This window comes from Mytilus trossulus, chromosome 5 (assembly GCF_036588685.1).
Source record: "Mytilus trossulus isolate FHL-02 chromosome 5, PNRI_Mtr1.1.1.hap1, whole genome shotgun sequence".
NCBI classification, from domain to species: Eukaryota; Metazoa; Mollusca; class Bivalvia; order Mytilida; family Mytilidae; genus Mytilus; species Mytilus trossulus.
The window spans coordinates 8,117,505-8,189,593 of NC_086377.1; the positions used below are offsets into that span (position 1 = coordinate 8,117,505).

Below are 72,089 nucleotides of genomic sequence, written 5' to 3' on the forward strand. Positions count from 1 at the left end.
ATTTCTCTAGTTATGTTGTTCATAGAGTTTATCTATAAAACAACAGACGACCGCCCAATCTTCAAAAACGAGCAACCACATACCGTTTAGTCAGCATGGCTTGATTTGTAACAAAACTATAAAACTAAAACGATACTAAATCACTGCTGTATTTTGATATTTTGCATTGCCAAAAACAATGACAAAAGAATAAGAATAAGTTAGGTTGTCTTCCTCATTGAATATGAATAATGCATAATCGAACAAAATCATGTTCATGTGAATATCATCATACTCTATAGTATTATTTAGAGAAGGCATACTCAAAATTGATTTAAATATCATTTGGAACTCTTGGTTTAATATCTGTCCTGTCAGCAGCAACACCTTCTGTACGGCGGAAGGTTAATTTGTAGGTTTGTGTTTACTTCTTTGCATTATTCTTAGAGATTTAAGAATTTAAGATCAAAGATTTAAGATTTAAGATCAGTGAATATCCAGTAACATTTAGGACATGTCATCAAACATGTTCACTTGTAAACGCTATGCAGATTTCTCTGTTAAGTAGTGCATTTGAAAATAATAAACCAACAAAACGTGTATGCCTATTCTGAGGTATAACAAAAAGAAATAATGCATTAGAGCTCGGAAAAATGCACACAATCAAAATGAAATAGTATACTGCGAAATTGCATTAATGTTCTTGGCGCATTACAGTCCTTGGCGCATTACAGTCCTTTCAAAACATGACCTCATACGAATGAAAAAACAAAGCTGAAGGTGTTCCCATGAGGATGTACATAACACTGCAGGAAGAGAACTCTGTAAACTCAGCTGTTTTTTTTATCACGTTCTATTGCTAAGCTTCTAAATGATTTAAAATAGTGTTTATCAAACCGTAATTTATCCAACCACCATTTTTAGATAAAGTGTCTAGACAAGTTTTTAAGATTTCGATGTTTTTGTCAGAGCACCAAAGTAAATATTAAGTCAAAATTTTATGATATGATAACGATCCGACTTAATGTATTGATTTTTGATTTTTTAGGGGTCTTTAGAGTATAACAAACAACTCTAAAGGTGTTTTCATATATTTTATAAAGCTATAACCTAGATTTCTAAATTCATTAGTTGACCATTTATTGAATTTTTCATGTTAAGGTAAAGAATCTCAAATTTAATAAAAAAAAATTAAGCATGTGTTCTTCTTTTTGTGGTTTAAAGTTTCTTTAGATAAGTAGGTTGCTGAAAAAATATAATATACATATATAAACATTACCAAGTTTTCACATTATTTTTTCAAAATGTTTACAAAGCTTCAAATTTGCAATTTCTGTAATGAAAAATACACGAAAAAAATAAAACTACCCATAACACTTTAGTTTTGTATATTTCATGAGCAGAAGATTATATGATTTAGTCAAATACAAACTTAGAACCCCATCAAAGTATCATAATTTACATAAATTTGAAGAAAAACAACCAAACACTGACCAAAAAAGACTAATTTTTGCAAGAGTTATCTCCCCTTCCAATGTTAATTTCCATAGGAAATTAAAAATGTTGATTTTGAGTTTTCCTCAAGTTAGATTTTATGGGACTTTTTTCTGTGTTTATAAAGGGCATTATGCTATAGATTAGAACTAAAATACTTTCTGTTGCAATTAGTTTGAGGTTAAATCTTAGTTTGACTGGACTATATACAAAAGCGAGATAACATTCTCCATATATCTATAAAAAGCGCAGACTCAGATTCAGATTTAAAATCCATTATTAGCAATCGCATCGCAATATTTCAATTTATTTGTCGATTTTGCTTTTTTTAAATTCAAATATAAAAAATAAATTATCTCATAAACTGATTATGGTATTTTGTATGCATCTCTCCGAAATCTATAAAAATATGCGGATTCAACAGGTCTTAACATAAATTTAGAAAAGACCAATGTTGTTTGTACTTGGAAGAACAAGTTAATCCAAGACACTATGTGATTTAAGTAGGTATTGGTCTAAGGTTCTAGCAGATTTACCCTTCTTGTGAGTAATTACTCAGTGTATTTTAATGAAATTGAAAATTAAACTATGACCACAGATTGACAAAAATCGAAAATATTATATAGACATATATTAATTATTATTGAACACACCAAATGCTCTCGCCAACTGGACACATTACAGTTATCAAAATTTAGGCATCTATTCTTTTCCATGCATCTACCTAGTACAATCATTTCAAACATTTAACCGACAAATGTTTTCCTTTATCTGGGATAACAAACTAGATAAAATTAATCCAAACTACACTGATCAGGAGGACTAAACATATTAAATATTGAAATATGCATAACTGTTTTTAAAATCACATTATGAATTAATATAAACTATTAAAAACTAGTGAAACTATTCTTCTGTCAGAAAATATGCATTTTTTGGAAATGCAATTTCTAGGCTCCTTAGAAAAGCTGAATTATCTATTTTGAGAAGAAAAATGTGATGCTTGGCAAGATTTTCAAATTCTACAGAATAAATTCTTAAATTAACACATGCCATGTATAAAAGAATGAAGGAATAAAGAATGGTGTAACAATTCATTTTTTTTTTATAAAGATTGAACGAACAAAGAAAGGGGTTTGAGTGAGTAAGGACTTGTTAGAGAAGGATGTAAATTTTATGACTTTTGATGACTTTAAAAAAGAAAACAAAATTAAAACTAATATTTTTAAATATCAAGGCTTAATTTCTGCAATAAGAAAGTATTCAAAAGTCTAGAATAATTTATAAGCCCCAATGACTGAGAGAGAGACAATGGTCCCTGATTGCCCTCAGTTTTTATTTGTTCCCAGACATGTATTATATTTGAAAGTCAAATCCTAAACATACATGTGAACCCAAATGGCCATTAATTCTCAATACCAACCGCGATTGGAAAAATATCTATATGATGTCCTTTCATATTTCCAAGAATTCAAAATTGCAGTGGTTTCAATACAGATTAATACTTCGAATTGTAGGCATGACTAAAATACCTGGACTCCTTTATTGTCGTAACAAATCTACAGACACCACATATAGTATATATATTTTATATCATATCAGTCTATGTCTTATAATCATATTCTGCAATGTACCAAACTATTACAACTGTGTCTATCAAATATATTACATATCTTCTGATTACTGTATTTAACTATTGAACATAAAAGAGTATATAACTTATATAATGTTCATTTGAAAATAAAACGAAATTAAAAAAATAGTTATGGCGATTTGTGTCATATGAACATTTACAAATTGGTTGTTCTACCAAAATGGTTTAGCTGTGTATCTTGTTGATATATATATATATATATATATATATTTGTTAAACACTTAATGATTAAATGATTACTATAATGTGGTAGCCTCTTTATTTTGTATATATTGTAATTGTAAAATAAAGATGTATAATTATGTTAATATTAAATAAACTTCAAAACATATTGGTTCATATAAACTTTTATTACACTGAAACGTTTCCATACATTATTCATGATTACTTGGATTTGATTGGTTAGTTTAAAGTTTTACCGCTCAGTTCCGAGGTTCTTTGTTTAGAGTTAGAAGGACTAATGGAGTCGAAATGGTCAGACGTTTATGTCCAGTAGCTATTGAAATAGTTTGAAAGTATAGAGAATAGTCATGATTGTATTTGTATTGACAGACTTGACATTTTGACGTGAGTTTTCTTTATCTAATTCTTTATTACTATTTCTAATATATTTTCATAGATTGAATGATTTTTGGTATGAAAGGTTATTTTTCTCTACGATCCCGAAAAGTATTATCGCAACATAAAATGCATATATTATACACTTGTTTTATTATATAAAGTACTGGTAGTCATTCGTTAAGAGTTATATGTAAATCAGTTTAGAAAGCACACACATTCCGATCGATACTTTGAGGTGTATTCGATAAGACTTTGTTATGAGTAGATTTTAAATACCACCGTGTATTACTTGTGTGAACTAGTCCGTACACAATAACATTGTTGAATGATTATAAATAGAAAACATAAACAAAGTTGTATTAGATAGCGAACGACGTTTCTGCACATATTTAAAGTATTGTCCGAGTTATGTTTTATTGTATACACAAGGACATTATTTATATTGTATGTTTTATAATTAGGTCTATGTTTAAATACGGTTGCATTAAAGTCCGTTATTTAACATTGTAATTTTGGTTTACAGAACTTGTAAGCTGTTATAAAGATATCACTGTGTGATATACCAGTATGTATAATTGAATTGGTTTGTGCCACGACAGTAACAACCTTGCTCCACAAGTTGGTAAGGATTAGTAATATGTTATTAGAATTATAATGTATTTCGTTTAAAAGGTTGAATTAACTATGGAGTATGTTAAGCACATAGTTTTGATAAAGAGTTATTTCCCTTGATTTTAGATGCTTTTAATATTTGTTTAATTTATCAATGTTGTTAATCTGAACAACTAAATATTATATGTAAAGACATTATACTATGATTTGATGATTAAACATAATATTTGATCTCATTATGTTCATAACTTAAATGTATTTTTGAAGTGCAATGTTTTGTATAATACCATTATATGTAATGAAAGAATATTATACTTATTATGTGTATTACTAATTAAATAATTTATCTGTAAAATTAGTATAACTGTATTATATTGTTATTACAGGGTGTTTTACGTTACTGATTAATAAATATCCTGAAACCTAGCAAAGCGACTTAGGTTTCCTTGAGGCCTAAAAGTCAGCTATTACAATAATAAACTCTATTATATATGTGAAAAGAAATATCAGCTACAAGTTATTTCTAATTATAAATTGTATACATCGAACTGTGTATTTTCTAAATAATTTTGGTTTGAATCAAAGTGCGATTTTTAAATAACTTGGCCATTTAACAAAACATTTATTGCTACAGGTTATTGTAAATTTTACCTGTGAATTTTGTTTACAACTATTAAATTTTTACTGACACAGTTAATTATTTTGATGCATGATTTAACAAACGAATTCAAGTATGTTTCTTACTTTATTGTTGAGTTAATTCTCTTATTAATACATATAATATTACACTTGAATGCAGTTAAAGTTAAATATCAAATTCACAACGTTTCAACTATTCAAACCAGTAATTACTGTTTGCGATACAAAACAGACATTTAAGATTTAATGGGTTTATTCAATGGATTTTAAATCTACAAATATCCATTGATTTCATATGCATGACTTGGACTATTTCGAAATTTTAGTTGGTCTATTTAAATGATTAGTCATAGAAATGAAAGTAAAAACACAATCTTAAACATTCCGAATTCTCCTGTTATAAAAGACAATTACAGGAGCCTTGGAAGATACTTTTTTGAGATAAGCTATATTTCTCTCAATTTTGACAAAAATATGAGTAAATTTAATGCAGCATTCTTGGTCCAACTACTCATTGTTTAAAAGAGTGGATGAATTTAACGCCAACATATTACTTTTAATATACCACGGCCTTCATATTTTGATTACGTTGGAAGCAGCAGCTTCATATCAGAACAAAGTCAATTAAAACAGGAGCCAAAGCAATATTCAAGTGATCACACACAGTGTTGATAAGCTTGTATATGATGAACTACGTGTCCCAATAAACCTTCAAACTGTTGATTTTTAAGATAATACGTTTCCGTTTCCTCATCCATGTCATGAGTCTGCATTTAATATTATAGTAATGCCTTTTTTTTACAAGACATTGCGGGACGTAATTTACTTAAGGAATGACTGTACTAATATATATATTTTATATATTTATATGGATAATTCGAATCCGTTTTACAGATTTTCAGACTATGCTAGTTACTGTGTATAACGAAAGATGTGTGATCTTTCCACGTTTCCGGTAGACAATGTATTCAGTTTGATATTTAGTAACGACTAATATCACCTGAGAATATCACAGCTGTCTCAAATCGCAAATCACTTAACACTGAACATATATTGAGCGGATACGGTTTAATTAAATTGTAGAACAGTTTCCTTTAAAACTGTATCTTGATTATACATATAAAATTTAAAAAAAAAAGCAGGACTCGTGAACATAAAAAAACTTTTGCTGTATAAATTATATGTTTTTGAAATAAATCTTTTTATGATTTCGTACACACCTGGCTAACGATTTAATATTTCCTACAGTGTGATAAGTCTATCTATACATACTGCAGTTATAATAATATAATTATACTTGTAATTGTTTATATATGTTTCAGACCATATGAGTATTTGGACCGTACGCGTACGGTCCAAACCGTATACGTATACTCGTACAGTCCGACCATACGCGTACAGTCGGACCGTATTAGTATACGCGTACGGTCCATCTGACCATACATGTTCTGGGATCATATTGGTTAAATTTAAACAAACATTTTATCAGTCTTATTTTTATACATTTATCTATATAAAGTGTTATCATTACAATTAAATGGGTAAAGTGAATAAGCAAACATTTGAAATTAAATATTTGTTTAATTGTATATCAGTGAATTCTATATTGTTACTCTGACCCAAGGTTACACTTGCTTTTACAAAGGACATTACATTTTTTAAAATTTACATGTGTTCATGCATGTTCCTTTGCGTTCTCGTTTTTTTGTAAATTTCATAAATATTCGGAAACAATTGTCCTCCCACATTATGTTTACTTCCGATAACTTCAATTTTAATTACCATACTTGGCTGCAATTAATGATTAGATACAGGAAATTAATAGATTACAAGCGTATATTTAAAAAAAAATAGTTAGAATATTTGGTTTTTATGTCAATAACTGTTTATACGCGTACGGTCCTAATACTCATACGGTCTGGAACATATACATTATGTTTACATCAGTTTATCATAAAGCCAGGTCAATGACCAAATACATAAATAAAGCCGTACCATAGCCCATTAGTCAACACAATGAAGTCTTTATATAAAATATTCAAATGATATCCTAATTATAACTTGAAGTGTTTCATTTAAATACACGACATACATATAAAACCGATATTGATTTAAATGTAGAACATTGTAGTCATTGGTTATATACATTACCTGTGTATTATACATTCAACATGATAAGTGACAAAATGGCACAGGCAGCATCTAAAACTTGTGAGATATGTGTTAGTGCCTCTGGATCTCATTACTGTTTAGAGTGTGAACAGTACTTTTGTGACAATTGTAAAGGCTTTCATAAACGACAGAGAGGGACAAAGAACCACCAGTTTCAATCTTCCTTTGATGTTATACCGGAAGTTAAATCAAAATGTAAAGACCACAATGAAGACGTAAGTTTTGTATGTAATACCTGTAATGTAGAGGTATGTACCAGTTGTGTGACTAGCAGTCATTCAGGGCATGCCTTTTCCAAACTTCTCGACATCATTTCACAGCTGAAGGAGACGAATACAACAGACCTGTACAGTAAGGTAGATGAGGCAACCCGAAACATGAAGCAGATAGAAGAAGGTCTGAAGGCATTTGATGTGACGGTGGAAGGAATAGTCAAAGCTATTACAGAAGAAGGTACAAAGATAAAGGCTATGGTTGATAAATGTATCTCAGAGAAGATTGCATCGGTCAAGGACCAATCACGGAAGGAAAGAGACAAATTAACAAAGCTATTGGAAGAAACTCAAATGGATTTGAAGGCAGGACGCGACTTAGACAAGAAGAAACAAGAACTAAACAAGACCCGAAACGATGGAAAATTGTTGCAGTCATTACAGAAGCTTACAGACGACATCACAAAGCTGAAGGTAAAGCCTACACCTGCATTTCCTAGGATACAGTATACTGCTAAGTCCGCAACAGATAACGACATTAAACAGCTGTTTGGTAACTGCATAATCAGGTAATTTTACTAAAAATAACGAGCATTTTGCATGTTTTGTATTTGTAATACATGCTTTAATATACCCATAGCATCTTAATGAGACACGTATTTTTCAAAATCACAATTATGTTTTTTTTTTTAAATATCAACTTATGTCGGGATATGATATCAAAAACGAAAAAGAGATAATTCATGAAATACAAATATGTTTTCATTACAAATGTATTGTTTAATATTATGGATTCACATTGTGCTCCAGTAGATAAATGCGGGGTCTATGGCAGTGTACATTTTAAGTTGTATTATATGACTGTATATTTTAATTTGTATTATATGGCAGTGTACATCCTAAGTTGTATTGATACATGGACATTTACCAATCTGGACAATACGTAAACTTATGTAGAAATGCAAAGATACTTGCTTTCAAACTAGTACAGATATAACTGTTTTTTCTCGTTATTTAAATATGTTATTCTAATTGTATGCAGTTTATGCAATATTATAACACAAATAAAGACAATAGAAGTATACCGCTTTACACTAGTAATATATCGATTAAACTGGAAAAAAATCCGAACAAAAGTGAAAGAAAAACACATTTATTACAAGTGGAAAGCAACATAACAACATTAACACTGTACTGCTACAAAAAAAAACACCAACATACAAAGAAAATGACTATGTGTTAACAACTGTCATACTGCTGACACTTGACAGAACATTTTGAGAAAAAAATGTAAAAATTTCAGTTATTCTTTTTTCAGTGAAATGCGTACACAACAACCAATGAACAGAGAAAGAGAATTGCCTTCACCAAAGAGGTAGGGAAATATATTTGTATATTATACAGTTTTTAAAGTGACGTAATACTATTGGACAATGTAAACTTGTTATCAAACATTTGAGTGAATAACACATTATCTTCTTGCATACCTCACAATTTGACGTTGCAAGGGTTTTGATTAAGTTTGTATTATATATTGTGTACATCAGTTTACCGTTTATTTTTATTTTCCATAAATCAATTATAATGTCTCTCTGGTTTATGTCTCTCCTCTTTACGTACGTTTAACACACTGACTCGAGCACGATTGCATTTGAGTAAATAAATCGTCTTAAGATATGCAAACGCATAATATAAGCATACATTATTTTCAATACTGTTTAGATTTGTTGCATTTAATTTTCGTTGAAATGTGCCTGCTTGTTTAGTTGAAATATTTAGAACCTCTTTAAACTTCTACGATATAACCAAAACATAAAAGACATTCATCACACTTATCTGGACTATTGAGGCACGTATAATCAAAAGACGAAATACTGTTTTACAACAACATAACAGAGCCATACCGTTTTGTTAAGTGTAGTTTGTCTTTTTTGTAAATAGTCTTTGTATGTCATATCTTTTCTCCTATAGAAATGAGCTCTTTTAATGCGGTGACTGAAAGCAGATTTTTTTTAATCTAATCTCCCCACCGAACACACATCTATATAATATATCATTGGAAAGAGGAAATCGCGTACTATAATAATATGCCTGTCGTCAGGACTTGATATGGTCACATTTTTTTATAAATTGAGGTCAAAGGTCATATGTAAAAAGCTGTGAAAATTCGGGAGGGTTTCAATTTTGACATTTTTTCTTTTTTCTAAACTCTATCTAAACACAAATGATACTGTTTTGGCTTTAGTAATGTTTGTTATTATACATAAACCTTAATCATTGAGAATAAAAAAAAACTAAAACGATGTTTTATAAACAAAACTTCATAAATCAAGTTTTCAACCTATAAAATGTTTAGAGCACCTTAACCTTATGAAAGTTTTCAGTTTCAGGTAAAAATTAAGTGTCATGCACGACAGTACTTTAAAATTATTTTTTAAACTATCATGTTGGGTGAGGTATCAAACCAGAGCAATAGAACTCTACAGTCAAATATTACCTCAAATTGAATTTGCGGATACTTCAGTTTTTTTTTATCGATTACTCGTTTTTCACAATTATTACTGCTTCCATAGTAGTATCTGTTGTTGTGTTTTCTACTCTGGTTAATATATATTACAGTATAGGTTTTGTACCTATATCCCCTCTTTTTCCCTTTGCAACGTACCACAAACTTCAAAAGTATTCCATATAAAAAAAAAACTTGTAATATGCTTGCAAATAAAACAACTCTTAAAATAAGACCAAATGAGACATAAATAAACAAATAAAGGTCCTGTACGGGCTTCAACTATGAGTAAAATTCATACGGCATAGTCTTCGATTCCTGAAATGAACAAATTAAAACAAAAGAAAAATATAACGGCCTGATTAATAAAATAACAAAATAAAAAAGAAACACACAAATATAGTATATAGAAACAAACATCAAACACTGCATAACAGTTCTGCACATATAAGGTTCTGGTCAAAGCAAACACATTATTTTGAGTTATTCTTTACAAGTACCGACAGGGTACTACCATTATAAGAGCACTGATAAGCAAACAATTGACGTACATTTGAGTTGAGTTCGTTTTTACGCCAAAAAATGGCGGTGCGACAACTTTGTAAGCCTTTGAAAAATCGCTCATAAATTACTATATATTATTTTTCAGGATATTTGTCTTTAAATTCATAAAATTAAGCAAATTAACATTGATGTAGTAAATGCAAATACTAAACTTTTATCATTTTAGATAACATTTTTGGGATTCCCAAATCTGGAATCCCAATTTTTCCCCCGTGGGACAGATTTGCTCTTGTTATATGGAACGCGGGTTTTTCAATGACGTCACCATAACATCATAAAAAGTGCATAAAAGACTGAAGGAAACATTCTGTTTAATAATGGAAAAAACGTTTTGACGAAAATGATAGTTTAGTGGTTACAATAAATGAATTATGTTACGCGGGACAGTCTTAAAATCGTCGTTTTGTTAAAGGTGAAGCTTGTCGCATGCAGCAAAAAACATAGTTTCAGCGATTATATTTTTCGTTTTTATTTTAAAATTCTTTATTTTTTTCAAATACGTACAATAGCAATGGATATGATATCACAAAATTATATAATTGGACTTGCATCTTGCCAACTACACCGAATTTCCAATAAGGTACGAACATCGCGCGTAACGTCATAGTATACATTTACGCAATTGTTATGGTGCCATTTCCAGAGAAAAGTCTTGGCTGAATGCAGTTTCATCGAGTAAGCATAAAATAAATTGCAATAAATACGAAGGCATTGACTGAATTGAAGATGGAAAAGACAATTCATCCGAAGTTGGGTATTCTTCTGTAGAGTTTCGAAGTCCTTTCGAAGTATACTTGCAGCGGAATGAAATATATGTCCGTTATTTATATCTATTACAGTTGTCATTGAGATTTTGAGGTCAGTTTTCAATTGACTAGCAGTTGATATGGCATCTCAAATAGTTATTTTGCTACTAAATATTATGTTATAGTTGCCTTAAACTTGTTGAAGATGTTTGACAACTGAATTTATATAGAAATTAATGAGTTTAGACAGCATTTTACAAGTAGAATATTTTAAATAAGAATCAGCCGGAAGAAAAGATCAATATTTATCAAGTAACGGTGTCATGAGGAATGACCATTGAATCGTTCTCAATAGCCAAACTGAAATTAGTAAAAGCAGTATCGTGATCCGAAATATCTGCTTCTACGGGTTTCGATTTGTTTTTTTGTTTTTTTCGTTTTTAGCAAATATTTTGTAATGCAACCGTAATGACCGTAGTGCTTGAAGTTAAAAAGATGGACGGGAAACTGTTCTCAACTTTAACTTTATCTGACACGAATAAAACATTCTTGATACGCTCATCTGATTCAAACTTGAGTTGTTTTTTGATCTTACTAAAATGTTTTGTTGCAGCAAAATATACAAGCGCTCCAGTTGAGCGACTGCATTCTAGAACGCGTACAAATACCCGAAACTGAGGGACAACAGTCCGATAATTTTATGTCGTCATTAAATGACAGATGGAAGCTTCCTCACTCTAAAAGGGGGAACAAATATATTTACTTGTGTAACTTTTCTAACATGAACAACTATAAACTTCCTGCACAGAGTTCTTTGAATTAACAGCTTCCGCATGCAACACCTTGATGTTCACCTCATCCAATCTTTTTTTCAAGTGCAGATTCAAAATCGACTTTCCTATACTGGTTAAATAATTTTTGGCATATTAAGCACTGCATAAAATTTAACGACTTTTGTCTTTATTTTAGACTTATAATGGAGCAAGTTGGAACGAACTTAACATATCACGGAATATTTACTGAAACTATCCGTTAATTATTTTGATTTTACAATAAGTCTTTTTTGATGTTTTATAAGAAGAAATTATAGAATACAAACATATACAAACAAAGTATGTGGCATATATCAGTGCACTTTAATTGAAAACATGTGTATATAAAGCAAAGAAGATAGTAATTTCATATTTCAGTTGAGATCAAATTATTGACTAATACACAATATGTGACGGAAGGCAAGTGATTGAGTTCAATGTTGAAATTGAAGTTTTTTACTCCATTCTTTTTTCATTGATTTCGTAACGTTTCTTTGATATTTTGGTTCCGAAATTGTTATCACTTACTAGTTTTATGAAATATTATATGCTTAAAATATTATGGGTTAATGTTTATTACTACTATGAAGAAGAAACTAAAGTTTGTGTCTTAATTTGCAATTAAAATTACCTCGATTTTAAATAGTCCAAACTTCGCACATTTCATAGATTAGAAGAAAATAAAATACTGAATAGAATACTTTGACATATAAAAATAGCTCCAGGAAAAACTATTTCAATTAAATGTAAGCAAACATACACATTTTTTTTATTTTGAAAAAGGGGGGTGGAAACTCTCAAATATACTTCTAGTCATTAAAACGACTTTTTAGAAAAATGTGACCGTACGAAATTTTGACGACAGGGCAAAAATTAAAAAAGACCTATTTGTCTTTAAGTTAAGACAATTTTTAGCCGTGTTTTATTTGGGAGATTAAACTCGCGATCGACTTTTTACACTTCTGTCACCGCACTATTTGTGATATTGTCACCTCTTTTTACCATAAAAATTATTATTGACTCACAAAGTTATTCGCAATCGACTGTCAATAAACAGTTCAACCATGCCTTCATTCACATTCACAATGAAGGGGTAAAAGATTTCAGCAGTTACATTTACTCTATTCACAATCGACTGCTGATACAGAAATTAACGAATTCAGTAGTCACTTTCACAATCGAATTTTGTTGACGGGGTGAATGATTTTATCAGTCACATTTCCGAAATGCATATGAAATTAGTACAAGAGGTTTCGATAGTATGGTATAATTGAGAACTATCAGTCATTACAAAATGATTTGAGTAATCGTATATATTTCTTCAACAAGTTGAAACGAGATAACACATAATTATGCTGTTTTATGAATGGTTAAATTAAAATAGTTCGTCATTTCATTCAGTTTGTAAGTGTCTGTAGGAAAGACGGGGAAATAGAGGGAAAAGCGTATGCAATCAGAAATAATTCTAAAAGGATTAGAAAGATAAAATATATATGACCTCAAATTGAATATATTGTTTTGGTTGATATCATCTAATTTTGTTTAAAGGAACGACATACACCAATACGACCATTACAGCTAAATAAAAGTCGAACTTAATTATAAGTTCTTGTCAAACATTACGTATACTACGTAACGACAACAAATGGTGAACTGTGATACTCTTGATGGGTAAACAGCTTCTACACTGAACCATAGGAAACATCTCTGATGACATGGTGAACTGTGATACTCTTTGTGGGTAAACAGCTTCTGTTCTACACTGAACCATAGAAAACATCTCTGAAGTAAAGCAATATATATTTCTAGTAAAAAAAAATGTATCTCTGTCAAGGTTTAAGTTGATTTATTTGTTTATAGATTATCATTTCAATTCATTCGAGATTGGCTCATTTGGTTTATGACTCTTGTATATATTTCAAATGCTTTTTTGATATGTTTGCACTGTTTATGTGTGTATCAGTTAGTAAGAACTTCTTAGTTTTTAATATCATCTTCGAATAGAGTAAATGTTAAGTCAATCAATAGTGTTGCTCATTATAGTGATTACAAACAGGATGTGATACCAAAGGAGCAATGGAAATACCTGTACAGATGTACCAACTGTAGGTAAGTTCATAATAATTGTTTTTATAGACATGAAACAAAGTTGTATATCTATATCATGTGGCGTATCAAATGTATAATTTCCAAGTGTCAATGAAGTTCATATTAACTTATTTTTTTCTCTCGCAAAATGCAACTGTTGTCATTTGTACATGGCGTACGCCACACAGATGTTTGCACTGTTTAAGAAATCAATAAGAAACCTTGATAGAGCATATATCTGTTGACTTGTAAATAATACACACATATGCTTGAAGGTAATGAGCAACATAGGTTCGTCTGCGTCAACAGTGATGTTAATGAATGTATAATAATAATACTAGACGACATGTTTTGGTACTCATATTTAATCACTCATAGGGCGCATTGGGTGGTTTGATATTAAATCCTTCACTTGTATTGTGCATGATATGCATAATATGGAGAAATTCATTTTTCATTCATTTAAGTAGTGGTCTGGAGCTAGCATGCATGTCAGTAACTGCTAATAGTATTTGTTAATATATGCACATTGCCATTTTGCATAGTTTTATTTAGTTACCTTTTCTAACTTCAGACTCAACTGAGTTAAGCGCACGAGGTATGGCTAGACATAAAACCAGATTATACACACTAATTGTTCTAAAAATGTTCTGTTCCAAGTCAGGAATATTGAAATTGTTTTCAAATAGTTCGGTTCTATGTATGTTGCATTGACCGTTGTTTTTATTACACTTCAGAGTGTCTGTTGTTCAATTGTGATTTCTTATAACTGTAGAGTTTCTCTCGGTTTTAGGTTTGTAACCGGGATTCGTTTTCTCTAAAAATATTTATGACGTTGAACTGCGGTATACTACTGTTGCCGTTATTGGTACTATGTGGATAACTGTGTGTTTGTTTTGTCGACGTTGATCAGACGTTTGCACCTGTTCAAATTCAGGAGCCTCTGAGTCTTTGTTAGTATTTTTCAAATTTAATTTCAGTTATTTTATGTGTTCTGAAGTTTGGTAAAACGTCAATGAAACTGAGTTAGTACATATTTTTTTTGTTTAGAGGCCAGTTAAAGCCCGCGTCTAAGCAAATGATTATCTCGCTGTGTTTAAGACCCATATATTGCCTTTGATTTTTCTCTGCATTTCGGTCGGGATGTTGTCTCTTAGACATATTTATATTTCCATTATCAATTTTACTTGGAAATCCATCATAGAGGGAACCATATATGATGTTAGGACAATTGTCGAAAGGTCTTAAAATAGAATACTCATTGGTACACTATTGCAGTTTTGGTTGTTTGAAATTACAGAAGAACATTGAATAGCTCAACCAAAATTTCTCAATAATAAACGACACAGAATATTTCAAATTGAAATGCATCTAAAACTAAACGACATTTGCCCTTTTTGACGGTTTTGTTTCAGATATTTTAAACGTTGAAAAGACATAATGTAGATGACGTAAAGCTCTAAATGTAGAAAATATTGATGAATTAAGATACTTTTACAATTGAATTAGATTTCAGTTACTCAGTTTTGCTGAGTCAAGTAAAAGTATTTCTTTTGAGACATATATTGTATTATGCAGAAAAGTTAATGCCGCCAATGTTATCATAATAATGTAATGCTCAAACATAACGATTTCAAATGGTTATCTCACAATACAATTTAACAAAGGGTAATAAAATGAAGTAAACTTAACAAAATGTATTAGAAATATTTGTATTGCTTTCGAAATGCTATCTGGATAAACGGCAACACATCTATCAGTATTTCTGTCTAGAATGTGTAACTGACACACTTGATCTGTTTCTTCTTTCAGAAAGGAAGATAGATCTTATTAGTAAGTATGATCTATGTAAACAACATGTAATCACACTCCTATGTATACAGCATGTAATCACACTCCTATGTATACAACATGTACTCACAGTCTTATGTATACAACAAGTAATCACACTCCTATGTATACAACATGTAATCACACTCCTATGTATTAAACATGTACTCACAGTCTTATGTATACATAAAGGCAACAGTAGTATACCGCTGTTCAAAACACATAAATCCATGGACAAAAAACAAAATCGGGGTAACAAACTAAAACCGAGGAAAACGCATTAAATATAAGAGAAGAACACCGACACAACACCAAAACGCAACACACACAGAAACGGACCAAGCAACAGACAAAACACCACGAGAATAACAAATATAACATCAAAACCAAATACATGAATTTGGGATAGACAAGTACCGTGCCACGTCTTATCTCAATATCTCAAAAATAACAGAAAACACAAACGACTCAACGTTAAAATGCAACACACACAGAAACGAACAATATTATAACAATGGCCATCTTCCTGACTTGGTACAGGACACTTTTAAAGGGGAATAAAAGTGGTGGGTTGAATCTGGTTTTATGGCATGCCAAACCTCGCACTTTAATGGTAAAGTTAAATATAACATTGAAATGACAACATAATATTACAGGACTACAATACAAATAAAAAGGAGAACATATTAGACAAAGAAAAGCATGATTAATAGATAACAAAAAGCATCAGGTTTAAAATTCAATACGCCAAAAACGCGTCTTGTCCACACAAGACTCACCAGTGACGCCCAGATATAAAAGATCGAAAGTGAAAAAAGTACAAAGTTGTACAGCACTGAAGATCAAAAGTTGAAAAGGTTTTGCCAAATACGGCATTGTTTGTATGCCCGGGATAAGAACATTCTTATAATATACAACAGGTAATCACACTTCTATGTATACAACATGTAAAAACACTTCTATGTATACAACATGTAATCACACTCCTATGTATACAACATGTAAATACATTTATATGTATACAACAGGTAATCACACTCCTATGTATACAACATGTAATCACATTCCTATGTATGCTGAAGGCAAATATTTCAGGATGTACGCCGCTTCTCAGCAATCCAACTATAAACACAATAGAAATAACTTAAAATGTATAATCCAACTGAAAACACCTCAGACATACCTTAAAATGTCTAATTCCAACTATGAACAACTCAGGCATAATTTCAAATGTCTATTTCAACTATGAACACCTCAGGCATAAATTAAAATGTATAATCCAACTATAAACATCTCAGGCATACCTTAAAATGTTTCATTTCAACTATAAACATCTCAGGCATACCTTTAAATGTCTAATCCAACTATAAATACTTCAGGCATACCTTAAAATGTCTAATTCCAACTATGAACACCTCATGCATAATTTAAAATGTCTAATTCATCTATTTACACCTCAGGAATACCTTAAAATGTCTAGAACTATGAACACCTCAGGCATAACTTAAAATGTCTAATTCAACTATGAAAACCTCAGGCATACCTTAAAATGTCTCATTCCAACTATGAACACCTCAGGCATAATCTAAAATGTCTAATTCAACTATGAATACCTCAGGCATAACTTAAAATGTCTAATTTAAACTATAAACACCTCATGCATACCTTAAAATGTCTAATTCCAACTATGAACACCTCAGGCATAATCTAAAATGTCTTATTCAACTATGAACACCTCAGGCATAATTTAAAATGTATAATCCAACTATAAACATCTCAGGCATATCTTAACAAGTCTAATTTCAACTATAAACATCTCAGACATACCTTAAAATGTATAATTCCAACTATGAACACCTCAGGTATAATTTAAAATGTTAAATTCTAACTTTGAACATCTCAGGCATAACTTTAAATGTATAATCCATATATAAACACCTCAGGCATACCTTAAAATGTTTAATTCCAACTATGAACACCTCAGGCATAATTTAAAATGTCTAATTTCAACTATGAACACCTCAGGCATACCTGAAAATGTTTCATTTCAACTATAAACATCTCATGCATACCTTAAAATGTTTCATTTCAGCTATAAACATCTCAGGCATACCTATAAATGTCTAATCCAACTATAAATACTTCAGGCATACCTTAAAATGTCTAACTCAACTATGAACAGCTCATGCATAATTTTGATCTACCGAATTAGACTATTCACCGGATTTGTAATCACATAAGCAAAACGACGGGTGCCGCATGTGGAGCAGGATCTGCTTACCCTTCCGGAGCACCTGAGATCATCCCTAGTTTTTGGTGGGGTTCGTGTTGTTTATTCTTTAGTTTTCTATGTTGTGTCATGTGTACTATTGTTTTTCTGTTTGTCTTTTTCATTTTTAGCCATGGCGTTGTCATTTTGTTTTAGATTTACGAGTTTGACTGTCCCTTTGGTGTCTTTCGTCCCTCTTTTATTACCACTGGGTCGATGTCTCTGCTGGTGGACATTTTGTAACCCGAGGACATCATCCGCCCAGTAGCAAAACTACAATTGCATGAACTTACGAAGAACTAACAGGAAACTGGCTCGGACGTCGCCCAGTATAAAAAGGTCCGAAACGGACGTCACCATGGACACGGTGTCGTCTGATACGGCAGGTGTCCCCTCATCACCAGACATGACAAATAACCCAAACACGACTCATTCAGATCATCGTCCTAGTGACAACAGCAATATTACACATATACAGCCTTGTTCAGTTCTCCTTAAAGACATTTTGGTTTTTGATGACACAGTACAACACTGTCGCATTTCAAAATGTGAGACCAAAGGCTGCAAAACTTGTGCTATTTTAATTACAGATGCTGAATTCACTAGCAATTTGACCAAGAAGTCATATTTTACCAGAAGTTACGATGATCTGAATTGTAAATCGATAAATGTCGTCTACGGATTAGAGTGCAACCTTTGCGGCTTGGTATACGTCGGTGAAACGAAAGGAAGGCTAAACAAACGTATGTGCGGTCATAGATCAGACATTAATCTCAATGCTAACGACATTCTATACCAGCATTTCAATCAGCCCGATCATTCCATCGTTTCTATGACAGTTCGAATTATTGAAAAAATATACCATAGCTCGAACAATCCTAATCTTTCAACGACTCTCCGTAGACAAAAAGAAGACTACTGGATTAGACAATTGGGAACTGCAACACCGTATGGCTGCAATGACAAAATTGATGGTATAGGTATTCTATCTAGTCCTTCGTGTAACTCGGTGAATGTGATGAATATTTTCAACTCGACTCCTCGACGTAGACGTAGTCATGGCCATCGTCATTATACATCACCCTCTCTGCATGATGTCTCTATTAATGACTTGCTGCAATGCATACAAAAACCGTTAGGTATTCATCACATTCGCACGAAACTTTATTCATTACCCCTTTCAAAACTTCATTCTCTGTTCAATTTATGTTTGGAATCCACTGTAACAAACCCTCATTCAAACCAATACAAACTACAGGCTATAATTTCGGATATTGCTAGTCACAGACTTTTCAAGCCAGTTCGCATTGGAAAAGATGAAAAAGAGAAAAGATCTTTTCTAAATCTTGCCTTTGCCAACAAAGGTCTCGATGGCGTCAACCTAGGCAACATGGGCAATATCCTTCATCATAAATTAGTTCAATCGAAAATACCTCCTTATTTCAAAGACCAGTCTGTACCAATAATTTCTTATACCTATACCAAACCTATTGCAACTAAAATTTTCAATTACAAACGCGTTTTGCAGGATCTCGATATTGACGACTTCAAGTCTAAACCTCCTGATTGCACTTGTGCTAGTTCCCAATTCACATATAATCCTGCTGGCCACGTTATTACCGGTGACCTTAACATTGTTAATAACACTTCTCTACGAAACGTGTTATCGAAAGGTCCGAAATATCGTGAGCCTAAATCCATCAATTGGAAACACAACTTTAAAATTTTGATGGATTCAGTCGAGGATTATGCCAGGCAATGGGCTAAGCGCGAGAAGGAAGACGTAGACACTCTATCCGAATGGATTAAGGCAGTGAGGTCGTTAATACAAATCAGAATTAAGAAACTGAATGGGTCCATCAATGCCCATGCTACGTCAATCTTCAAAGATCCAAATGTTGCTAAACACCTATCTGACCTCCATGATGAATATGTTGTTGTCTCCGCAGACAAAGCCCCAAATAACATCGTTTTTATCTGTAAAAGTCATTACATTAATTGCTTGATAAACGAATTAGGTATAGACAATTCACTTGGAAACCCAACATATACCCTCACGACACTTACCAAAGGGGAAATCCTGGATAATCATAGGTCTGTTCTTTGTTCCTTTGGTATTTCAACCAAAGATGAAGAACTGGATCTTCCATCATTTTATTGGATACCTAAACTACATAAGTGTCCTTACAAACAACGGTATATTGCTGGGTCTTCCAAGTGCTCCACGAAACCCCTTTCTAAATTATTAACATCCATTTTATCAGCAATCAAAGACGGGCTTCAAAGTTATTGCGAAACTGCCTATTCTAGAGGTGGCGTGAATCAGATGTGGATACTTAAAAATTCCAAAGATCTTTTAGAGTACATACAATCTAACTCTCTTTCATCTTGTAACTGTATTAAAACATTTGACTTTTCTACTCTTTACACAAGTATTCAACATTCCAAACTAAAAGACAAATTAAAAGAGTTGGTATTACTTTCCTTCATAAAAAAGAATGGCCAACGTAGATACAAGTATCTTGTCTTAGGGAGGGATAAATCATACTTTGTAAAGAACCATTCTGATTCAAACAAAAAATTCTTTGAAACCGATATTATCAAGATGCTTGATTTCTTGATTGACAACATATTTTTACGTTCGGAGGACGTGTTTTTCAACAGACTGTCGGCATCCCAATGAAAACAAACTATGCCCCTCTACTTGCTGACTTGTTTCTTTATTATTATGAGGCTGACTTCATGCAGGAACTTCTTAGGAAGAAAGATAAGAAGTTAGCAATATCCTTTAACTCTACTTTCCGCTATATAGATGACGTTCTTTCACTAAACAATTCAAAATTTGGTGACTATGTGGATCGCATCTATCCCATCGAATTGGAGATAAAGGATACTACAGATACAGTTAAGTCGGCTTCATATCTTGACTTACATCTAGAAATTGACAATGAGGGTCGGTTGAAGACAAAACTTTACGACAAAAGAGATGATTTCAGCTTTCCAATTGTGAACTTCCCATTTCCAAGTAGCAACATTCCAGCAGCACCTGCATACGGGGTATATATCTCCCAATTGATACGATATTCCCGTGCTTGCATTTCCTATCATGATTTTCTTGATAGAGGGTTACTGCTCACAAGGAAGCTATTAAACCAAGAGTTCCAAATGGTGAAGTTGAAATCATCCCTTCGTAAATTTTACGGACGCCATCACGAGTTGGTTGACCGTTATGGAATAACCGTTTCACAAATGATATCGGATATGTTCCTTACGTCGTAACTACAATCCCCTTCCCTTTCATGAATTTGACCTACCGAATTAGACTATTTACCGGATTTGTAATCACATAAGCAACACGGCGGGTGCCGCATGTGGAGCAGGATCTGCTTACCCTTCCGGAGCACCTGAGATCATCCCTAGTTTTTGGTGGGGTTCGTGTTGTTTATTCTTTAGTTTTCTATGTTGTGTCATGTGTACTATTGTTTTTCTGTTTGTCTTTTTCATTTTTAGCCATGGCGTTGTCAGTTTGTTTTAGATTTACTAGTTTGACTGTCCCTTTGGTGTCTTTCGTCCCTCTTTTAAAATGTCTAATTCATCTATTAACATCTCAGGAATACCTTAAAATGTCTACAACTATGAACACCTCAGGCATAACTTAAAATGTCTAATTCAACTATGAAAACCTCAGGCATACCTTAAAATGTCTCATTCCAACTATGAACACCTCAGGCATAATCTAAAATGTCTCATTAAACTATGAATACCTCAGGCATAACTTAAAATGTCTAATTTAAACTATAAACACCTCATGCATACCTTAAAATGTCTAATTCCAACTTTGAACACCTCAAGCATAATCTAAAATGTATAATCCACCTATAAACATCTCAGGCATATCTTAACAAGTCTAATTTCAACTATAAACATCTCAGGCATACCTTAAAATGTATATTTCCAACTATGAACACCTCGGGTATAATTCAAAATGTTAAATTCTAACTATAAACACCTCAGGCATACCTTAAAATGTCTCATTCCAACTATGAACACCTCAGGCATAGTCTAAAATGTCTAATTAAACTATGAATACCTCAGGCATAACTTTAAATGTATAATTTAAACTATAAACACCTCATGCATACCTTTAAATGTCTAATTCCAACTTTGAACACCTCAGGCATAATCTAAAATGTATAATCCACCTATAAACATCTCAGGCATATCTTAACAAGTCTAATTTCAACTATAAACATCTCAGGCATACCTTAACATATATATTTCCAACTATGAACACCTCAGGTATTAATAAATATGTTAAATTCTAACTATGAACACCTCAGGCATAACTTTAAATGTCTAATCCATATATAAATTCCTCAGGCATACCTTAACATGTTTAATTCCAACTATGAACACCTCAGGCATAACTTTAAATGTCTAATCCATATATAAATTCCTCAGGCATACCTTAAAATGTTTAATTCCAACTATGAACTCTTCATGCATAACTTTAAATGTCTAATCCATATATAAATTCCTCAGGCATACCTTTAAATGTCTAATTCCAACTTTGAACACCTCAGGCATAATTTAAAATGTATAATCCACCTATAAACATCTCAGGCATATCTTAACAAGTCTAATTTCAACTATAAACATCGCAGGCATACCTTAAAATATATATTCCAACTATGAACACCTCAGGTATTAATTAATATGATAAATTTTAACTATGAACACCTCAGGCATAACTTTAAATGTCTAATCCATGTATAAATTCCTCAGGCATACATTATTAACATGTCTAATTTCAACTATGAACACCACAGGCATACCTATAAATGTCTGATTCCAACTATGAACACCTCAGGTATAATTTAAAATGTTTAATTCTAACTATGAACACCTCAGGCATAATTCAAAATGTCTAATTCCAACTATGACCACCTCAGGCATAACTTTAAATGTCTAATCCAAATATAAACACATCATACATAACTTTAAATGTTCAATACAACTATAAACACCTCAGGCATAACTTAAAATGTCTAATTCAGCTATTACAACCTCGGGTACAACTTTAAATCATCTCAAAGACTATGGTAAAATATGATAAAACAAAATATTCCACTAGGAATGATTAATGACTCCACTATTCAATATTCTCACAGAACAATAACTAGTATCAACATGTTCTACTATTACTACACTACTTATTTAATTAGTTCTATTGTAATTTTTATAATTCATTGCTAATTTTTTTGCTATTGTATAATGATTTGTTTTATTTTTCAGCTATTACCGGTAAGTCTCAAATAGCAAACAGATAAGTATAGCTCACAATTGTATATGTAGTTTATTATATATAAGATATATATACAAATGTGTAAAGTGAAACAATAAGCATGCCTTATGTCTACAGAAGAGGTGGAAGATACCAAAAGGACATACAAACTCGTTAGTCATGTAGACTGGCAATGCCGTGGCAAACATCTTTTTTCAGAAATAAAGTCGAGCAACAGTATACAAAATACTTTATATTATTTCATGCGCTGTTTTCTATATTAACGTTCATTGGAGATGCACAAAGCAGAAATGTTTAAAACATATCTCATATAATAACCCAAACTGTTGAAGTTATGTCCATAGAGAACGTTCATCAATATGAATATACCGACATAACGTCAGCTTGTTTGAGGATGATTAAACCACGGTTTATTTACATATTTTAAATGTATAAAGTGACAAATTACACAAATATCACATTTCAATATTTTGCATTATTGATGACTATACTTTTCAATAACCTGACATAACAAACTGTCATAATAAAATGTTCTTATATGTCAATACTACTTATTCAATAAATTCCCTTTAAAATGGGTGCAATGCATTGCTGAATTGGTTGTTGTATGCTGTATTTTATAATTATGTATTAGATTTTTTTTTCGGCCAGTAAGTGTCAAGTAGCAAAGATATAAGTATAGCGTACAATTATATATGCAATTCACAATATAATGTTTTCGATGCATTGATGGTAGTAGAATAGTTGAATAAAAATATAAATCTATCATTGAAATAATATAATTATCAAAGACGTGCGTCAATGTATGAATTATGACTAATACTAAATCATTAATCTGATAGAACAAGCTGTCATCCCAACATGTTCTGCAATTACTTTGCTAAATATTACATTAATTCCATTGTAATTTTAATAAATCTTTGATAAATGGTATGCTCTATGTTATTATTTTTTTTTCAGCCTGTAAGTGTCTAATAACAAACAGATAAGTATAGCGTACAATTATATATGCAATGTATCAAACTATACTAATATATGTATATACACAGGTGTTACTACAGTAGTATAATATGTCTAAAATGAGTAAAATGTCTAATCCAACTATAAACACCTCCGGCATAACTTAATATGTCTTATCTAACCATAAACAACTCAGGCATAATTGTAAAATGTATAATCCAACTACAAACACATCAGGCATAACTAAAAATGTATAATCCAGCTATAAACACCTCAGGCATAAATTAAAAAAGTCTAATCCAACTACAAAAACACACCAGGCAAAACTATAAATGTCTAATCCAACTATCAACACTTCAGGCATAACTTAAATGTCTAATCCAACTATAAACACCTTAGACATAACTTAAAATGTCTAATCCAACTATAAACACTTTAGACATAACTTAAAATGTCTAATCCAACTATAAACACCTTAGACATAACTTAAAATGTCTAGTCCAAATATACACACATCAGGAATATTTTTAAATGTCTAATCCAACTAAAATCACCTCAGGCATAACTGTGAAATGTCTAATTCAACTATAAAAACACCTCATGTATAACTGTAAAATATCTAATCCAACTATGACACCTCAGACATAACTGTAAAATATCTTATCCAACTATAAACACCTTAGACATAACTTTGAATGTCTAATCCAATTATTAACACCTCCGACAAAACATTAAATGTATAATCCAACTATAAACACCTTAGACATAACTTAAAATGTCTTATCCAGCTATAACTTTAAATCTTCTCAAAGACTATGATAAAACAAAATATCACAAATGGGATGATTAATGACCTCACTATTCAATATTCTCACGAACAATTATATATGCAATTCACAATGTAAGGTTTCCGATGCATTGATGGTAGTAGAATAGTTGAATAAAAATATAAATCTATCATTGAAATAATATAATTATCAAAGACGTGCGTCAATGTATGAATTATGACTAATACTAAATCATTAATCTGATAGAACAAGCTGTCATCCCAACATGTGCTGCGATCACTTTGCTAAATATTACATCAATTCCATTGTAATTTTAATAAATCTTTGCCAAATGGTATGCTCTATGTTATTAATTTTTTTTCAGCTTGTAAGTGTCTAATAACAAACAGATAAGTATAGCGTACAATTATATATGCAATGTATCAAATAATACTAATATATGTATATACACAGGTGTTACTACAGTAGTATAATAAAACAATAAGCATACATTTTAAAGAGAAGGAAGTAGAGAAGGTGTTTTCATATTGGTTGGTATCTGTGTTTTTTTTTTTAAATTACCAATTATTGTTGAAGATTATGAAAAACACCATGTTTAATCTTAAATGACTATTGTCATCTTGTTACGGCAACCTGCATAAATAAGCAAACGCTTCGAGCTTAAAAAATATATCCTGAATATCATAATCATTTCATACCATTTCACAATTTGATTATAATATTCAAGACATAATTTAAAGCTCGAAGCGGGTGCTTATTCATTCAGGTTGGTGGAAACCTAAATGTAGGGTTTACGCTAACAATATTGACAGTAACCTAACGTCACAATATTGCGGATTTTCATCTTGTTCTTTATGATACCTCTCAATTAATTGATTTTTCCCCCCAAAAAAAGAATAGTGTGCTCCGGACTATGCAGCAACTACTCGTCAATAGGTTGTCGTTACCTGAAAAAGTAAAAGCAATTGATGTATATATGTTCAAGATCATATGAGTATACGTATACTCGTACGGTCCGATTATATGCGTACGGTCGGACCGTATTAGTATACGCGTATGGGCCAGTACGAGCTGGCAATTCATGTTTTTGGATTATATGGTTTAAATTTAAACAAACATTCACCACAATCATATCGACAAACTTATAATTTCTGAATTGAAAAAAACATAATGGCAATTTAGGTTGTTATTTATTATAAAACCTAACATAACTCTATGGAGAAAATAAACATAACACATATCAGTGTTAAATGTTGAATCAAGTACTTTCAGTATTTTATTATCATATGATGAGAAAAATGGCGGCAGTTTTATATATTATGCATTTCCATTATAATTTTGACTTTATAAAAACACACACACACCCGGCTTAGACATTGTATACGTCCGTAGCGCTTTTTTTAATAGCACTAACGTGTGATTGATAAGGCGGAATAATAAGACATACTTGTTATGTTTTGACTACAGTGATTTGGATATAATTTACCAGTGGGCATCATTAGAAACAAGACACATAAAAAAAGTTGATACACTCAATGTGTTGTGTTATCCCTAAAAGAGAAAACAATACGGTTTGAAATACCATTTACCTTTTATTAGGAAGATATAAATGTTCACCATTGTCATTTTTTATATGTTTGCTTCGTTTGAATAGCTCTCACATTAAAGTAGACCAAGTTTCATCTAAGTAAAATATGAGCAAAAAATAAGCATTTAAAGCAATATGCTTAACTTTATTTAATCAAATTGATAAACTGATATTTGGTGAAGACTTGTTTTATGTATCGGGATTATCCTAAGTTATTCTTCAGATTTCAAACTTTTATCTTTTTTTTCTTGTTCAGTTATCCGTAAGTATTATGTACCAAACAGATAAGTATAATTTTATAAATTCACAAAAACATAAAGAATGAATGGATAACAGAAAGTAAATGTTGCGTGTGGTGTTGTTAAATTATGGAAAAATATTAATCAAGTTCTAAAAATTAAAGAAATAATTATGTAAAGGTTATATAACCCATTCCTAAAAAGGAAGCAATGCGATAATTTGACTTTTGTTTTTAAAGAATAACATCATTTGGAGATGATTAACCATATAGCACAAGTACAAGGTTTTTGGCATGCATGGCGTCTGCACAATTTATATTCCATACACATCAGACATGTGTCAGGGGCATTACTTAAACAAGTAACAATTAAAATTACCTAAACAAGTAATGTTGAAAACGAGGCTAATTTAAATATAACTTATATAAGTTATTTTATTGAATATTATTTCTATAGGTGTCCAAGAATACAGATTTTACTAGCTGTAAATAATTTTCACAGCTATTTGGTTATTTTTCCCTTGATATATAATAACTAATTCTTCAGAAACACTAATTAACTTTCCGACGCACTTATCTTTCATACCGACGCTTCTGGGTCAAAGATTGGTCTCTTGGGACTATTAAATTATCATTTTCCTCTATAATCTGTAAGGTAGACTGATATTAATATATAGATACTTGTGAATTACTTAAGACCTGAAGTTATTTATAATTAGTAACCTAAATCAATTACATATGTGCCTTAGATAAGTGTTATTGCTATTTTTTTCAAAAATATTTAAAATAACTTATTCAAGTAATATTTTTGTCATTATTTTCAAAGTAACCCTTTAACTCTATACTCCTCTCAAATCTGATAAATTCTTCATTTTATGATATAAAATGTTGTTTAAAATCATGAAAACTACATTTAGTCAATGTTTCTATTGAAAATTAAATAACTCTATTAAGTAATTTTATTATTTTTAAAATAGAAAATTACTTATATAAGTAATTAAAAAAAATAACTTGTTTAAGTAACGCCCCTGACTGTCAGACCAGTCATTTTAATTATAAATATTAAATAGTTTGTAAAACTAGGGTCTATATAGCTACTTTATCATACTCTGTACAATACTATAATTAACCAAATTTTAATGTAGACAACACGTGTTTCGTGTTTACTAAGCTATAATACTGGTGTGCTGTATGACTTACCACTTGTTTAATGACATGGCTTGTTGTTCTTTTCTCTATTTCTACCTTTTATGATACCTTTATTTTAATATATAATCATCGATCACAACGATTGAATATGCATTCATACCCAAAACGAGGGATCACACCGATATTAGAGCTTCCAAATAAAATAAAAAGTGAGGTAGTCTTTCAAAGATTATCATCCAAATCACTTTTGTCAAACTATTAAAACAAATGTATGATATTGTCTATGTTTTTAAAACAATAAATGACAATGTCCCTAATTTAATTCGATACTTAAATGTCCATGTATGATGTATAACTGTCTTTGTGTACACCATGTTCGTCCTTTAGTCCTTTACATGATGTAATACGAGAATAATATTATTGACAATTTCAACATATCAATTATCATAACCGTCTATCAGTAAGTGTCACCTACCAAGCCATAAGTATTAATTGTTATATGAAAGATATGACAAAAGGCAGTTTGTTTAGAAAAATATAAAGATGTGTATTTGTATGTTGGAATATTCAACTTGATAATTAATTAAAATACCGAACAATGCGTGGATAAAATAATCAGATTTACTACGCCTAAAAGAAAAATTCTTTAACAAGAAAAAAGAAATCAAAAAGAAATATTGTCAATGAGACAGCTTTCAGGGAGAAACGTTCTGACATTATCAGAGGTTTATAAATTGACAATACGTAGGCATACTGCTTTAAGTAATTGGCACTATAATACCGTATTGTGAGATAAACATATCTAATATGTAAAGTTATGTAAAAATGAAAACTATAGCTGATAAGTTGGATAGGTAGGTCCGAGTGACATGTTTTACATAATATGGTATTTTCTCATTTTAGATGTCCCTGTGGAGGGTAAGTACTGCAGATAAAAGTTCCGATCAATATGTTTCTTTAATGACTTAGCGGAATATATTATGAAATAGTCATACAAAGACAGAGATCGTTAATCCTAAATGTATAAGTATCACACGTAAACGAATATTGACTTATTTTAATTTGTCAAGTTTGATTATAACAAGAAAAATGTTACTCTGCATTCTTTAATCTAATGACAAAACGGGTCAACAGAATGTCCAAAGAATTGCCTTTTGCTTCATAATTCCTTTTTTTAACTTGCGTTTAAAACAGAGGAAGAATGAAGAAATCATTTCACTTGTGTTACAAAGAGATGAATACTGACTTGCTTGGTCCGTTTCTGTGTGTGTTGCGTTTTGGTGTTGTGTCGTTGTTCTCCTCTTGTATTTAATGCGTTTCCCTCGGTTTTGGTTTGTTACCCCGATTTTGTTTTTTGTCCATTGATTTATGAGTTTTGAACAGCGGTATACTACTGTTGCCTTTATTTATGCGTACAGTTATGTCCGTTACATGTTTTCGAAGGACACAAATAGTTTAGTTAGTTCATATAGCTGTGTATGACATTGTGTTTTCTACTTGAAAGTATTAGTTAGTTATAATACCGGATACATACTCATCAAACACATACTATTTCAGCGCATACTGTAAATATCTACTCGATATATTAATCAAAATAAAGAACTGTCATGAACTCTTTGATAAATGGTCAGTCGTACCACTAGTACAATGGAAGTTATGCAGTTAATATTGAAAGTTGAATACATTGGCAGCGTTATTTTGTATGACTGTTTTAAAAAAAATTAATCGAAAGCAAACATAATCACAACTATTTACTGATCTAAATCAAAACATAGTGCAAGAAAATATAGATGAACCAACAAGACATTTGAAAACTGTATATTAACAAAGATCTAAGCAGAACATGTCCCACACCGCTAACAAATAAGTTAAGTTTAACTTGTAATTTGCACCAAAAAGCTAAATGCATTCCATCTAAATAGCACGACTTCACATTTATAACAGATGAAATACTCATGTATTTTTGGATAGCAAATACTACGATTAAGATGCATTCATTAAAATAACAACAATCATTATTTACTTTATTTTTGCAGAACAATGGACTTAATCAAGGAAATCAAATAACAAATACAGAAATTGGACTACAACACTCCTCAAATGCAACTATAGTGGAAAACAACCTGAACTGATTTCTTTTGTCTTTGTTATATTGAATTTTGCTATGAGTCTGATAAATAAATGCTTGGCAAATACTGTACTACAATGTTGTTCAAACCACAAACGAGTAATGTCACACGTGTACCATCACAAACATTATTCACACTTTTCTTATTTGTTATTTTAAATTATGATAACATCATACACTATAATTGCGGAGACATATATTAGTTTGAATTAGCTACTGTTACTACATGTAACTTGCTATCAAGGGTACCAGGATTATAATTTAGTACACCAGACGCATGTTTCGTCTACATAGGACTCATCAGTGACGCTCATATCAAAATATTTATAAAACCAAACTGATAATTGTTACACATTTAAAGTAAATGTGTTAGTTGCCGTTTTTAGAAATATAACACCAATTCTTCAAACTGATTTCCCTTTTCTTATACTATAATACTAATTACTATTATTTTAACTGTATACCTGTAACGATTTATGAGTAGAAGTGGGGTTCGTGTTGGATATTCTCTGGTTTTCTATGTTGCGTCATGAGTACTATTGTTTGTCTGTTAGTCTTTTCATTTTAAGCCATGGCGTTGTCAGTTTGTTTTAGATTTATGAGTTTGACTGTCCTTTTGGTATCGTTCGTCCCTCTTTTAGACACAAACAAACAACATAATAAAGACGATGAACGTAACTTTCATGTATTGTCGATCATAGTATTTTTAATGCTATATAAAGTCATCTGATAATAATCATTGGCAGGAACAGAATAAATTCGGAATGATGTAATATTTACCTGTCAGTCACTCAATCCTTGATAACGTCATGATATTTCTTGTCAAAATGGTACTTTTTTTTTTATCACAAACATGCATCGCAATTACGCGCCTATACATACATGTTTCTGAATGAAGACAATGTCAAGACAATTTTTTCGATATGTCACCGAACAATTTAGTCAACGCACTTTGATATTTGTATTGATGCGCACTGTCAAGCAGAGCTAAACATCAAATACAGAATTATAGGATTAAGTAAAATGATTTATCGGAATGCAACATTTTGTTTGTTGAAAGCACGAATGCGAGGTAACTCAGATGTGCATTGTCTAAAAGCTTTGGTTTCATTAAAATTATATAACACGTTGATTTAAAAAACAAATGAGTATGTTTCTTATACTTGAATACTATAACACGTTATTAAGATGATAAACATCGTCAGTACGCAAAAGTCTATATTTCAAGACCATCGTGTTTTATTTGTGAAGTGGAAACGGATTATTTATCAACAAGTTATTGATACCTTCCGATGAACTTAAAAAACTAGAGGCTCTAAAGAGCCTGTGTCGCTCAACCTTGGTCTTTATGAATATTAAACAAAGGAAGAGGATGGATTCATGACAAAATTGTGTTTCGGTGATAGTTTTTGTACATCTTACTTTACTGATCATTCTTGCTTCTTAAAATTATCTCTATCTATATTGAACTTGGCCCAATAGTTTCGGTGAAAAATGTTAGAAAAAATTTACAAATTTTATTAAAATTGTTAAACATTGACTATAAAGGACAATAACTCCATAGGGACCATTTCAGTCATGCTGACTAATTTGTAAATCTTACTTTGCTGAACATTATTGCTGTTTACAGTTTATCTCTATCTATAATAGTATTCAAGATAATAACCAAATACAGCAAAATTTCCTTAAAACTAACAATTCAGGATCAGCAACCCAACAACGGGTTGTTCGATTCATCCGAAAATTTCAGAGCAGATAAATCTTAACCTGATAAACATCTTTACTCCAGATCTGCTCTAAATGCTTTGGTTTTTATGTTTTAAGCCAAAAACTGCATTTTACCCTTATGTTCTATTTTTAGCGATGGCGGCAATTTTGGTTAGTTGGCCGGGTCACCGCACACATTTATGAAACTACATACCCCAAAGATGGTAGTGGCCAAGTTTGGATTTATTTGGCCAAGCAGGTTCAGAGGAAAAGATTTTTGTAAAAAAATTACTAAGATTTACGAAAAAATGGTTAAAAATTGACTATAAAGGGCAATAACTCCTACACAGGTCAAATGACCATTGTGGTCATTGTGACTTATTTGTAAATCTTATTTTGCTGAACATTATTGCTGTGTACAGTTTATCTCTATTTATAATGATATTCAAGATAATAACCAAAAACAGCAAAATTTCGTTTAAATTACTAATTCTGGGGCGGCATCCCAAAACTGGGTTGTCAGATTCATCAGAAAATGACAAGGCAGGTAGATATTGACCTGATTAACAGTTTCACCCCTGTCAGATTTACTATAAATGCTTTGGTTTTTGAGTTATAAGCCAAAAACTGCATTTTACCCCAGATTCTATTTTTAGCCATGGCAGCAATATTGATTGGATGGCCTGGTCACTGGACACATTTTTGAAACTACATACCCCAAAGATGGTTGTGGCCAAGTTTGGATTGATTTTGCCAAGTAGTTTCAGAGGAGAATATTTTTGTAAAAGATAACTAAGATTTAGGAAAAATGGTTAAAAAATGACTATAAAGGGCAATAACTCCTAAAGGGGTCAACTGACCATTTCGGTCATGTTGACTTATTTGTAAATCTTACTTTGCTAAACATTATTGCTGTTTACAGTTTATCTCTATCTATAATAATATTCAAGATAATAACAAAAAACAGCAAAATTTCCTTAAAATTACTAATTCAGGGGCAGCAACCCAACAACAGGTTATCCGACTTATCTGAAAATTCCAGGGCAGATAGATTTTGACCTGTTTAACAATTTTACCCCTTGTCAGATTTGCTCTAAATGCTTTAATTTTTTGATTTATAAGCCAAAAACTGCATTATACCCCTATGTTCTATTTTTTGCCATGGCGGCCATCTTGGATGGTTGGCCGGGTCACCGAACACATTTTTTAAACTAAATACCCCAATGATGGTTATGGCCAAGTTTAATGTAATTTGGCCCAGTAGTTTCAGAGGAGAAGATTTTTATAAAAGTTAACGACGCCAGACGACGACCGACGACGGACGACGGACGCCAAGTGATGGGAAAAGCTCACTTGACCCTTTGGGCCAGGTGAGCTAAAAAAGGACGAGACGTTCTTTGATATACCCCTGTTTCATCAACTTTCTGCTCAGACACTGGTGACGTTTTACAAAGTCTGAGTAGAAGCTGCAAGCTCTTCAATACCGAATAAGTTAGGAAGTGTATATTCCTTTACGATTTTTTTTCTCAGTACCGTTTATTTTATAAAGGGACGTAACACCACTATTGACCGTGTATGAGATAAGCTCCGCCTCCCTACTAAGTTAATATCAAATATACACGGTCTCCACGAGGGCGCTTTTAACCAATCACATTTCTAGAAATGTATAGGAGGTAAGATTAATATTTCATATGCAGGTGAAGTTGTACTAAATAAACAAATAGTTTTATATCTTAAAGGAAATATATTATTTTTTTTACTATAATAAAAGACAAGTTCAAACTGTTTATACCAACCTCATGTATATGACCTAGTATTATGTTTTTGCCTGGTTTTTATTCGTTAGCTGACTATCCTTGATCATATTTTTAAGTCGTAAAACCGTATGAAAAGTGAAGTTAAGACAGTTACCATTACAGAAAAGAAGATGCGGCATGATTGCCAATGAGACAACGTTTATTCTGTGTTATACATATGTGGAGTTAAAAATGAACAGCTCTTACAATATATTACAAAGTATTAAGTATCCCTTTTTTCCTAATGAAATTCGTATGCACCACGATATTTTTCAATTTCGCGAACACAATAGAGTATGAAAAAAATAATGACATAGTTTTACATCTTTAATGTGCACTTTTCTAGTCAAAAACTATCACAATGTCGTTTATTTATTTCTCTGTATTTCGATGCCATAAAAGGGAGTAATTGGTCTGAATCATCTCAGTTTGTTAATGTCGCCGCAAAAGGACTTGATTATTATTTAATATAATCATTTATTTTATGAAGATCGCATTGGCTCACCCCGTTCATATTTATTGGTCACTTTAAACCTTGGTATATTTATTCTTGGAAATACCATGGAGAACAAAATTACTGTTTCTTGTTTTTAAAATGAAAACATCATTTTCAAAATTGACAAGAAAGTTGACTTTTTGTGAGGGTATAGTTGGATTGTATGTCACTACTGTTATTTTTAATTATAAAAGGGCAAATATAAAAAAAACCAGCTGTTACAGGAAAGATAACATCCTTGTCAACCAAATACATGTCATTTAAGGAATAACAGTACTGTAGTTGAAGAGTTGCCACCGTCAATTGTAGATTTGGCGGTCGCAAATGCAGTTTTACTGGCGACGCGTAGCGGAGACAGTAAAACGGAGATTTGCGACCGTCAAATCAAAATTGACGGTGGCAACTCTTCAACTACAGTACTGTTATTCCGATTCTAATGCATTACAAAAAGAAAAAATACGAAAAAAACTTGATAAAATGTCTAAATTTGTCAAATAAAAAAAAATCCGCGAAACTTTATGAATGATTTTGGCATAAAGACGTCATGGCTGAACGTGACGTCATACAAACAAAAACTTACAAACTGGAGGTTCTTACGTTACCTGTACGCTTCAAATTCGGATAAAATTACATTAAAACGGTCTTTTCGAGGTAGGTGTTGTTTTATTTCCGATTATAAAGTAGTAATCGGACATTTGTTGATACATCAATTCAAAATGGTGGGTCTCTCCTTAGTTACGCCTGGTAAACTGTGGATTTGACGGCAACTTTTAGCCAATGAAAAATGTTGTTACATAAAGATTGCATAAGAATCATTAGTATAGTTTTTTGTGCTGTGCAGAGCTCATGATGTTGAAGGTTCACACGCCACTTTTGAGTTGGTAAGTTGTGAGTCACCATAGATGAAAATATAGAATGATATAAGGGATGCTTATTATTAGGTTTGGAATGAAATTTTTTAGATTATATTGAAAATAATTTCAAATTTCATTGATTTTAAAAAAAAATAAATAGTCAATTACCATAGAACAGCATTAACCTATCTGCGCACAATGTCAATTCAAAATCAATAAAAAATGAAATGTATATCAATGTCAGAAAGACAAACAAAACATTGAATAAAATGCAGCCATAAATAAATAGTGGAAAAGGGTAAATGAAACAAATTTTGCTGTAATGTATGCAGTATAAATGCAGAATGGAAATATATTTTACAAAATTATTGCACAAAGAAGTGGATCTGCATAGTCATTATTAACACTTAAAATATATAAAAAAAAACAAACATTACAAATTAAATCAACAAGTCAAATTAACACGAAAGTACGATTTGAGAGTACTCACAGTTACCGAAATGTACAAAATGTAATTTAAGTCAAAACCAATTAATGATAAAAGACAATATTGCAGCAAGGAATAAATTCAACTAGAACGCATCCCAGTGATTTAGTATTTTAACGTTTTAGACGGTCAGAGAAGACATGTCTTTTGTAATACAATCATATATTAAACAATTGTCTAAAAATCATGTCTCGATGTGTGATATTTATTTTCAATCGCCAATGAAGTAAATCGATTTAATTATATCGAATCTGTTTACAAAAGCTTCATACTTTATTGTTTGCTATCCTCATATGTATCATGTAGACTTATTTCTCTGTTTTATATTTGGCAAATATCAAAGTAACATCAACCGCTAAACCATTGTCATTGAAAACATATTTTTAGCAGATACTGTTAACTAAGACTGTAAAACAGGTTCATTTAAATCTATAAGTTAATTTTATTATAAATAATAGATTAAAACAGCAGTCGTGACGAAGAACACACCACTTTTTCTTATGTAAAGTTTGTTTTTGAATTGATATTTTGTCTTCTCATGTTGTTCTGTTACATGGCATGTCTTCATGATAAGCTTTACCGCAAGTCAAAAATTCAAAGTGTCATTGTAATAGAGACATGGCTCTTAGGTATCTTGTATGAACATATGATTTCATGAATACGCTTCAAAGTTTTAGTTAGTATGTGTCATTGGTGAAGCATATGAAACCAAATATTATTGGTAAATGATAAAATTTTTATGGTATTTCATCTTTAGACAAACATGTACACAATAAGGTGTATTTAAATTAATCTATTTTACCAGTCCTAAATAGAATGTAGATCGAATGAGATAACTAAATTTTCAGCTTGCTGGCACACAAGGCCAAGCTTCGCGAGAAGACATGCCACTAAGACATTTCTACTCACAAGGATGACATTGGAATATAAATATGGTCACTTCCTTAAGGTTCAACTAGCAGTAAATCCTAGCAAAAGTAGGGCGTTAATTTTGATGTCAAGGGGAATATACGGTGTACATTACAACTCAAACCACTCAGCCACTGAGGCGTCCACCGTTGATCGCAAACACTGTAATTATTATCATTTTTGTGTAACAAAAGGAGCAAAAATACGTTTCAAAATTTAAATGGGTAGAAGAAGGAGAAAAAACACAAAAATCTCCTAGGGTTTAAAAAAAGCTAGGCAAAGAAGAAAAACAAATTTACGGCGCGCAGAGACAAAGACGGGATGATGCATACACATTATACAGAAATACTTAATATTGAAAAAGAGTTTCATGAAGAAATCTATAAAGGTTCAAATCTCAATGAAATTTTTATAAAAGATTATGTTGTGATTACAGTATGTGGTCATGTCCTAACAGATAAATATAAGCGATAGAATGGAAGGTTTATTAAGCACTTACAAATGCACAGATTCATTAATCAATGAAACTTAACAAAGCCTCAGGAATTGAAGTGTAGAATTCTATAGAACTTTATGAAAACATCTTAAAGAGTTTGCAGTCAAACCTTTTAATCTCTCATTTGATAAAGGGGAGATAACAAATTCATAAAAATTAGGAGTTATTTCCGTTTACATTAAAATAAATGGTCCTCTCAGTTTAGACACGTATAAACCAATAACATTATTGAATGTTGACACACAATTAGTTGCTTATTCACTTGCTCAAATGATCATCAAAATATTACCACAAATTATTCATGGAGATCAAAACGGGTATGTTAAAAACAGATACATAGGATATGTAGAGTACGCCGGTTAGGTACAATCAAACATAACATGCATAAGTCAAGAAAGTTCCGAATGGTCGGGGATTCCCTTAGAGTTAATATAGACGGCCAAGCTGACAGTGTTCCCTGATCGTAGGAGCCTGGAATTCGGTGCTGTACACAGACCCGTGTGACTCTCAGCCTAAGAATACTCAGCGACACTCTTTGGTAAGTCATATATATCTATTAGTATACTTAAGTCACTACCATTATCTTGCGGCAAATTTTTCAAATTTTGGAAAAGTTTTATTTAAAGAGATACATGTATATGTAAAAAGTAAGATGTATTATTCACTTTGTACTGTGCGAAAAACATATACATTATATTTAATACAATTTTTGTTGTTTTCAGTAGTCCAGTGACATTGAGACCCCCTCCCCCTTCTCCCCAGTTACTATATTTTGATAAGATACATCAGATGTTCTGATGTTTCCGTTTTGATATAGTATTTATATCCTTTATCTTTGTATATTCCCTGTAAGGGTACATCAGATGTTTCTGATGCGTATTGACATATTCTATTTCCTTGAGCTAGAGAGTAGAGAGGACAACTTACCATAGAAGATTTGAAATTACTTGAAGGTATTCCTAACAACATATGGGACCCTATGGTTGACGAAGGAGCAATTGTTGTGGAACCACTGGAACGTACCAAAAAGGACATAGATCCAAAGCAAAGAGTTCGTGATTTAGAGGAGCAAATGAGTGGCATGAATGCCGTAATCAAACAACGAATGCAAGAAAAGCAAGTAGCGCTTCAAGAAATGCACATCAAATGCAAACTATGCAAGATGATTTTGAAAAAAGATTTAATGATCAAAATGCAAAGTTTCAGAAATGCATTGAGCACATGGAATATGACCATAAAGAACATACAGACGCAATGTCAGTAGATTTTGAGAAAACAGAAAATGATATGCGTGAAGAAATCAGGATTAGGGACAACAAAATGAAACAAGCAGATGAAATGAGAATTACCACTGAGAGAATTGAGAAGCTATTTCCGTCCGGAATTTACAGTTAACAAGAGGACAGGAAACCATTAATAACTGCATTGAAGTCAAGCCCTGGATATACTGCAAAAAGTAATTTACAAGACAGGAGTGAAAAGAGAGTTGAAGGACCATCTGCTCCAAAGTTGGCAACTTATGATGGAAAAACAGATAGGCGACCTTATTTTCTTCAGTTAAGTCAGATTGCCAACAGATACAAACGGACATCACAACACAGGCTTGATACATTGGTAGAATGTCTGAGGGACAAGGCACTGAAATTCTACAGCGTGAAAGCCAAAGGAATACAGGAAGATTATGACAAACTCTGCAACAAGTTGAATGAACGTTTTGAAAGACGGGATCTACCTAATATCATCAGGAGACAGTTGCAGGACTTGGAACAGGACCAAGATGAGACACTTGAGGAATACACAGAAAGAGCACAAGAAATGGCAACATATGGGTATCCTGATACACAAGAGGCGTTTGTAGAAATTGTAGCCATAAATGCATTCCTGAAAGGATGTCTAGACAAAAAGGCAGCCCTCACAGCAATGGACAAGAATCACACTACATTAGATGAGTCAATGCAGTATGTGAAAAGTGCCATAACTAACCAAAGAACTATCCTTGGAGCTAAAAGAGTCGGGTGAAAAGGGTTACATTTGATGACGAAAAAGAAGAAATTCCAGCAAATTCAGACCTTGTGAAATGTGAAATTTGCTGATCTGGAAAATAACCCATCCATTGTCAATTTGGACAAACGTCACCACCTCGACAGTTCCCAAATTCACCCGTGAACAACATGGGAGGCGGCAACAGAGACACAAACTGTTTTAGCTGTGGTAAACCAGGACATTTTGCAAAAGATTGTAGAAGTAGAAGTAGAAGCAACTCACCTGGTGGGAATCGGTCAAGGTCACCATCACCAAGCAGACAGTTAAACTGCCTCTACGTATATCTACATCATATGCAGAACTCTGTCAGATACCTGTATAACAAATACTAAATTATAGTTACTATGCACAGACTTATATAGTACTTACAATCTATCAATCGGAGACAAAAATATTATAAAGACTCTGAAAAGTATTTATCAAGTTAACATTTTACTCATTTACTCTCGTACTCATTCTGCTCAAATATGCGGCATTCAATACGTTTATATTTACACTATTTATTCTCAGGCTTAAATTATGTAGCTCAGATGTAAATCAATAATGTGCCTGTTATAAAAGTTACGTTAACTTTTTAAATAGTTTACAACATTCATTCACCAATCACACGATACACATTCTTACTACGAATTCATGCTAAAATGGAAAGTTACTCATGCGTGAAATACTGATTAATCCGGTTATAAAATTATAATGAAAGTAAGATAAAGACAGAATATCTAAAGAGATAAGTAAGCAAAATGACCTGAAACAATCGTGGAATTCCTCCAATACAAATGATACAAAATCGGAAACAGCAAATAAAGTAAATGAAACGTCTGTTCGGTTTGAACATCAATCCACAATTCAGTATAGACTTAATATAAATAAACCGCCAAAAGATATATAACCAATGAAATAGCAGAAAGTGTGCGGTCAAATCAAGCGTAAAACACTGACCATCAGAATAGTAGAAGTGAGTAACAATCAAGGCCAAACTAGTCAATCGGCAAAGTCGGTAAATATAAAATACGAATAGTACCACTCATAATTAATTACAATCCGTAATTATCTATTTGAAAACGAAAACACAAATATGCATTAGGAATAAAATCATCTTTATTTAAAGTAAATTCAAATAGGAAATAAAATATAAATTACAAAATCATATCAGTATTTATTCAATCATGAATAAATACACGCTAGCACATACTCCTACCTGATCTGAAATGACGTCCCGTCATTTGCTCTGTGGAGTTTTAACAATATCTAAAATCGTCTTTGCTGTTTTTGTTTGTAGATCTTCAAATAAGTTGGTTTCTGCTAATGACGTAATACACTGGATCCTCTGGTACCAAACTAGCTGAATGCGATGTATCATACTTACCTGAACGCATCCAAGCTGGTTGTCTTCTTTCCCTGGTAGACCGTCTAATAGTCGGAGAAGATGACGACGAACTGTCTTCAGGTGGATTTTCCTGCTCTTCTATGTCATTTCTACTATCTAAAGCGCTTCCCTGTTCTTCTTCGGAATCTGTCTCATCAACTGTCGTAACTGAATCAGCCTGAGAAAGGGCGTCCCCATCAGATCCTGAAGCTTCTGTCTCTTATACCTCATTTTGCTCTTCTTGCTTTGGGTTACTGTCATCATCAGCATCTGAATGTACAATGACCAATTCAACGGACTCCTCATCAGAAGATTCATTCTGTCTGTATTCCTGAATTGGTACTGGTCTATCGGGTATCATTGTAGGTGGTACTTCTGTTGGCTTTCTTTTTCTTTGTATTGGTACTGGTTTGCTCTTTTCATTATACTCTTGTGTTTCTGTGATGCATCCTACAGGTAGAAAATGGTTCCTGTGCACATTTCGCTTCTTTCCACCGCCATGTTCTTTTTTAACTGTATAAACTGGAATGTCTTTGTTTGGCTAATCAAGAACACGGTAAGAATCCTTTTCCCATTTGTCAGAGAGCTTATGTCGTCCTTTAAATTCGTTGATTCGTACTAGTACTCTGTCTCCCTTCTGTATAGTTGCATCACGAACCTTAGTATCATAACCTCCTTTCCGTTTCAACTGAGCTTTCTTTGACATTTCTGCTGCAGCCTTGTGTGCATACTCTAGTCTATCTTTGAGGTTGTTGATATAATCTTGATTCTTTGCTTCCTTCCTTAAAACAAAAGCAATATCTACTGGTAATCTCGGATTTCTCCCAAACATCAAAAAGTATGGTGAGTAGCCTGTTGAATCGTGTCTGGTTCTGTTGTAGCAATATACTAATGGTCCTACACAAGCCTTCCAGTTTCTCTTCTGTTCAACCTCTAGGGTTCCCAGCATACTCATTAGTGTCCGGTTAAACTTCTCGCATTGTCCATTTCCTTGTGAGTGATAACTGGTTTTGCGAGATTTTACCATTCCGGTTAACGTACAGAGTTCCTTAACAAGCTTAGACTCAAATTGTGGTCCCTGGTCTGGGTGAAGTCTTTCGGGAAGTCCATAGTGAACAATGTAGTGGTTGTACAGTGCTTCAGCTGTTGTTCTTGCTGTCATATTCTTTGTTGGTATAGCTTGTGCAAACCTGGTGAAATGGTCTGTAATTACTAAGACATACTGTTGTCCTCCCTTCGATGGTTCCAGGGTTAGATAATCCACACATACAAGCTGTAACGGTGCCGTGGTCTGAATACTTACCAGAGGTGCTCTGTGATTAGGAATGGTTTTCCTCCGTAAACATCTGCCACAGTGTGAAAGCCATTCCTCGACATCTTTCGCCATACCTGGCCAATAAAAGCGATCCCTGAGTAGTGATATAGTCCTATCTTGTCCCTGGTGTCCTATATCATTGTGGTATGCCTGTAAAATGGTGCTGATAAGTTGTGATGGTAATACAAGTTGTTTCTTCACTTCATCTTCATTATTAACTACCCTGTATAGAATATCATCAATAATATGTAGGTGGTTAAATTGTCTCTTCAATAAGGGGTGTCCTTTATCAGGTTTCTGCTGTTTTTCTACCATCTCTATTCAACGTGTTATCATCTTGTCCTGTTGTTGAGCTTTTCTCCAATCTATGATGTCAGTGGTTGATGGTCCATATAACACGTTGTTCTCTTCGTCCTGAACTAAGTTTGGGTTTATGGCTAAAGGTGTTGGTACAACTGCATCACAGATGGCACGTACGGAATCAATGTTGATGTCTGATCGATCTTCAGCAACTGGTAGCCGGCTGAGTCCATCTGCATCTGCGTTTGTTCTTCCAGGGCGGTACTTGATGTTGAAGTGATAGCTGGCTAAGTCTGCTAACCAACAGTAACCTGTAGCATCCAGTTTTGCTGTTGTCAGCACATATGTGAGTGGGTTGTTATCTGTCCATACCGTAAATTGTTGTCCAAACTGATAATCTTTAAACTTATCTGTAATAGCCCACTTCAATGCCAAAAACTCCAATTTATGTGGCGGGTAGTTCTTTTCCGCTTTCGCCCTGCTAGCATAGCTGATAACTCGCTTTTCACCTTTCTGTTCCTGATATAAGACTGCTCCTAATCCAATTCCCGAAGCATCCGTGTGTAACTCAAACGGTAGAGTAGAATCGGCATATCCTAAAATAGGTGCTGATGTAAGTAGTCGTTTCAAGGTGGCACAGGCTGCCTCTTGATCTGGTCCCCAGTTCCATGCTATCTGTTTCTTTGTCTTTCCTTTGCTTCCTTTCTTACCTTTTTGGTGATGGCATCAAATCAGAGAGAGGTCTACTAATCTGGCTGAAGTTCTTGATAAATCTTCTGTAGTAGCCTACAAACCCAAGAAATCGTCTGACATCCTCTGGCGATGTTGGTTTCGGCAAAGTAGTGACTTTGTCTGTCTTCTCTGGGTCTATCTCTTTTCCTGCCTCTGAAACTATATGACCAACACACTTCACCCGTCTCTTAAAGAATGAACACTTCTTTGGCGCCAGCTTTAAGTTCACTTGCCTTATTCTCTCCATCACTAGCCTGAGGTTCTCTAGATGCTCCTCATACGTCTTCCAAAAATGATAACGTCGTCTATGAAAACACAGCATATCCTCAGATTGCAGTCGGCTAAGCAGTCCTCCATCATTCTCTGGTAAGTGGCCGGGCTGTTGGTTAAACCAAACGGCATCCTGTTATACTCATAAAAACCCAATTAACCGACTGTAAAGGCTGTTCTTTCTTTGTGTGGTTCATAGATCTCAATCTGATGGTACCCTGATTTCATATCTACAACTGAATAGTACGTCGATCCTGCCAATCAATCCAGAAGTTCATCTATTCTTGGAAGTGCATAACTATCTTTTTTCGTAACGTTCTTTAGCTTTCTGCAGTCTACACACAGGCGCAGGCTGGAGTCTTTCTTCCTCACTAATACCACATTGGAAGCAAAAGGACTGTGTGATGGTCTAATAATCCCCATATCTAGTAACTGCCTCAAATGTGCCCGTACCTCGTCATATGCTGTTGGTGGTATGTGACGGTATCTCTCTTTAAACGGTTTATCTTCAAGAAGGTCGATTCTATGCTGCACCGGTCGGTGTGACCCACATCATCATCACTCCTGGAAAAGATGTCCATGTACGAACGGATAAGTGTACGTCCTTTCTCAAATTGTTCATCCGTGAGATTACTTTTGGTGAATTCCATCTTCTCCATAATACTTACCTTCTCATCATCTTGTGTTGTTGGTTGTGATGGTTCGATGGTAACTGGTTGGATCTCACATATGATGGCTCTAGGTGGTATACCTACAGTTCTGGTTGTTATGTTGGAAATGCGTATCATCACCGGTCCATTCTTTCTATGTTGGTAGCTGATTAATGTTGGTTCAATGTCCAAGTCCTCGTGATTCATTGCAAGTAAAGACGACTGTAACATTGCTGGTGAATCATGGTATGGTATTTCTTTGTCTAAGTAGCCGGTTAATGTGATGTATGAATTTGATGGTACTGTTACAGACTTGATCTCTCCACTTCTGATAATTCCAAGACGGTTGCTGTTCTTTGTAAGTATGATGCATCTTAGCGCTAGGTTCCATGGTGTAGTTAAGCTGCTTTCCTGTGAAAATCTAGCTCCTATACTTACCTTAAGTGTATCTATGATGGCTGAAAGAGTGTTTGTTCCTAATAGCAGTGGTATCTGTTTGTTGTATCCACTGTCTGGTATAACTAAAAGTATACATGGGTAATCCTGATGGTGACCTGGTATCTGTACGCAATTTTCAGTATAGCCAAGGTATGGTAACTGTTGCCCATCTGCACACTCTATATCTAGCAAGGTTGTTATCTCCATTAATGGTGTTTGTATATGTTAGTTGAAGAAAGATTGGTTGACTGTTGACACTGTTGAGCCGGTATCTAATAAGGCTGATGTTTCCATACCATTTATGTTCATCTTTACTTCTGTTGGCTGACCAAAGAGTCCTGGTGGTGTCTTTACCTGACTGACTTTGGGAACCTTGCTGCTATCTAAATCCATGGATGTTCCCCCTGCATAGGTTTGTTGGAGTTTAAATGCTGCTGACTATGGTCCATCCTAACTTTGCATCACATCTTCAGATGTCCTGTCTGTCCACATATCCAGCATCGGTAATCTCTATCTGGGTTATCTCTTCCTCCTCTATAGTTCTGTCCTCTACCTCTATTTTCTCCTCTATCTTCTTGTTGTTGTTGTTTAAACTGTGGTTGTTGTTGCCATGGTGACGACTGATTTGGCTGCTGCCATTGATTTGGTTGATTTGGTGGTTGCAATTGTGGTGGTTGTGTAGGTCGTCCTTGATGGTTCCATGGTGATTGTTCCCATCCTTTGTCATTGGAATCCAGTCTGGTATGTATCTGATTAATCAAACCTTTGATTTCTTGTAGACCTTCATCTTCAGGTTGGGTTGTAATAGCCTTGGTTATGTGTGTCTTGGTCTCTGCTGGTAGCTTTTCACTTCTGCTGCTATGGTCGCTCTCTATCTGCCTTAAAGCTACACGTAGTCTATCAAAATCTCCAATGGTATCATATTTATGTCCGGAAATATCCTTCAAGTGTGGTTGTAATCCCGTCCAAATCATTGCATGAAGCATGCTATCAACATCTTGTCCGCTTACAAGTCCTCTATCAACTGATTTTCCAATAATTCCTTCCAGTCTACAACTCCAAGATGTTACACTTTCTGTTGGTCGTTGTCTTGAACCATAAAACTCAGCTAAAAGCTTTTCTTTCTTGTCCACACTTCCATATATGCTATCAAGTTTCTGGATAATAACCTTTACAGATGCGTTGAGTTCCAACCTCATAGCTACAAGTCCTGCTTCCCCTCTTAATGATCTTCTTACTGCATTCAATATAGCATCTTGCTCATAATTCTATTTAAGTAAACACTGGCCTTCATGTCTCCATAATTCATATGTGGTGTCGCCTGCCTTTGGTTCTGTTCCTGAAAACCAGGTTATCTTTGGTGAATGGTTCATCATCATCTTGGTCACATTAACTGGTTTAGGTGGTGGTACAAGTGAATGTGGTTGAATATTAGGAGCTGCTTCTGGTTTTGGTTCCTTGAGTGCTCCCTGTGACATCAGATATTCCATCATCCAATTCTTTAAGTCCTCAGGGGTATCAGCTTTCGGTTTAGCTCCCATCTTTTCAAACATCTCAAAAGTCTTCATCATCTCAGCTGTAGGTGTTTTTGGACTTGATGGCTGTGCAGTAATACTTTCTTCTTCCTTGAACTTATGAGCCATGTTGAATAAAAATTCCAGTGTGAAAGTCCAGAACAAAATCTAAATCTAGCCGGCAATACGGAAAACTGTATATAAAAAAATGCGCGTACAAAATATCCGAGAATAGCTGTAACGGTCGAATAATCAGCGTATAATCAGTGAAACAAAAGGTACGAAAACTACGTATAATATATATATCTATATGATATCCAATATACTACATGTACTGTATAACTCACTGTATGAACTATAATATGCTCAAGTCAAAGTATAAACTGTCAACTCAATACCAATGATCAGTCTAGGATAGAAATACTCTAAGTACAGATATATCAGAGATCACTCGCACTAACCTAAGAGTAACTGTATAGCTGGCAGAAACAAGTCTCAAAGATAGTAACTGATAGTACAGACAACAAACTTAAATCTCACTCAAGTGTAAGTGTACATGTGTTAGTAGGTATGTGTGCAGAGATATGGATGGGTTCACATGCAAAGGTATAAGGAATGGTATCACTTATATAACATGCACTATAACTCTACCATACACCAAGATTCACACTAAGTTTATCAATATCCATCTTCTTTATCACCTATGTCAGTAATTAAAAACAAATTATATACCAATATCAAAATTTTCTAAGTGTGTGCTGAAAATTCTATGTAAAAATCAACAATATTTCACAAACTAGACAGCTAAGTCAATATAAGTACTAATCACAATGTCTTATAATTCTTATGTACATGTAACTAACATCGCATCCAAACTACATAATCATATAAATGTTGCGCAAAATTGCAACTCATGTGGTATAGTATAAATGAGAGAAAAAAAAATAATCACATAAATGTAATGCGTGTATGCTATGTTCAAGTGTAAATGTGTACGCAAAGTCTCTATGTGTAAGGCTTTATCTCACAAAAGTGTATGCGTGTATGCACAATTACCAAAAACAACTATTGTTTGTGATACCATTTAATAAATTGCAAACTATTGTTAATTTGCAATTCAGTGGCTTGAAAATTCAATATAAAACTTTCAAACAATCAATCAATGGTAGGTTATCACAATGTTTATGTTTATACAGGATGTGTATGTACTTCCGGTTGACCTTGACCTGTGTTGACCCAGTTTGACCTCGAAGGGGTGGGAGTTGTGGTCCGGTGGTCAAGTATCAATGTATAGTTAAAGTGTAAACATGCATGTACATATAATCAATCAACACCAAGTGATGTGTTCAACATGAACCTTCAATAATTGACAAGTGTCACCTATTCTAAAGTGTCTCTAATCTATCAGTACAGTTACAAATGAAAAATCGTCGAAATTTTCAAAGACAATATTTTCAAATTTCTCAATAAATTCTGAATAAATCACTACTCAATACCAATAATCATGTGGTCAACATACATATGAATCAATTATAAATGAAAAGTAACTTACAAATACAAGAATAAACACAAAATATCAGGTCCTTTCTTGAACTTGTGCACAAATTTCCATGTGTTATTTTACTACTCGAGTACCGGAAGTCGAAATGTCAACAATGGCCAAACTCGGTTTCGAATTCTAGAATAGTAGACTTATAGGGTTTTGAATAGTTTTATTACATTGAGTGAAGCATCAAAAGAAACCCTGTAAGATAATATTACATTAAATAATAACGTATATAAATCAATTCTCTTAAAACATGTATTATATCAATCTGATAAATTTACTTAATATGTGTCCTCAAAAAATTAACCAATTGACTGTAAAATACGTCACAGTATATGAAAATAACAAAATGTGCAATTAAACCTTATCTTATCAAAATATAACTTTCTGTGACGTTCGAAACAGAATTAAACTTGTCAGAAAAGCAAAATAGCAATATAGTTTCTCATTTAGCAAACATTATAATATACGAATTAGCCGTTAAAACTATAAACAAACAGTTTAAGCAAAATAAGCATTAATTAAGCAAATAGCAACAAGCAGTTAATTAATAAAGATAAGCTAAGCTATACAAAGCAAATTAACTAAGCTAATAAAATAATAAGCAACAACAAATGAACACTCATTCTTACTTCGTATGAGGTGCAAAGGGTATGCCTCTACGTTTATCTACATCATATGCAGAACTCTGTCAAATACCTGTATAACAAATACTAAATTATAGTTACTATGCACAGACTTATATAGTACTTAAAATCTATCAATCGCAGACACAAATATTATAAAGACTCTGAAAAGTATTTATCAAGTTAACATTTTACTCATTTTTACTCTTGGACTCATTCTGCTCAAATATGCGGCATTCGATACGTTTATATTTACACTATTTATTCTTAGGCTTAAATTATGTAGCTCAGATGTATATCAATAATGTGCCTGTTATAAAAGTTACGTTAACCTTTAAAATAGTTTACAACATTCATTCACCAACAACACGATACTCATTCTTACTACGAATTCATGCTAAAATGGAAAGTTACTCATGCGTGAAATACTGATTAAATCGGTAATAAAATTACAATGAAAGTAAGACAAAGACAGAATATCTAAAGAGATAAGTAAGCAAACTGACCTGAAACAATCGTGGAATTCCTCCAATACAAATCCGTGATTAATCTATTTGAAAACGAAAGCACAAATATGCATTAGGAATAAAATCATCTTTAAATATAAAATATAAATTAAAAATTCATATCAGTATTTATTCAATCATGAATAAATACACGCTAGCACATAGCTGCAACATTTTGGAACTAGAACTGTTGTTCTGGAACCCCTACAGTAAGCTTATTTAAGTCTTGCTCATTCTAGCCTTTGTCTCTTTCCATGGTCATTTTTATATCACATTGTCATACTTAAACCCTGAACCACTGTTTAATTACATTTCATGCGTTTTGTTATAAAATATCACTTTCTGGCAAGTATTTTCTTTTTAAATATCAAGTGACCCAGTTGTAAAAACATTGTTTAACAAATAATAAAAGGAAAGTACTCTTTCTTTTTTTTTTAAATAACAGAAAAATGAAAATAAAACATTTACCCTTTAAACATGGAAGAAGATGTTGAATTTAACTCACTGCAGCTGGGGATTAAGGTTTTTTCCTAGGCCAACAACATGCATTGTGTAACGTTTATTTCTATTTTTAAATACATCGATCATGTCCTGTAACTCATTTCACTTATCTAACCGAGCAGATAATTCCATTCGCTGTTGTACAGATTTGTGTATTTTATTAAAATTAATACGGTATATTTTGGATTAGTTTCGAGTCCGCGGATTAATAATCTCTAAAAAAATATTAAAAATTAGATAAATCAATAAAGATAGAGTACATATCTGTTGTCAGCAAATATTTAATTTTATAGTATCTAGCAATCTTAACTGATTTAATTGACTTCACATCGGATGTATTGATCATATTAATATGGTGTGTATAGTTTATCTCTGGACTAATCATGGTTTAAGTCACTTATTTAAAGCAACACGCACCATTGTGTCATTTAATAAATACATCATTTGTTTGAGTGTAGTATGGTTGACAAACAACTGTAGTAAAATTTGACACTGTTTAATATTTGCTTACAAAGCCTTAAAGATGCTTTATAATAGATATATATATTATTGAATAAATAAGCCGTTCCTAACAGCTCTAGCTGTTTCATATATTTATCAAAAATGTCATACTTATTGGCAAATCGTCCGGTTAGATAGGCGACACCAAATGGCACAGTGACCCTGAGATTGCGAATATCATGGAATGTTGAAGGTCTACTCCATTACTTGATAATGTCCTCGATATTGACACTTGACAAGTGGTCGACTTATAACTGAATTCAATCACATATTTCGTATTAATTGTATATGTGTCTCAATTTACTGGTGATATGTTTGCATGGTCATTTATCTTTTAATACCAAAATAGGCTTATATATTGTGACTAAACCTCTTATTTTCTATTTAAAATTTAATCAGTGTATATAAAGTGCGAATCCAGCTAGTTCATTTTTACTGTTATATGCGGGTATGTCTATTGTAGAATAAAGGATCATGGGAAAACTGTATTTGTTTACGTTTTGAAAATATCAAGTTAAAGGATTTTAAGTTAAGTTTTAACATATTTCATTGTGATATGTCTTTATAATGTACAAACATAGCATTAAAGTTCAAATAAGTGTTATAAAAGCATCATAATATAGCATATCGATTGTTGAAAGCGATCCATTTTAACTATAGATGCGATGAATTATCACTGTTAGTGCAGTCATTATTAATGAAGAATTTTCAAAGATGCGAGGAATTTTTATTGTAGAATTATGTGATAAATGCACTTGCAACAAATGAAAAAAAAACTTAGTTGATGACTTAGGTATTTATGATACATGTATTTTCAAATTGAAATACAAACTCCTCATTCATTCTTCATCAAATATATAGCTTTTCAAACTTGTAACAAAAGCGATTCTCAAAATGTCATATTGTATTCTTCAGATTACGTTTCTCCTTGATTTTAACTTATATAGGGAATCACTGGAAGGTGACAGCAGAGGGCCCTCTTAGGCAGTCAGTGGGCCCATACTTATGAAAAATTCTAGATCCGCGAATGGATACTACCGCAGAGGTAAAACCATGCACATTTGGGTTATTGTACACGAAATGCATGCTATAATTCATTTTTGTTGATTTTAGACCCTTTGGAACTCTATGTGGGCTATTTCAGCAACTAGGCAAAAAATCCCCAAACTAGATACACGGTTAGATTCAGCATGTCAACGAATTCCAAATATCTATATCAAAGGACCTTTGTCTATAAATTTGGACCCCACAAAATTGAAAAAGGGACCAAAAATATAAAAAAAAAATGCATGCATCGGATACATTTGTTATTGAAGGCATGACTGCAACAATAGAATGAATATACAAAAATATCTTATTCTTGGGTCTCATTGGGGGGTTCTGATCCCGGATCCTGCTTTACTGTTTTGTCAGATTCCCGTATTCAGCTTATTGTTTTGTCAGATTCCCGTATCCCGCTTATACTATGCAGTTCTAATTTTTATCCACGTCCCGATAGACTTCATTTCCCGTTTTTCACTACACAATCATTTGACTTTCACCTGTCACGCTTGCAAAAGATCGGCAATCCGGCGTGACGCTTATACCCAAATGCGACCCACTATTTTACTCTATTTTGACTCATATTAAGCCCATTATAAATTCAAACTCATTAATCATGTAGACTGGCAATCCCGTGGCAAACACCTGTTCAGAAATAAAGTCGAGCAACAGTATACAAAATACCTTATATTATTTCATGCGCTGTTTTCTAGATTAACGTTCATTGGAGATGCCCTAAGCAGAAATAACCCAAACTGTTGAAGTTATGTCCATAGAGAACGTACATCAATGTGATTATACCGACATAAACGTCAGCTTTTTCGAGGATGATTAAACCACGATTTCTTTACATATTTTAAATGTATAAAGTGACAAATTATTCAAAAAGAATATTATTTTGTATTATTGATGTCTTTACTTTTTTTAATAATCTGACATAAAAAAAACTGTCATCTTAAAATGTTATCCTTTCTCGATACTACTTATTCAATTATTTCCATTTAATATGGGTGTAATTCATTGCTGAATTGTATGTTGTATGCTGGATTTTATAATTATTTATTTGATTCTTTTTTTCAGCTCGTAAGTGTCAAGTAGCAAACAGATAAGTATAGCGTACAATTATATATGCAATTCACAATATAAGGTTGCCGATGCATTGATTGTAGTAGAATAGATAAATAAAACAATAAACCTATCATTGACATAATATAATTATCTCAGACGCGCATGCAAAAAAAGGGTCGGAAAAAACCAATGCGACATTCAAACTCACTAGTCAAATGTTAACTGACAAAGACATTACAATAGCTTAAAGAGACAAACAACAGTATTCGAAGGAAAGAAAAGCAGGTGATTTCAGGTGCAGTTTTCTAGATGTTACTGCATAGGAGACGTTAAAAGCAGAGATGGTTAAATCCAATGACGTATAATAACCAATTACCAACACATTTAGAGAACTATATAAACATAGAGAACAAAACTAAAAATTGTTGAACCCAAGGTCAGCTTTCGTCGATGGTGTTTAAATCTAAGTTACTTTATACATTTATAAAGCGACACTTCAAAATCATATCATTATCTCATTTCAATGTATGAATTATGACCATACCAAATTATTAATCTGATAGAACAAGCTGTCATCCCAACATGTTCTGCAATCACTTTACTAATTATGACATTAATTACATTGTAATTGTTATAACTCATTGCTAAATGGTGTTCTCTATTTAAGATTACTTTTTTTCAGCCCGTAAGTGTCTAGTAACAAACAGATAAGTATAGCATACACTCATCTATGCAATGTATTAAATAATACTTATATATGTATATACACAGGTGTTTCTAGAGTAGTATTATTAAACAATAAACATACATTTTAAAGAGAAAGGTAGTGGAGAAGATGTTTTGAAATTGGGTGGTATTTGTGTTTTTTTTTCAAATAACCAATTTCTGAAAAAAACCATGTGTATTCTTCAATGACTATTGTCAGCTATTTACAGCAACCTGCATACATAAGCCAACGCTTCGAGCTTCAAAAACTATGTCTTGAATATTACAATCATGTCATACCATTTCACAGTTTGATTATACTATTCAAGACATAGTTTTAAAAGCTCAAAGCGTGTGCTTATACATTCAGGTTGGTGGAAACCTAAATGTGGTGGTTAAGTTTACAACATTGAAAGTTTTCCTAACGTCACACTATTGCGGGGTTTCATCCAGTTCATTCGTTTACTCTCAATTAATTGATTTTTCCCAAAAAAGAATAGTGTGTTATGTTAAATGCATTTACTCCGGACTATGTAGCAACTACTCATCAATAGGTTATCGTTACCCGAACAAGTAAAAGCAATTGTGCATATATGTTCAACATCATATGAGTAAACGTATACTCGTACGGTTCGACCATACGCGCGCAGTCGGACCGTATGAGTATTCGCGTATCGACCAGTACGAGCTGACTATTCATGTTATTAGATCATATGGTTTAAATTTAAACATATCACAATCATATAGACACACTAATAATTTCCCAATTGAAAAAAATGATAATCGCAATTTAGGTTGTTATTTATCTTAAAATCTAACATAACTCAATGAAGAAAAAAAATATAACACATATTCGTGTTGAATGAAGTACTTCCACTGTTTTATTGTTATATGATGATAAAAATGTCTGCAGTTTTATGTATTGTGCATTTTCATTATAATTTTGACTTTAAAAAAAACACACACAAACACACTCAAGACATTGCATACGTCCGTAGCGCTTTGTTTTAATAACACTGACGTGTTATTGATAAGGCGGAATAATAAGACATACTTTGTTATGTTTTTACTACAGTGATTTGAATATAATTTACCAGTGGGCATAATAAGAAACAAGACACATACACCAAAATGGATGCAACCAACGTGTTGTTTTATCCTCAAAAGAGAAAACAATACGGGTTGAAATTCCATTTACATTTTATTAAGAAGATATAGATATAGGAAGATGTGGTGTGAGTGCCAATGGGACAACTCTCCATCCAAATAATAATTTAAAAATAAGTTCACCATTATAGGTCAATGTACGGCCATCAACACGAAGCCTTGGCTCACACCGAACAACAAGCTATAAAGGGCCCCAAACTTACTAGTGTAAAACCATTCAAACGGGAAAACCAACGGTCTAATCTATATAAAAAACGAGAAACGAGAAACACGTATAAATTACATAAACAAACGACAACTACTGTACATGAGATTCCTGGCTTAGGACAGATGCAAACATTTGCAGCGGGATTAAACGTTTAAATGGATCCAAAACTTCTCTCTTTTTCTGAAACAATTGATGTTCATCATTTTTTTTTTTTTTTTTTGCTTCATTTGAAAAGCTATAACATTAAGTAAACTAAGTTTCATTAAGCAAAACATTAGCAATTTAAAGCAATATGCTAAACTGTATGTTATCAAAATTGATAAACTGATGTTTTGTGAAGACTTGTTTTATGTATCAGGATTTTCCTAGTTATTCCTTAGATTTCAATTTTTTTTCTTTTTTCTTTTTCAGTCCTCCGTAAGTGTTATGTACCGAACAGATAAGTATAATGTTATAATGTTACAACATTATTAAAATTAATGGACAACAGATAGTGAATGTTGTGTGTGGTGCTTTAAATAAACGGGAAAATATTAAACTAGTTGTAAACAATTATTATTATGTAAAGGTTACATAACCCATTCCTGAATAATAAGCAATGCGATATTTTGATTTTCGTCTTTAAAGAATAACATCATTTGGAAATGATTAAACAAAATAGCACAAGTACAAGGTTTTGGGCATGCATGACGTCTGCACAACTTATATTCCATACACATCAGACTAGTCATTTAAATTTTAAATATTAAATAGTTTGTAAAACTAGGGTCTTTATATTTACCTTTTGCATACTCTGTACTTGACTATAATTAACCAAATCTAATGCAGATAAGACGTGTTTCGGGTTTACTAAGCTGTTATACTAGTGTCGTGTATGACTTATTACATCCACTTGTTTGATGCAATAGTTTGTTATTATTTTTTCTCCATTTCTACCTTTTATGATACCTTTATCTTAATATATAATCATCAATCACAGCGATTGAATATGCCTTCATACACAAAATGAGGGATCACATCGATAATTAAGCTTTTAAATAAATAAGAAGTTAGGTAGTCTTTCAAAGATTATCATCCAAATCACCTTTGTCAAACTATTTAAACTATTGTATGATATTGTCTATTTTTTTTAAATAATACATGACAATGTCCCTAGTTTAATTCGCTACTTAAATGTCCATGTATGATGTATAACTGTCTTTGTGTACACCATGTTCGTCCATTACATGATGTAATACGAGAATAATATCATTGACAATTTCAACATATCAATTTGTCTTAACTTTTTATCAGTAAGTGTCACTTACCCAACCATAAGTATTAATGATAGCTTTGAGCATTTATTGTTATATGAAAGATATGACAAAAGGCAGTTTGTTTAGAAAAATATCAAGATGTGAATGTGTATTTGTTTGTTGGAATATTCAACTTGATAATTAATTTTAACATACGAAACAATGTTACTGGGAATTAATAAAAGTACTGGAAATCAAATATACGTGGATAAAATAACCAGATTCATTACGCCTAAACTAAAAATTATTTAACAAGAAAAAAGAAATAAAAAAGAAATATTGTCAATGAGACAGCTTTCAATGACAAACGTTTTATCATAAGCAGAGGTTTATAAATTGACCATACGGCTTTAAGTTATGGGCACTATAATACCGTCTTGTAAGATAAACATATCAAATATGTAAAGTTTTGTAAAAGTGGAAACTATCTCTGATAAGTTCGATAGGTAGGTCCGAGCTATTTGTTTTAGCTAATATGGTATTTTTTTTTATCTTAGATGTCGCTGTGGAGGGTAAGTACTGCAGATAAAAGTTACGATCAATATGTTTCTTTTATTACTTGGCAGAACATATTATTAATTAGTCATACACAGACAGAGATCGTTAATCCTAAATATATTAGTATAAATACTTGAACGAATATTGGCTTATTTTGATTTGTCAAGTTTGATTATAACAACAAAATTATTATTAAAATTTGAATACATTGAAAGCGCTATTATGTATGACTGTTGTTCAATGGAATAATCGAAGGCAAACATAATCCAAACTATTTACTGATTTAAACCAAAACTAAGTGCAAGACCATACAACTTAACCAAAAAGACATATGATTTGTAAAGTATATTAAACTTATTTAAAAAAAAAAACACCTAAAAACACTGAAGGACATTTCGAAAGCTAAACATTTACTAAGATCTAATATTAAGGTTTATGTACCCTTCTGTAGCCATTTGTGTACGAACTTTTCAAACCTCAATTGTATCAAAACTACAGATATAATGAATAATAGAAATAGGCTATTTTGTACATATTCAAAGGGGAAACTTAATGCAAAGCATTATTTTTTACTGTTCTATTGCATTTAATAGAAAAAGAGGACTTTGTGGCAAGTAAATCAAGATTTTTATAGAAAATCCACAGCCTTTATCCTTGTACTCTCATGTTTGGCAATTTGATGACTGATATATTTAGGTTTATTGCATGCAGTGCTAGCATTGATTTCCTTAAAACAAGTTTATAAAGGTAGTTATTTGTTAAAACAAATATAAACATGGCCAAAATCAAGTACACCTTTTAGGGTGCGCTCGACTTTAGTGACTCAGCACGAGGTGTTTTGGAATTTACAGGTTGCTTAGAACTTTTTGTAAAAAATAAACACTAGCACATCATAGAAAAACAAGTGAGTAACTTATGTTTCAAATTTTATAACAAAAATCTCTGTATTTAAGGCTGTGGATTTTCTATAAAAATCTTGATTTATTTGCCACAAAGTCCTCTTTTTCTATCAAATGCAATGAAACAGTAAAAAATAATGCTTTGCATCAAGTTTCCCCTTGGAATATGTACTAAATGGCCTATCTCTATTATTCATTATATCTGTAGTTTTGATAGAATTGAGGTTTGAAAAGTTCGTACAAAAATGGGTACAGAAGGGTACATAAACCTTAAGCAAAACATCAACCACACCGCTAACGAATTAGGTTTCAAAAAGGTAAATGCATTGCATTCAAATAGCATGACTAACCATGTATAACAATTCCAATACACGTGTATTTTTGAAGAGCAAGTACTAGGATTATGATGCATTAATTAAATAAAAACAATTATTATTTACTTTATTTTTGCAGACGATGGTTCCAAATCAAGGAAACTTAATTACAGACACAGAATTTGTACAACAACCGTCTTCAAATGAAAATATAATAGAAAACTATCCGAATTAGTGTTTTTGTTTTAATTATATTATATTATTACACAAACAATAAATGCTTTGTAAATGATGTACTACAATGTTGTTAAAACCACAAACGAATAAGGGCACGCGTGTAACATCACAAAAAATATCCATACACTCTCATTGCGAATACATATATTAGTTTGAATTACAAAAAAAAATGCAGATTGAATTTCATATCTTATAACATTTCAAAAGTAAAACTATTATTCACAAAATAACAAATATTTTATGAATGTCATTTATGTTATATACTTGTTTGCTTATATTATGAAATGTAATGTTTCTGCAATATGAAATACACTTTCAAATTGGTTTTACTGAATGATTTACCTGAAACAAACTGATCTAGTATCTATTTGACTACGACGATTTTTCAGCCTCTCCTCAATTCGATTGTATGTCTCATGTTTTTGTGGTTTCTCTGGAGAACATGGTTTTACACTTGCTCTTCAGATCGATAGTTTTGAGTTGTAGCATTTAGACAGTCTTTGCATCTATGTTTGGTTATACACTGTGTCCGCATAGTTTCAACGAGTGTTGTACGAACATAATTTTCGCTAAATATTTCTTGTCGTTTATTAAAGGGATCGTTTTTATATTTGGTTTGTTGTTTTTTGTGCACTGTTGGTTTCCTAATGCTCTTTTCCTTTTTATCCTTGACGTTGAAAGTTTCCTTTTTTATATTTGTGACCTTTGAATTTATATATGCTTTTGTCATTTTTCTTTGTTTGTTATTATTTTTTTACGAATGTGTTAATCGATATGATATGCAATGCCTTACAGTAGGGTGGTTTCAGAATATTTGATAAAGATACTAGTTAACATATTTTGTTTGATTGTTAAATTTTGACATATTCTTATATTGAAGGATTTCCAAATAAAAAAATGTCTATGTTATTAATACTTTTGATTTTGAAATAAAAGAGATGACTCACACAAACAACCAAATTATGTTGATGAACGTATATAATGTCGATACCAGTATGTTTTACTTCTACATGTATATAAAGTCACTGGACAATAACCCTTTCCTGCACAACTGTTACTTTTTTTTCACAAAACTGTAATGCAATTTGCGCAAATACATTAACTTACAGAACATTAGATAGTATCAAGACAATGTATTCAACGTGTATCTGAACAATTCAATCAACGCACTTCCTGATTTTTATTGATGCACACGTCCAAGCAAAGCTAGTGAGCGATTATATAAGTTGAAGTAGATTGGTTTATCGGAATGCAACATTTAGTTAGTTGAATAAACTAATATAGTCCAGACAATCTAAGTGAAATTTGGCCCAACCTTATAAAAATTGCAACAGAAACAAATTGGTTTTATATGAAAGCTATACATGTCCTCTATCAAGTATTAAAAATCCTAAGAAATCGTAGTTGCCCAAAACATGTTTTTTTGGGGCAAAAAAAACCCGCAATATTAACCAAAAATCGCTGAAAACTGAATTTGTTGTATATAATGAAATTATGAATAACATTGTCAACTGACATGATTTTAAAATAGTTTTAGCTTCTTAATACATGCCATATCAGCGATTTTAAAAGGCATAAGACCAAGTTAAGCTATTTTTTTTTGGTAAAAATGGGTGATTTTGTCAAATAATCGCTGAAAACTGGATTTGTTGTATATAATAAGATTAAGGACAACATCTTCAAATAATATGATTTAAAATAGTCATAACTTTTTAAATCTTGCCATATCAGCGAATTAAAAGGCATTGGACCCAAGTCAAGTCATTTATTGGGTAAAAATTTGTGTTTTGTCAAAAAGTCGTTGAAAATCGGTATTTTCTAGTTGAAATGAAATTCTGAAACATATTTTCACAGCATAAAATATCAATATGTAAACACGCATTTCCTTAAAGTCAAAAGACTGTTCAATAGTCTTTGTATACATAATGGTTATCAAATAAAGAAATATCATTCTTGATCGACTCGTTGAAATTTCATGTTTACGTTGAATCTAAGTCACTCTGTGTAAGACTTGATGAATTTGAGAAGTGTATACCTCGACATTCAATACAGCCTATTTAACCCTCAATACCATGTTTCCTGCAAGTGCATCGCTTGTTATCACAATTCTACTGACAATTACAGCGAATAACTTTCAATAGTTTGTCTGGTGCAGGTGTTAATGTTGATCGAATTAGAAGCAGTTTATTTCCTGATGTACACCAACCCCAATCAATGCCAGAATACAGCTGTGTCAATAAGCATGTGTGCTCTTAATGCACACGCCACAGCCGTCTTGCAGTTGAGTATATGTGAGACAGCATTTGGGGAGTCGATCAGTTCTTGAATCCCAGAGTTACTCATAATATGACCAATGCTACCCAAAAAGATCATTTCTGTATGAAAACCTCATACTAAAGGCTAATGACTTCAGTTGACTGTTTGGTTCCTCATTCTGCACAATGGTCAGTGCGTTCAAATGCAGCGGTTGGTCGCCTGTTAATACAGGTATTATATTCTACCGAGTTGCTTGATTGCAAACGAATGTCAATGTTGAGTAGATACAGGACAAATCTGTTGCACTCATGTCTATCATCGGGAGAAATGATTCTGTAAATTTCCCTGGATATTTTTTTTTATGTACCATCTGCATCGTTCCGGACCATCCTGGTCGAGGTCTAGACGCTTGCATAACTGCCTGTCCAATTGATGCATCTTCAGTTTTTAATCTTTTTCAAGAAAAAATGTTTTCATATCTAGGACATATTACAAATTCTGATCTATCGATGCTATGTCTAAGGGGAAATAGGTAGTACTCCTTCAAAGTTGCTACTGATCGAATGTCACTTTCAATCAGCTTTGCAGCTGCTAACATTAAAACTTGTTTCTCATCCTCAGAATTTCTATGCCTGGTCGATTGTAAAAGTTTTCTAGAATGGTTGTCGGATAATCTCTTATTGTAACAATACTACTTTTTCCAGATATATCAATAATAAGAATATCATCTTTAAAAAAGTGTTATCTTCAAATAAACAGAACTGTAGGCTTGTTCTTCACATGTATGGTTCATCTTATCAACGAGTTACTAATTGTGATTTGTTCATCACCACGAATTTTAGGTATTCAACAATGTTTAAGAAAAAATACTCATTGGCCTACCCCTACTGCTGTTTTTTTTTTTTTGGGGGGGGGGGGGGCAGGTGAAAACGCTAAAGTAATCTTTTTGTTTTTCCTGAAATTCATGCTGCATGTTTGATGGTACAGTGCATCTGCTGCATGCAGATCACTTATTGATTGAAGTCTTCCTTGGATTTCTGAAGCCTATTTATTATCACATTCATTGCATACTTGAATGATTATAGTCTGAAAGTCATCTGCTCGTACAGGATAAACTTCACTACCTTTATTTTTTGTTGCTTGAAAGTTGTGGTCATGGAAATTGAATTGCGACATGGAACGCAAACACGGAGTATTGACTTTAATTTCCTTAAGAATGATTTTTTGTCTATTGTATTTAAGAATTTCAGTCAGATTTGTATATGTTCTTCTGCAGGATTGGTAAACAAACTACCCGGACTCTACATTCAAATCATCCCCTCTCTCGCTGCTTGATATGGCAACACCCTTTATTCTCACAATTTGACCAGGGATTGATTCTCTGTCAACATCTTTAAGACAAATTCCAAAATTTTCAATACTCATAGCAGTTATCACCAGAAAAGGAAAAAAAAATGTTAACAACGGAACTTTCCTAGGGCTTAATACAAAATTAAAGTTAAAATTGGCTAGTTAAATAGGTTAATGAAAACAAAATTTTTCGACAACACTAGATAGTCAGCAGACTGTCATATTTTTTTTTATTAAAGATTTTTGTTTATTGAATTGCATTTTCAGTGGTTTTCGTTCTTCTTATGACGTGTAAGTGTATGTGTTGTTAACAGTATTCTATTTGATTCAGATCTGTTTGTTCCATTTTCTTTTGTTTCTTAACATCCCATCAATAGATATGTTTCGTACGTCCGGTTATTTTGTATGGGTTGTAATTTTCTATTATTTTAACGGTCATTTTGAAAAGACCACACTATAAGTTATTCCGATAAATTGATTATTTTATAAAATTATGAATTAATTAAAGTTACCTAAACAATCATCATCAGCATTTTATAGTGATTTAAATTAATATAATTCTCTAGAGTAAACCTTGAAAAATACAGTCGTGAAGTTGAACAATACTGAAAAATGAGAAAAAAAAATATTACTTTTATTATTAATTTTTTTATAAGAAATTTATCTTTTTTTCTTCAAATTCATTAAGTTTATTTATACTTACATTTCTTATAAATAGTAAAAAAACAGTATACTATTCGCTTTTTTTACTTTGTTTCTTTTTGTGATGAATAATGCTCCATTCAAATGGTACAGTTCTGTTTTTTTTTTATAGATAAACATTAAATACTTGGATTAATGTCCAGATTGGCTTTCCATAGATTTACTTTTTCGTTACAAGGCGTCTGTTACAAAAATGTTTTTCATTTAACCACGGACGGTCATTGGCGGAGAACTGGTTCAGCCTAATATTATTTACAATGTATCAATACAATTAATCAACTTTTTAACTGTAAACAATACCGTAATTCGCAAGAAAGCGTTTTTAAACGTGAATTTGATGACGTCATTTATCTTTTTTGGGGGGGGGGGGCAAATATGCGCAAAATTCACTACCCAATTCTCATATTTATATAGTAACTTACCTTTTAATAAATATTCTTTGTCATTCTGTTTTCACTAAATTCGTCGGAACAGCGCTCAGAATCAACCAAAATAAAATGTTCATCTGTGGCGATTATTTGGTATGTTGGGGTCCTTTATAGCTTTTTGTTCGGTGTGAGCCAATGCTCCTTGTTGAAGGCCGTGACTTGATCTATAATTATTTACTTCCATAAATTGATCTTTTGATGAATAGTTGTCTCATTGGGACTCATACCACACATTCCTATACCTTTATTTGCACCGCTACCTCTGTATACAGGCATGTATACCATGACATTTTTTCTAAAATATCTATACAGTAATCAAATCTTATTTTATCATATAGTTTATGTTAATAGTGTATAGTGTTCTTATACACAATCATAGTACTGCTTGGTTCTAAAATAATACAACCCATTTTAAGGAACGAACGTTATATATTATATGAGAATTGATATGACATTTTGATGTAGCAACATTATTTTTTACATTATTCAAAACATTATGTTATATAGTAAATCTTGCATTTTGTGTTTCCTTTTGGCTCTTCTTATGGTATAATATTTTAATTCACAATTGTTGATTCGTACTTATTCATCTTTGAAAAATATGTGTGGATTAATAAGGTCAGACTGAATTTATACATAAGGTAAACAGATCGCTTCATGAAAATATATAATGTAAATTTAATTTGTAACTCGCCTAGACAACTTCGATAGGTAATTCAGAGCGACTCATCCTAAATAATTTGATATTTTCTCATTTTAGCTGTTCATGTGGAAGGTAAGTACTGCAAATAAATCTTTGATCCATATATTTAAACATCATCATATTTTTTCTTCTTCTATTGCTTGACAGTACATATTATGAATTAGTCATGCAAAGATGTAGAGGTGGTAATTTTTAAAGAACTAATATGTTTTATAAACGATTATCACGTTTGTATGTGTTTGCTACTTTCGATCAACAATGATTATGTCATCGTTATTACAACATTGGTCGCAACGAATATGCAGAGAAAAGCAGTTGTATTTGCTTCCTTAAGATATAACGAATGACAGAACTTGTATTCTACAAGTAGGTCTCTTAGAGGACACTATTTTGTCTATTTCAGTCTTATGTCTGTCTTTGTAACGACTCGCTTATATTTAAAACATTGGTACGTTATCATATTGCATGCATACTTGTGGAACACAAACTATTTCAAAACTTTCATTAGATATATACATTTAATAAAGGCAACAGTAGTATCTGCTGTTTGATAGTCATAAATCGATTTAATTTAAACAAATCTGGATCTGTAAAAGAGTAACGCAACGGAACAATATAAACTCAGAACTATAATATGTATACGAGTAAAGCAACGGAACAATAAAAACAATTTAAAACTGTCATGTACTGTTAAACAATAGTAAAATTGAGAATGGAAATGTGCAGTGTGCCAAATAAACAACAACCCGACCATAGAACCCGACCATAGTCTTTAGTTCAACTAGTACAAGGGACAGAGGCAGTTCTGATTGAAGTTTGAAAACAGTGAACGCTTTTACTTGTATGACTCAATAATTGTTCAATAAGATAATTGAAAGCGAACACAATCCAAAGTGTCTGCTGATTTAAGTCGTGCATAAATGCTTAGTTAAACAAATAAACGAACAAAAGTTTCTAATGATTTCAAAATAACAATTATATTTATTTCTTCAGTTTGATGAATAGAGTCCAGTAAAGAGACAATTAGAAACTAAACATTTGCTAGAAACAGAAATAATCCAGGAACTTCCTTCAAATGAAACAACTGTGACACATGTATACTGTTTTCTTTTTTAAAAGCTTTTTTATCGTGACTTATGCAAAGATTTCAATTACATCCAAATAATGTGTTTTAGAAATTTTTGCTTAAAAGTGAATCAACTGTTTTTAAGAATGGACTTTGTTGCTACAATTCTGTTTGACCACAAACGTGTTGCATCACACAGTTCTTTGGAATGGTCTTATACTACTAACTAAAAACTCTTGCACTCTGATGAATACAGTTATTCCACAGCACATTCTAATGCGTTATTATCCGTTGCTACAAAAAGAAATTCTTTTGAATCGGTTTCACTCTTCAAATAAGTTTCCAAATAATCTGAATGTAAACTTGTATGCATGTAAAAATATTATTTTACATCGACTTAGGTTAAAATGATTAAAGATACACAGGGAAATTGTAAGTTATAACTCAAAATATACAGAACTTGGATTTGTCATGTACAATTCTATCTCTCACGATGTATATCTTCGTTTGCATATGCCGATTATGTATTATGTAGATTCAAATTATTGTATATTTCAACCGCGAAAAAAACTAATATATTTTAGATAATGTGATTGTAGATATTCTTGTATTGGTAAACAAAATAAACTATAACCTTGTTAATACCATGTATGTATTTTTCTGCTTCACAGACATCAAACACAAGCCTTGTAACCGCTTTATTATGTCTATAGATCCATCATTCCAGCATTTTGTTCGTTTTTTGTTCGGTAGTAAACCTTCGACAAAGTTTTCGTGTTTATTTTAAATAACGATTTTATATCTTGTATGTAGCATCATAATGATGATTAGTTTCAAAGCAACGCCATATATTGGAAAAGGCTCATTTTCAAAAATCCCAACAAAAAATAACAATTTCTGTGACTCCGAATATGCTTGATATGGTTAAACATAGCAAGTAGTTGGAGTGTTGTTTATAACAATTTTCGTTCAAAACATGTTGAGGCACAAAGTCTAACTATATGGTGCGGGGCTTCCCAGTTTCTCGCAGATTGTTTTGCGAGCCCTTCATGGGTACCCATTTATTTCAAAGTACACTTCCGAAATCAAATATATCAAATACCGTTCTTGTTTTCCCTCTCAGCATTACACTGCGGTCGGAAATATTTAACTGCTGTTCGTGTGTCACTCCGTCAGAGCATAGGTCGGGTTCGTAATCTTATTTGGTACAATTTATGAAATAGCTTTTAACAAACCACCAGTTAACAATCTTAACAACAAAAGAGATATTTTAGCTCCCCTATTTGTGAACTTTCCATATCTATATAGCAACATGCCATAGCGCATGTATACGGAGTATATATCTCCCTATTGATACTAAATTCCCGGGTTTGTATTTTCTATTATGGTTTTCTAGATAGAGGGTTGCTGCTCACAAGGAAGCTTTTAAACCAAAATTTCTAAATAGTGAAGTTGAAATCACCCCTTCGTTAATTTGACAGACGCCATCACGAGCATGTTGACCGTTTTGAAATAACCATTTCACAGATTATATCATATATGTTCCTTATGTCGTAACAACAATACACTTCCCTTTTCCCTACGAATGTAACCTACCGAATTAGATTATATAACGAGTTTGTTATAATTTTATCAACACGTGACTACTAAGCAACTCAGGGAAATCTTCTTTACAAGGGAGTTTTGCAATATATCGGTTGTCCTTCGTTTTTATACTTTGTTTTTAAAATGTCTCTAAACAGATGGGTTTTTGTTTTTGCTAAACTTCACTGATTCATCAGAAACATCTCTCATCTATTCGATTTTCCCGAAATGTTCCAAATTGACTTCTTTTGTGTTATTTTGTGGCCCAGTAGTAATTAGAACATATTAGAACGGAAATCTTTAATATATCCATGTCGCTCAGAGTATACACTTATCTAAAATAACAAAGAAGATGTTGTATGATTGCCAATGAGACAACTCTCAACAAGAGAGCAAATGATACAGAAACTAACCGCTATAGTTCACCGTACGACCTTGACAGTGATCAAAGCCTGTAACTCATAGTCAGCCATTAAAGGCCCCGAAATGACAAATATAACACAATTCAAACAAGAAAACTTTCAGCCTTATTTAAATATAAAACATGAACGAAAAACAAATATGTAACACATCAACAAACTACAAACACTGCATTACAGTCTCCTGACTGGGTACATGAACATACATAGAGAGTGTGGCGGGGTTAAACATGTAAATGACATCACAACCCTCCCCTAACATGGGATAGAGGTTCCCCTAAGTTCACTGATGTATGGCAGTTCAGTCACATTGCATGTCATGCGATTTTGTAACGGTGATGCGATAGTTAAAACACTTGCTACTTCCATCCAAGACTAAACTAAACCCTTGGCATACGATATATATTGATACATATACTTCGATCATATCTAACTGGACGTATACCTTTTTACCATGTTTAAAACATTTGTCTTTATTTACACGTTTTTATATATAATTTTTTTTCATTATAATATTTTGAACGTGTAAGTACTTTCTCCGATCTCCGTACATAATTACAACGCATACCATGACTTCTTCAATGAAAATAAGCACAACTAAATTACTTAGTTTCGACGTATGTCCTCTTCCGATTGATAGTGTGAAGTGATTGTTGTACTTACTAACAAGAGACAGTTAAGTGCACCCACGTAATTAATTTATTAATATAATGTCACAATAACATTAAATGTGAATTTTATATAATTATTGAAGAACTGGATAGCAAGTTATAACTATTGTCATGGTTTTAGAAGGAATTGCGTATGTTCGAAATATACCTGCATCTTTTTTTGACAATTGTGTGTACAAGTTGAATTGTAGATTTGTTTATTCTAAAAAAATTCCTTTGGTTTAAATAGATAAAATTTTGCTATTTCAATTGAAAACATATCCAAAGAGTTCGGCGTTTTATTTCACTTTATTGTAAAATATATCCGACAGTGTATACAGTTAAACTATCACGGCGTAACTATTTATGTTTTGTATTATTTAAACAATTGAATTCGTTGTCATTGTCATATTGGTTTTGTTATATGATTTTTCAATAGTTCATTAATTTTTGCTGACAATGTATTTTATTTATGTTATTTATTCTCCTTTCAAATACACAATCCCATTGAATACCTGCGAGTTGTTCATTCGTTGAGTATAAGAGCATGCGATAAAAGTTACACGATAAAGGATTATAGTAGTAAACTCGCGATATCGATCCAATTTGAAATTGATTTCAACTCAAAGGATATAAAATGATTGTATAAAGAATTACTTAAGTCGCTCTTTTTCATCAATTTTGCATTCGTTTAACTTACATAAACTACCTTAGAACTTAAAGAATATATAAAGGTTGAAACCAAAATTTGTGTGGTTACAAACCCGTTAATTAATGAACCTGTATCGAAAAGTGTCAATTATAAAATAAATTCCATAACCATTTTTTGCAAATTATTACATGTATGCAATATATAAAATTATAAATTTTTGTACTGTTTTAAGACAATTCAGATCTTAAAGTATGGTTAACAAATGTTTTATTACTTTGTATGAACTGCATAAATTTAATATTAGGTAACTCCTTATATTATAGTCCTATCCACCATACATATATTTATATTGATACCTTTTGTTTTGATGTCCAAAATAATTTAATTTAAAACTATAGAACATCTTAATTTGAATCGCGTCATATCAGACAAGACAATAAATTATAAACATAGAAGATCATTTATGAGATTAAAACTAGTGTTTTGGAAGTCAGTTGCCTGGCTGTATATATGTATATTGTACTGATTGGACAAATTTCTTATACACTGTCTCCCCAAGTTCAGTAAGTCTCCTTGTAAATCAAATAGTTATTTTCTGTCAACCAATATACTTATTGTATATCTCTTTAAATTGAAAATCGGATTTCCTTACCATTTAAACCTTAGTGTTTCTGTAGTCAGAAATCTTCGACAAGTGTAGGATCTGTTGTATATGTGATTGCCTTTAAAATCTAGAATACTCAGAAATAGTATTTTCAATTATTTATCCGAGTTCTTGTTTTATTACTCCAAAACCTATAATGACATACTCTATAGATATCCATGCAGATATGATACATAACACTCAACAAAGAGGAACACACTGTTCAATATCTAATCCAATCGTTGATTCTTACAGCAACTCTCCCCCCAATTCTTCAGTTAAACAATTTACTGATATGGTTAGTTTTGCAAGTTTCTATTTTTTAAATGTTGTTACATTGATAATTGTTGATGGTAGCCCTTTGCTTGTGTGGCTCATAAGTGTTTCTCGTTTATCGTTTTGAGATAGACGTTTATTGTATTGCTATTTGATTTTGCCATGTGATTATGGACTTTCCATGTTGATTTTCCTCTTAGTTCAGTATTTTTGTGATTTTACTTTTTATAAAGTCAATTTTTTTGTATGGGTTTTTTCTAGTTATATGAGGGCCCAATTTAAATATATAATTTAGAAAAGAAGAAAAAACGGCAATAGCTAGAACAGGTTTAATTACCAGTTACCTCATTTCCTCAATCGTACGTCAGTCCGAATGCCATTATTCAAAGTTTCTTCACGTTACTTGAGATTATTTTTTTTTTTTTATTAAGTATGCAAACAGATAATGTTCAGCCGTAGTGTGTGAGTAATCTCTAAGTTTTCAGTTTGTACTGTTTTGTATTTACACCAGGCGTTCGTTTCGTCTACAAAAGACTCATCAGTGACGCTCGAATCCAGAACAGTTGAAAAAGCCAAATATAGTACAAAATTTGAAGAACATTAAGGACCAAAATTCCTAAAAGTACAGCGTAGGTAATATATTCCTGAGGTAGAAAAGCCTTAGTATTTAAAAAAAACAAATGTGTTATAAACAGTTAATTTATAAATATGACTATATCAATGATAATTCACGTCAGCACAGAAGTGCTGACTACTGGGCTGGTAATACCTTCGGGGAATAAAAATTCCACCAGCAGTGGTAGACCCAGTGGTTGTAAATAAAACATAGATACCAGGAATAAGTTTTGTACAAGATGAAGGAAAAACAGACAACGTCAACAAGAGGGTGAATGTGAACGACAGATAATAAAAAAAGTGAACGCCCTGAAAAATTGATGTTGTATCTACGTCTGAGACCAGTACGACAGATTCTTAAATTTTAACATTTTGATATAGTGATCGGGTTTTTGAATTTTGTTGTTTTGTTGTTATTCTTTTCTTTCTTTATATAATAATAACACGCTGTGCATCTAAACAATATATAAGGTTTAACAAAAGTTAATCGGGAACGTCTGCTAGGCAAAACATGCATACGCTGACTGGCATACTTTTTTATTGTTTTATCCCTTCCATTTTCATAATTTGCTATTCTAAATAAATAGTTGACGTAAACATGTGTGAAGATTTTCAGGAATTATTAGATGCCTTACTATTGTGATTATCCATTTGAAATTAATCTATAGTGAAAAGTTGTAAAGCCTTATCAAAAAAAGTACCTGCGTATCACTTTGTCTCTAAAAAGTTTATTGTGGAAAATTGTCAATGATTCAACTATCCATCACAGTTTTAATGAAACTCTTTTACAAACAAACCTATGGCCATGATTAAATATTTAAACTCATTGGTCTTTGCTCTATATGTGTCTGTGCATTCCAAAATTTCGTTTACTTTATTATCATATATAGGTAGGAAGAACGGGGCAATACAACTTCAACCAATGTACTTGATGTTTCATGACAACAATGGCTGCCTAATATATATATGACGATACAGATTGTCTCTCAGATAACTCAGTCTATAGCGATTCTGTCAAGGAACATGGCGGATTATTCTTCAAGAAACACCGCGGATTAAAACAAACATAGTCTTTATACATTGTGTGTGTTAGATTCCTTTTGGGTATCATTATATAAAAGTAATACATTAAGTATTAATGTATTTAAAGGAACCATATTTAAGGTATGACATATTCCACTTAAAATGCAGTTATCACGGTTATCATACAATACTTCATGTCAGAATCCTCAAGCGAATACCGTATGAAGTAATTATACAAGACTATATTGTATAACAGATTCCGATAAGTCATCAATGCATGAATGATTCACCTAAGGCATTGATGTATAAAGGCATAGTGCATAACATTACACAAATTAATGACAAATTCCAAAAAGGTATCATTATGTTAAGATAAATTCCCAAAAAGCATTATCATTTATAATTATCATGTGTGACCGGTATCGCTAGCACAGCCAATTGTACACGTATCATGTATAACAGATTTCTCTGAAGTCAAACTAATTAAATTATTTCTCTTTGGAATAGCTCACCCCTAGAGAAATCAGTGCAAAATAGAAATTTACGCCTTAATGTTGTTCATAATCAAGCAATACATATATTCCCTAAAATTGCCTTTGAGTTTTGGTTGAGAACGGGTTTAACTGAAACAACATCATCATATATCCATTTCTATTGTTGCCAGATTTGAGAAGAAACGTGTACCTGTGGTGTTAAGTTATACTGTCAGACAGCCTATTTGGATGTACAAGTTTATTAAATATAATAACATAAAAACAAAACACAAGAAACAGTGATTATGTCTAATGAAATTAAAGTTTGAGATATGCAACATATTTTCATGATCTCATACAAATATTTATACATAAGTATAGTGTTAATCAATAGATGGGCGTTTTTCAATAAAAACGTGAATTCTTGTCCCAAACAATTTGAATAAAATGTGTTTGATCTTTACAAGTATTTGTTTGTGCAGTCAGTATATTGAATAAGATTTCACAGTTAAGGTAGATCATAAGTAAATGTTTTTTGAGACAGAATTTTCTTAAAATTTGCCAAAATGAAGATTTTACTGTGCTTTTTTCAAAAATATAATAGAAAGTATGGGTCACCGTGCTATTTTTCAAGCTATGATTCGTTGAAAATTGCCTAATTTTGGTTAGTTTGTTCATGAAAAAACAAAATTTTTATGAGATAGAATTTTAAAATAAATTATGAGAAGATAGGTTTCGTAATATGTTTTAAGAAAAGAAAAAGAAAACATGGTGTTCCCGAACTTGTTTTCTTGTCACAATTAAAAATTTAAAAAAATCCCTTTTAGCCTAGTATAAATTTTGTACTTAAAGAGTTATCTCCCCTTAAATGGTTCATTAGAAAAAAATGATTTTAAAAATCAAAAAGGTATATATTTGTTTAAATATTTTGTATAACACAATAAATCAACAAGGTTTTTTTTATATTAATAAACAGTCTAACCATTGAATTGCAAATCTGTTTCCAAATTTGCTGATTTGGGAAAATAACTAGACCGATTGTGTACTGTGATTGTACAATCCAAGATGGCGGTATATCATGAATCTACCTTAAGCAAGGAAGTATACCACTTTTAGAGATATTAATAAGATATTGATTCATGAAAGGTTCAAAATAACCTAAATGGCATGTCCCTAGACCCCCTGTTCAACATTCATACTCTAAAATATTGTATAAAAAAGGTACAACAACAATAAGATTTATCCCGGACGAGGAGTCAAAATATGCTAGCAAACATCCCAGCTTGGGATTTTCCTTGTGATATTCTATTTCTGATAGAATGTCAGACAGTTCGTAGAGACGTGCGTTGTCCTTATTTGTTAAGGTAGGACATTTTGCAAGTTTAATCTTGAGAGAGGCTTCCAACATTTCTGGAGCACCATACCGCTCGTCAAGCCTCTTCTTTAATCTCTGTATACCTATGGTAGGATTATTAGCTCTTATGCTAATGGCGTGTTTAGCAGACTCTGGACCGAGCCACTTGATCAGTAAATCGATCTGTTCTGAGTCAGAGACTTGTAACTCATCAGTCACGTTCTTGAAGCTTGCTTTCCAAGTATGAAAGAACTCTGCTTGATCGTTAAAGCTTGTTAATTGGGAGAAAAGCAAGTCCTTGCGTAAAAGGAATCTAGTTATCTCTGATGTAAGGTTGATTTGTTGCTGGTGTGAAACAGGGATATCTTCTATAAAGTCTTGTTTTGTGCGCAAGACAGGGATCGCTTCTTTAACACCCTGTTTTTGATGTTCAGTAGGGCTCTAATCTGAAAGGCCTAGTTTTTGTATGCCGGTTACTAATCCCAGATCTGGGGAAAAGGTAACTTCCGGTGACTTATTATTTGAAGGCAAGACAGCAGATGTCTGTGACAACAAGTTCGGTGCCACGGATGGCACGAACGCTGGTGCGTCGTGACTCAGCTCGATCTTAACAGGAATTTGTTTTTTTCCTTTGAGGTTCTGTTAATTCCTTTAAAACAGTTGATACAGGAAGTTTATTGACGAAATCTTGCACGCGCTGGAGTGGGTCTTCCTTTTCGTCAAGGAGATCGCTATACGCTTGGCTATCATCGTATTCCAGGATACGAGCCTCGGCTTCTGCGGCTGCAGCTTCTCTCTGTGCTTCAAGAAGGTTAAATTTGGCTTTAAGCTCGGCCTTTTCCCGGCTTACTCGTGCGGCTTCTTGTTGCATTTCAGCCTTCCTGCGCATAGCCTCTTGTTCTAATTGCACTTTTCTGTGAGCGGCTTCCTGTTCTTGTTGAACTTTACGTTGAGCGACTTCTTGCTCCATTTCTGCCTTTTTACGTGTGGCTTCTTGTTCCATTTCAATTTGTCTGAACAGGGCTTGTTCCTCTAACATTGCTTCCTGTTGTAGGATAATGGCATGTTTCTCTACAAAGGCTATTTTAGACTTGGCAGCCTCTTGACATGTCTGAC

General features: G+C 32.4%; 1 protein-coding gene across 1 annotated transcript; it reads left to right on the plus strand.

Annotated features, from left to right (window-relative positions):
• Positions 1-7,125: 7,125 nt before the first annotated feature.
• On the plus strand, positions 7,126-37,837 carry LOC134717556 (E3 ubiquitin-protein ligase TRIM71-like). The gene is made up of 6 exons (XM_063580045.1): positions 7,126-7,892; positions 8,642-8,698; positions 23,434-23,442; positions 24,404-24,406; positions 29,070-29,084; positions 37,762-37,837. Exons 1-6 carry the CDS (start codon positions 7,126-7,128, stop codon positions 37,835-37,837), a joined length of 927 nt encoding a protein of 308 aa, XP_063436115.1.
• The last annotated feature ends 34,252 nt before the right edge of the window (positions 37,838-72,089 follow it).

What these genes read in the sequence shown, in the direction of transcription:
- LOC134717556 (XM_063580045.1), top strand. Translation starts at nt 7,126, where the DNA reads ATGGCACAGGCAGCATCTAAAACTTGTGAGATATGTGTTAGTGCCTCT. An exon ending in TTTGGTAACTGCATAATCAG is followed by an intron (nt 7,893 to 8,641) that starts GTAATTTTACTA and finishes TTCTTTTTTCAG; the next exon opens with TGAAATGCGTACACAACAAC.